Raw genomic sequence first — 60948 nt, forward strand, 5'->3', positions numbered from 1 at the left:
AACTACTTGAAAATGCTGTCCCCAGGGAGAAGAGGACATTGGAATTAACACATGGGCTGGGGGAGGGGGAGCGGGAGGGTAACACACTCCCTTACACCAGGCTAACACTGGCCTCCCACTTCCTGGATCTAAGACATGGGTTTTTTGTGTCTTTTTTTTTTTTTTAACCCACCTATATTTTTCTTTAATTGAACCAACATAGGAAAATTAGATTTCCCTCTGCGATATCAGAACAATATTTTTGTTTTGCTTAAGCTTGTAAAATCAGAGTCCTGGTGACCTTAGCAGAGTCCTGGTGACCCTGAGCCTACCTTTTTGCAGGACAGCAGCTGCTGGTGCCGATCGGGCACCGCCCATTGAGCGAACACACACTCTCCAGGGCTCCGGCAGATCCCCACCTGCCTCGTCCTGAGCTTGCCCGTGGGGCCTTCCAGGTGTATGAGCTCGTGGGTGATTTGTTTGTTTGAAATCTGTACCGGGCTCGATGTTACTGCAAAGAGAAAGATGAATTAGGCAAAGTGCTTGGCACTGAGGCCTTACTGTCGGGACACCGGTGTCACCACAAGTCATAGCACCTGAAGCCAGAGTGCTGAGGGGTCCCGGGGAGGCAGAGCTGTGTCTGAGTGGAGCAGAGGACAGTGGGGCTACAGAATCTGAAAATAAAAAAGACAAAACTCCTTGTCCTGGTGCAGCTTGCATTCTGGTGGTAGGAAATAGACCACAGTCAAGACATCAAAGTCAGTTATACCGTGTGATAGAAGGTGTTATCAGTAGGTTATTAGTAGCTCTAACAAGAACACATATAATAGCAATAAAAGACTAACTACCGGTGCGAAAACTGTGAGGAAGATACGAAGAACCCAATGGCAAGTTGATTGGAACACTGAGAGGAACAAAACTCTATCTGAATTGACACGTGAGTTACAAAATTGTCCAGACATGTCCCAGCTTTCATTTTGATTCTGTCACAGAGCGATGGTGAGCTCAGGGCAAGATTTCACAGCATGAGTTCCCTCCAAAACCTGCCACCTCTGCGCCGGGCTGCTGGTTGTAAGACTGCAGGGTGCCTGCAGGGGGCGCGCAAGGACCGCGGTAGTGTTCCCAGACCCAGCCTGAGGCCACCTGGGTAAGAGTCTGCCCAATGATCAACACGATTATTTTCTTAATTATTTTTTTAAAAAAACCTGTTTTAAAAACGCAGCTTAAATATATCTTAAGAGAATATTTAAAATCTCTGACTTAAAAGGAAAAACCCGTTTCACTTGCTACAGATCTTAAGGGATTTAAATCAATCTCCATTTTCTCCAAGATGAAATTGCGGTTCCACTGAGCTTTGATCCAAGGGTGGAAGGTAGCAGGCAATGGAAGGGCGGACTGGCCCCAGGTACTGCCCCTGAGGGCCGTTTTCCATATCAAATTAATGTAAATAATCATGGTATATTTAAAGATAGGGAACTTAAAAAGCAGAGAAGGAAGAAAAGGGCAAGAGATGAAGCTGGAGATAATTCCCCCCACCCCCCAGGCCTCCCAGTGCGGAGGCGGGGGGAGGGGGAGGGGTGGGGTGAAGAGCAGATTCCCAGGCCTGCAGGGCCCCAGAGAGAGTAAAAGTGAGAGACGGATGGCAGGGAGGGACTGTGCTCCATCCAACCGGCTGCTCCTCCCCTGCAGCCAACTCTTTCCGCGAGGAAATGGACTAAAAGTCCCCCTTCTTCCTAGAAGCCAGTCCTCTGGATTTGCTTTTAAGTCTTGTGATTTTGAAACCATTCAAATTCAGTGTCGAATAAATTCTAAACCTACTATGTCTGCCAACTAGCTGGAGCGCGCAGGCCACCCACCGCTCTGTGACCTCTAATTACGCCTCCCCAGGGGCACGTCTTCTGGAATGTTCTCATGACCAAATTTCTCATTCCTAAATAAAAGGGGGGGGGGAATCCCGTAGGTTTTCTAAAGTAAATCTATGCAAATAGGGGACTCTGGGACAGATGCAAATCAGGGACTCTGTTACTGAAAGATTCCCCCTCCCCTCACCCCCTCCCCACCCTAGACAGATTGCTCTCTCATATGTGTTGTTTCACAGACCACCAGAATTTCCTCTGTGTCTCTTCTTGATTCAGGATGCAATCCATCCTTGGAAGCATGGCTTGCCTATTGTTAATCTCTTCCATCTTTAAATTCTGCCCTTGTCCTCAGTTTTACGTGCCTTATCCTCTCTCTCTTGTCGTTCTTTTCGGTCATATTGTGCTGGGTATAGAAAACACTGCCAGTTTGTATTTGGCTCAGCAATCTTGTACATGGTTTTATCGTGGCCCCATTTGAAATTCTTCATCTTCCCCTTGCACGTGGGTCTAATTTGGATTCCCCTACCAAAGTCTAGCCTTTCTCTCTGACCTTATTTCATACCCTCTTTTCCCTCACTTACCATGCTCTGCTCTGTGGGTGCCTCCTGCGCCCTTCTGCCTCAGGGCCTTTGCACCTGCTCATTCAGCTGTGCTTGATATCCTTTCTCCTGTTTTTCACTTGGTATCCTTTCTCCTGTTTTTCACTTGGATACATTTTCCTCATTCTCAACATGCAGCTTTTATGTATCTCCATCAAGAAAGCTTTTCTTAAAACCATTCACCCAGAGACAGCAACATCCCCCCTTTTAACATCCTTTAAGCCCGCCCTAACACATTTCGAACCTTGTCTTCCCCGTTATACCGGGAGCACCAAGGGAAACCTGCTGTTTCATCATCACTGTAATCGCAGCACCAATAGGAAGGTAGATGCTTGACAAATATTAGCTAAGGAATAAATAAATGCACGAATGAATGAGAGACTGTGTGTTTAGGGATTAACACAGTAATATATAATATAATGTAGCTATTGTTGAATTCATTCAGTAACAATATACAAGAGTCCATAGTCCATAGGGTATTTCCATTCACTTTTTTTTCTTTTTTTTTTCCTAGCTCTGGTACTACAATTGTAATCGTGTGGACTCGTCACCTGAGCAGCCCTTCCTTCTTTCACCAGGTGGCGCTGTGACTCCAGATTCTGACACTGGATTTTTCTCTTGCAACCAAACCCTCAAGAACTGTTCATCTTCTTTTCTCCCCTCTGCAAAGCAAAATTGCACAAAATCAAGGCAACCTCTCTGTCTTCGGAACAAAATATCACTGTCTTTTGCTAGTTCCAAATCTTTCCTTAACGTTTACCCGGCAAAAGGGAAAGCATTGTCCAGAGCCTTCAATGTATGCATTGCTTTTAGGCCTTGATAAAATAGGGCATTACAGCAATTTTCACATTGAGAATGAGTCAGAACTTGTTACGAGGAGCAGTCAAAGCATATCTTTGAATCAAAATGTACATTTGCTAGTGAGATTCACTCAGCAAGGATATACTTGGAACCTCAGTGCACCTGGCATCGAGCCAGGCAGCCTCTTCACACAGATGCTGTCTGTAAAAGGACCCGTAAGTGGGCATCTTGTGTATTTGTGACCATCTAATATCACTCGAATACTTTCCTCTACATTTGGGGAAACTTCCTGGTCGTGAGTGTTACCTTTCCATTCTAGAAATCCGAACTCAACTCCCTGGCATCTTTTAAGCTAGGACGCAGGCCTGTGGCTCTAGGTCCAGCCAATCAGATTCACTAGCGGGAGGCTTTGACCTAAGGGCACAAAGAGGGGAGGTGCCGGGTGCCAGGTCCAAGGGGGAACCCATTCCTGTGATGGGGGTATCCTGGCAGAGCCGCTGGAGTCCCCTGAAGCAACAGGAAGAGAGGCCCTTGAGGGCGGCTGGTGACTCTGGCCCAGAGGTGCTGACATCCTAGCAGCAAGCAGGCCTGCAAGGTCATTCCAATGTCACCCCTAGATGTTTGTCTCTACTGCAGGTAACCCAACCCTCACGAAGGGTCTGTGCGCATTCCTAGCTATTGGGAGGTCAGTTGTTTGACACAAAGAGCCCCCAAAAGATGTTCTTTTCAGAGAAAAGTTATTCCTTTTTTTGCTGTAAATTCAGCCAAAATGACCGGGAACATCACTGCGGAGGTGAAATTCTACCTGAACAAAAATGTCACCCTTCCTACATTGCCATGACACACGCCAGTTACAACTATGGATGCTAAGCGTATTTTCAATGCTTTTTATTTTATAAATCACATGCTCAAGGTTGCATCTGTGTCAAACTGACACTGACCTTAATGGGCGACAGTGTAGCAAGACCACAACAAAGCCAACCACAGCCACCAAGCCAGCACAAACAGCCACCAGCAGATAAGGATCAGCCCGCAGGGATTGCCCAAGGGAATGGAAAGAACACCCACTTGGAGGAAGAACAGCCGCTGCTGGATGCTTGGAAAGCCTCAAGCAGCACTAAGACCTGTCACTGGCCATCACTAATGTGCCCACAGGTGTTCTCTGCACGGCGCCTTGCAGGCGGGGAGGCTGAAGGGGGAATAAAAGAGCAAGCCCTGGCCTCACTCTGGCACCAGGAAGACAGATGAATGCTTAGAAAGGGTTAGAAAGCAGCTTCAAAACATGCCTACACACTTTTATTGTTTTAAAACTAGTTCTCTTTCTGGCCACCTATTCTGAGAAAATAGGGCTAAACCCAGAAATGATCTCTTTATACAGGCGGGCTTGTTAAAGTGGTGTTTATAAGCATGCAGCATTTGAACTACTCGAAAGTTCAGCAGTATCAAGGCAAGTGGCCCAGAGATACTCGTAGTCGATACGCATTTATCACAATGCCATTTTTGAAATGTAGCAACATGAGGAAACATGCTGAAAAACAGATAAGATGCAAAATTACAGTGTCATTGTTAAAAAAAACTTGACTATACAGGATTGGGCAAAAGCAAGTTTACAGTTGTTCATAGGGAAAATAATACAAGAATAATAATACAAGAATAAACTGTGTTTTGTGTACTCACAACTGAAAACCTACTTTTGCCCCACTCCGTAAATATAGACAGATATACTTGGAAAACTATAGGAATGAAATGTACACAACATACACAAATGTCACTATATGACAATGACATTAATAGCTTGGTGTCAGGAGCAAAAGTTCACCTTTTCCTTCCATGTTCATAATTTTCTAAAGTTCTTGAAAGTGAACACATTAAATTTTGTACTTCTGTAATGTTAACAAATATGTAAATATGCAAGATGTAATGATCAGTTATAAAGCAGATACATTGTGATTCTAAATAGAATTTGAAAATTGACCCATAGATTATAGAGGAAGAAATATACAAAATAATTCTGAGTGGCTGTCACCAGGGAGTGACGTGAAATTCAATTATTTTTTCCTTATTGGTACTTTCTCAAGTTCCCTATAATGATTATGTATGACTTTACCAATTTGGGGGAAACTTCTTCTTTGAGACATGACTGTGCTATTACCCTTCTCAATCAAGAGAAAGTTAGATAGTTCTCATATTCCACCCATCACAGGAGCTCACCCATCAGAAGCAAAGGATTTAAATCTAAATAGCTTCCCAACGTCACTCTCCCAAGTTCCTGAGAAGAAACAAAAGCTCCCAGAGATATTAAACAGTTAACTACAATTCCTTAAAATTCTTCTTTAAAATTTCTGTAAATTTCATCTTTAATGCGATGAGCACAAATCTCATAAAACATGATTGCTATGAGAAATCACACTGATTTACTTAATCTGTAAATATGTTTGGGATAAGAAATTAAAACACTCAACCTGTAACTAAATATATATACTTTTTTATAATTAACCCAATATTAAAGAGAGATGTATAGAGATGGACACAGATATAAATAGATATTCTCTTGTTGGTAAGAAAGCTTCAGACTCACGGAGTCTTGTTTTTCCAATCCCCTGCTCAGAATAAAGGGTACCTTTAGCAGATTCATATCCCAACACAGAACAAAGCTTTATTCTTCCATAATCCCCAAGTTAAGAGTGAGCTTCTTTTGTGTAGAGAATGTAAATTAAAGCAGATCATTCAAGTGTTGTTCTTCTATTTAAGTTCTAAGTTAGAAAGGAGGCTCAGAGAAGTAACAGTACTAAGTGTGAATAGAATACAGCTAGAGTAAATTCTGTGTGGGTGAAAACTGGAAGAAGAGAAGCTGAGGCTATAACATTAGCACTAGGTGAGGAACTCAAACCAGATGGAATCTTGTAGGTGAACCAGAGTGGGCAGGGCTTGGAAGTCCCAGGAGCCAATTGGCACTTTATTATTCAGACAAAAGGGATGCATTGGAGACTAGAGGGAAAAAGTGACCTTGGTGAAGTAAATGATCCCTGGGACCTTGGGAAAGAGCAAGCACCAGCCCCAACTAATTCTCCCGCATTGCAGCATGAAGAGCGGGGGCCACCACGGGAGGTCTGAGGGGGCTCAGGGATGTCAGGACGGACCTTGCGTGACGCAGTCTCAGTGGAGGACTTCCTGTGCCTGCCCTGCCACGCAGAGCGTTGCAGACATTACAGGACTTTGTATGTCCTGTCTGGGTTACATGAATTACTCTCACCCTACGCTTATCTGTAAGTACTTTCACTTTAGCTTACGCTGTGATGGGTTCAGATTAATGACTATGATTGTAGGGGTCCTTCTCTGAAGATCTTAATTCTAAAGGAGTCATCTTCTGCGGGACGTGCTACAACGCAGTTCTACTTAAAACGTAGGGCAAGAAAGAAGTTGAATCCTAAGGTATATTTTATTTAACAGTTCTCTACTTCATACCTGAAAGGAAGATGCTTTGTGTCCGAGTTTACAATACTGAAAACAATCCATGATTAAATAATAGATTTATTTTTGAATTACAAAAGTGATTCCTTTTTTTTTTTTTTTTTTTTTTGGTATGTGTATAATACTTCAATACATTTTTCTTTTTAAAACAATTCTATTGTTTCTTTTTTCTCCTGGGTGGTATGATTGCAGGTGATTCTGTTGGCTTATTTTAAATGTTGTTGCATTTCCTAACTGCCAGGGATGAGCTGCTAAAAGCTTCAATGCTTTCTCGAATCCCATGTAAATAAACCTTTCTCTAAAACCAGGGGTTACGTAAATAATGAGTATTTGATAGTACAAACATTACCCACCTGGTGCTCTAGGTCAAGTGCCCTTCAGACCAGAAGGGAGATGCCTGCGGGCCCCCACATGCAAAGATAACATTGTTCTCCATTTTAAAAAACTTCCAAAAGCAAAACAAGAACGTTTGGCTGAGATCATTTTAAAGAAAAATGCTTATTCATTACAAATCCACCTCCCTTTAGTTATTTCCTCTCACTCAGCTCCCTGAGACGTGAGCAGTAGACTCACCGGGGAAGAGATCGGTGGGCTCACTGGTATCTATCCGCACACCCCATTTATTCCGAATGACAATCAGGGTGGCCGCTGTAAACAATCTGGGTCTTAAGTTCAGATGCCCAAAGAGTTATGTTCACTCAGCTGTTTGAGGAATAAAAACGCCCAAGCAGTTTGAGTGTTAAGAATTCGGAAGCAAGACTGCTATTCAAAATCCTGCTGGTATTTGAACGCTGCCTGCCTCCCCTGACCGTGGGTGACGGCGTCCTGCAGCGTCGGGGCTGACGGTGCTTGAACGCGGGTGGGGGGTGGGGGGGCTTCTGCTTCGGAGCCCTTCCACATCCCAAGCCTGGTCATCCGCCAAGCCTCTGCCGAAGGCCAGGAAGATTCCGGGATGGATTAGGATAGCCACGGTCAGTCGATGCTGCTTACAGCCAGAAGAATCAAAATTGCTACCCAGTCCAGAAGTTCGATCTCCCCTAGGTCTGCAGAGGGGTGCGCCGTTGGGAACGGTGAGGCCATCGGGACCCTCACTTCGTTTCTCCTCTCTGCTCAGCTGCATCGATGTTCTTTAGGTCTGAAAACCTCCTCCTTCTTCTACCACTTCAGGTTTTGGGGGGTTTTTTTTGGAGGTGGGGGGGGGGGAATAGCCTCCCTCTAACTTCTTATCAGGACACCAGTTTATATTGCTGAGTAGGCTCTTCCTCAAACCCCAAATCCATGCTTGGAAGTAAACATCACTGGGTCAATTTCGGCCACCCCCACCCCTGACTCATCTCTAGCCAGAATCTGTCGCCATGCTGTGCCATCGTGCCTACCAACGGCCTAGGTCTGTGGGATGAGGGAGCAAAGCCATTTCCGCCCAATGGGTAGAGATGTCCCCTCCACAGACAGGGCAAACACCGCCAAAGAAGTTGGCTTTATCCAATATGCCATTGTCACCTAGAATGATTGTTTTTCCCCTGGGACCTTCCTGCTCTGCCAAAGGGAAACCCAGATAACTTCTCTGTCTTTTCACATCTACCTCCAGTTTTTTCCCACTTCCCTCTTGTTCTTTTAACACCACAGTCAATGCATATTCACTCCTTTCTGTTTTTCTAGAGGTTCCGTGAGTGACAGGGTCCCCTTGAGGCATGTCTGCTGCCTTTAACATCGGGTGTTGAGCACTCACGTACCTTTTTGTCTTTCGGCATGGAGTTCCTTGAGCCGTGACTCTGACAAGCCCTGCCCGCTCTGCACAGCACCTGTGGCCGCTGCCCGGTGTCCGCAGGCACCTCTCTGTGTTTCACAGGACGCTTAGTCCGCAGACGCCGGAACGTTCATCAGTAAATAAAATCGTAGAGGGTAGTCACTTTGGAAGTTGGGCTTGGTCCTCTGTGCCTTCTTTTCATTTTCCTCATTAAAATATCCTGGTTCATTTTACCTGATCTGGGTAGGGGGGAGGGGGGAAGATGGGTCTATTTATATCTCCTGGGCCGTAGACATTAAGGCAGCAGAGGAACATAAAAGAATATTATAGTTGGGTATAAAAAGGAGAATTGCTTGATACTAATACAAGGAGTTCTCAAGTATTTGAATTTAACATCCCAGCAAATAATGAATGAGATAGTATCATGAGAGAGTTGCCAACTTATTTTGCTAAAGTAAGATATAAAACCAGAGACTAAGTTGAAAATCAACAATGTCAAAGGAAAGGTTTTACTATGAATAAAAAGAAAAGAAAAGAGCAGCAACAGAAAAAAATAATAATAATCCTTCCCAACAAGGTAGTGCTGATAAACTTGAGCCAACTTCTGAGAATCCAGGTCACTGGACATTCCCGCAACCCTTGCCAGCAAACCTGCTTTTGGAATCCACTCTGGGACACAGTCAATCTTCCCAGAACACGACGTTTAAACAGAGGCTGAAGATAACACCGCGTCATTATAATTCTTCTTTCCTACAACCCAGGGTTCCTACAGAAGCAGGGCATCCTCTCCCACCTGAATGTGGGGCCCTCCCGTGCCAGGAAGTTGTAGCCAGGAACAGAACTCAGCCCTCCGCTGAGGACTCCTACAACCACGCATGATCTTGGTAACGTTCTCCTTTCACCCACGTGGAAGAGGGGGAGAGGTGATATCCCTTATCCACAGCCACACGGGCTGACAAATTCTGGAACTGGTCCCAGACATCTGAGGCCCCCGTCTACTTTCCAAATCATTACTTTTCTCCATTCACATTCAAACAAGGATTGGGCAACCAAGAGACACACACATTGGCAAGTTAGAGAAAAGTTATTGTATGAAACGGCTCGTTTTCTTTTTGACTCGAGACTTGAGACTTTGACAAATGTTCATAGCCCTGTTGCCTGAGTCGTGGTAGTCATTTTGCTAAAGAACAATGTCTCTGAGTCACTTGGACTTCACATGCAAAAGAACACACGAGGAGCTTCATTGGGGACTGAAGGGTTTTGAAATCAAGTCACAAGCTGGGGCATGAGGATAACGTACTTATTTATGTTGGCAAGACGGACCAATTGTGTTATATAAGTAAAAGTGAATGGCCTGACACCCCCCCCCCCCCGCCAGGGCTGCTCCCGCTGAAAGCATTATGGCCTCGTCGATCACAAGTCTTCAGAACAGGGCAGGGCTATTTATCTCAAGGATAAAAACAAGTGCCTCCATCAGCTTGTCTTCAGCTGCTTCGCAACGTCGGCATTTAAATCTCCTCCTCCGTTCACAGGCTGCCCTGGCCTTGGGCAGGTGGGGTTCTCCATTGAGTTCAACAGCAGAGGCTTTTCTGCCCCTGACAACGCTCCTGACCTTCTGTGGATGCCCCAAATTCCCTTACCAAAGACTAAAGGTCTCTTCTCGAGTGTTCTTCTTTTAGAAATGGTTCCTTGGCCCATTCCATGGATATTGACAAACTCCTGGGTACCCATTTCCATTCTTCCTGGGGTTTGCTCGCGGGGACTCTGCAGGTCCTCCCCCCAGCTCCCGAGAGGTGGCAACCCCGATGAAGCGCGTGCGTGGAGGCTCCTGGGTAAGCTCTGGCAAACTCTTCGGAGCTCGGCCACGCTTCCTCCAAGTCCGCAGTCATCCTGTGATACGCCAAGGCAGGCCCTTGACTTACGGGAGCAAAACAGAATGTCCTCTGGGTCCAATGTAATTAGCAATAATGATTCTGTCATGGAATTTCCCCGGTTTCACCCTGATGAATTAGCCAAGTTATATCATGCAAGAAAACACAGAATAGGTATCCATGTGATTATGTAATTTTAAATGTTAATTATGAAACATATATGGGAACAAAGGAATTTTTCCAAATCAAAGGGGTTTGCTTTTTTTTTTCCCATTAGCCAGGTTAACTTGACTCTATATCTTCCAAAATTATTATTAATAATAATAAGAGCTAATGCTCCCTGAGTATTTACCATGGAGCAAATACTGTTCAAAATATTCACTCATTTAATGCATTCTTTCCCTTTTCATGTGGGGATACTCTGTTACTTTAAAGAGGGCACGTCTTTGCCTTACAAACCTCCGTTTTCCCAGATATTGTGAAGAAAGAAAAACTGAAATAAAGTGTTCCTTTACATATAAGGTTTGCAATGAAACACATCTTTTTCCAGGAACCTTATCAAATTGAATTTAATTTCTGTTACTATGCAATATATTGCTGACAAACATTTATTCAGCACCTCAGCTGATCTGAGCATAGTTACAGGTATAAGAATAAGAGCAGAGAACAAGACAGATGGTCCTCCTGCCCTTGGGGGGCTGACACCCTGAAGTAAGTGGGAATTCAAGTTCCAAGATTTTAGCTATAAAGCATTATTATAACTATGACATTATAATAATATACAAGAGCAACAATTATTATTCCCATTTCATAGATTAGGACAAGGTGAACTGACTTGGTCAGAGTGGAAATAGGTAGCAGGGTAGATGCTCCCTCAGGTCTGACTTAAAATCTGTAAAAAACAGGTTTTCTCCTATAAAATGTAAAACACTTACCTCATAGTAGTATCGTGTGGAGAGAGAGCGTGAAATGTCTGGCACACACGCAGCAGCTCCTCAATAAACTATAATTTATAGTGATAGTAAAATGACTCACGGACTTGAGCACGCACATTGCAGTTTTCTTCTCCTTCAAGGTGGGGCACCTCTTAATGATGAACCTTTTTAAAAGTTCCCCTTGTGTCACCGCATTTTAGAGGATGTAAAATACATTTTTCCATAATTCGGCTTTAACTTTTTAATACCAAAAGGACTGAACTCTGCTCAGAAATCATCAAGCATGTGCAGGAGCCAAAGAGATGTTTGCAAAGACAATGGTTAATTGTGCTTTCACTTGCTATTTTAAGTATTTATCTTAACCTTGCTGACGTAGGTGTAGTAACCCCCAATCTTATGAATCAGGGAACTAGGCTCAGAGAGGTTAAATAACTTGCCCACAGCCATACATACAGCTTGTGAGTGGAGAAGCCATGGCTTCAAGTCAAGCTATTGAAACCAAAACCGTCATTTTTGTGGTATAGAATTGCTTCCGATATGACACACAAGTAAAGCGCACCAGGATCTATGACAACTTCTTCCTCGTAAAACAGAGACTGTATCGATACTGATCTTTCTCCTTGCATTTGGGAATGAGGAAATAATCAATTATCAACTGGCCATTATTTGATTTCTTGGGTGCTGGCTCAGGTGAACAGCACGGTATCGCGTGCTCTGGAAGAAGCAAAAACAAGAGGCCACATCCAGAATTTCAAAGAGGTTTTTGTCTAATTAGAGAGCCCAAGGCTCGTGAAATAGAAGTAATGACCTTTATTTTTTGGCAGCCCGATTCCTGTGGTTCTTAATAACAGCAATGTGACATTTGAGAGCCTTTACTCTATGCCAGGGACTTTCAATGCTTTGTCATCTCAGAAAAACCCTCCTGGGTGGGTACTGCCACCGTCACTGCTTTGATATGAGGAAGCTGGGGCCATAGGTAGCTGAGCAGTGGCAACCTCACCGGCATTTCTTTGCTGATCTTCCTTTGGCTTCATCCAATTATACAGTTTCCTGGGTCAAAATTGCAATACTAAGATGAATGCAAGATATAATAATTGAGACATCTAAGTTGCTTCTCTTGGATATAGTTTGCAAAAACCAAGGCATACGATACAGTGATGCTATGAAGCCACATTGATTGAGCACTTCACTGCATGTGTGTTATTCCCACGGCAACCCCGTGAAATAGGCTACTGTTAGTGCTCCTATCTCCATGAATTACTGGGAGGTTGGTTCCAACACTGTCCATTCGACACATGTGGAAAGTGGGTCTCTAAGTTTCCACAATCAGAGAGCCTGTCTAGGACTCACACCCAAGTTTAGCCAAAGCTTTGACGCACAAAACTCTATTACTATTTGAGACATTTGAAAGAGTTTTGTGTTTTGCAGCCCAGAGAAACCAGCCATTGGCCTTCTAAGGGCTCCTCCACCCCGCCCTCGTCACACACGTAAATGTACACACACTTTGTCATCTGTGGTCACTTGGTGTGACTGCAGGAGTATAATTATCCGTTCAGGACTGGGTGAGATTTCCCAGAACCAAACAGAGGACCTGGGCCTGTGTCCGTAATGATCCCGGGCACTTCTGAGACACTTCAAGGTCTCTCATTAGTAATTCCCAGCAGGAACCCTGTCAGGATGACTCACAGAGACTAAGTCATGAGCCAGGGAACCCGCCAAGTGAGCAACAGCCAGTCCTGGGTCTGGGCTTCATTTTGAATTTAGCTGCACCTCCTCAAGGATCAGAGTGTGATGATCAATGGAATTTCAAAGAACCAGTCCTGCTTTCCTCCACATTCCATGTGAACAATTAGGGGAGGCTTTCTCCACTGGATGTGAGAAACCAATTTCCCTGAAATAGGAATTTTCTTACTGGCTATCAGGAGTAAATGACTGCCTGCTCTTCCAAGTGTCTGCCTGGTGTTCATAAAGCAACATGGTACTCGGCTCATATGAAAACCCAGCAAGTCTGAAAGCATTTTTCTTTCTTCCTGAGCATACCTGCAGAGAGAGAAAGAAAAGAAAGAACAAGGTTGTGTGTGGGGGGTGGGGGGGAGTGATAACATATCTGGCATAACAATAGGAGGTATGATTTATTGAGCATTTGCTATGTGCCAGAAACAAACCCACAGTAGGTAGCTAAACGGATCTTCTGTTTGGGACTATTCATTTTTTTCTTTTATTTTTTTAAAATTACCATTAGCCCATAAAACAGCATTTTCATCACAGAGACTCACACATACTGATTCCCCCCCCCCCACCAGTTTGAAGATTTTCCTATTTAAGGAATATTTCCAGCATTCTGAGGTAGTCTTGGTTTAAGAAAAGGTGATGTAATATAGCATGATATATACGGATGAGTATATTAAGGTTAGAATTAGAAAATCTGGGTCTGAATCCTTCATGAGCCAATGGTAGCGTCCACGACATTGGGCAAATTATTTAATTCTCTAAGTTTCAGTTCTATTTATTCATTTATATTTGTTGTCATTGGAGTGAACTAAATGGGAAAATTTGGGTAAAATGTCTAGCTTAATGGCCGGTTTATCATAAGCCCTAGAAAGCTTTCTTTTGTGTACTGTGTAACATGTTACACAAGATATAGTGTGTAGTACATATACAGGGGGTGGGCAAAAGTAGGTTTACAGTTGTTCTACAAAAGACAATAGAAAAATAAGACAAGAACAAACTGTTTCGTGTACTCACAACTGTAAATCTATACATCCCTGTGGTATATAATCTTTAGTATATGCTGCATAATATGTGCTATATAGTGTATAAATAGGTACCTACACAAGTAGATATAGTACATTATGTGTAAACTGAATTGATACATAATGTATAGGTGTTATTTTTTATTAACATGAACAGTCATTCACCTCTCAGGACAAATCTGAAACGCGAGCGTTCAAGCTCAAGCTGGACCGCAGGAGATTTCCCAGCAACAAGCTAACAGCCAGCGGACAGTGACCTTACCGGGGAGCACTCGGCCAGCGCCAGGGTCAAAACACAGCCGAGAGGCTGAAGGGCAGGGAGAACCAACAGCGAGCGTCCTGGCTCCTCCATGGCTGCCGGAGCTCTGCGTTGGACCGAAATGAAAGCGTAGGAGCCACTTTCAAATTATCAATGAAAATCTCCAGTTCTCTTCCTGAATTAGTAAAGAAAGTTCTTCTCTTGCCAACCACGATGACTCTAGAAAAAGTGTGTGTGTGCGTGCGCGCGCGCGCCTACACCTGCCCAGGACAAACTGCAGGGGTGGGTGGGGATGGTGGGAGGTCGCAGGTGCCTCTCCTTTGCACAAGGTGTACAAAAAAAAGGGAGGAGGATGGGCGTGAAGGAGGTAGGCCCGGTTTTCACGGCGCGTTTCCTCCCTGGCTAAGAGGTAACGACTAGGTCGAGAGCTGGATAGGTACTACGTTGTGCGCGCTTTACTTGCATTGATTCATGAAGCCTTAATAACAACCAAAACGGAACAGCCAGGCAGGGAACTTCTGCAAATTCAACTGGCTCTCCGAGCCCAAGACCCAAAGGTGAAATGAGATGCTGAGTTTCAGCCCTTCCCGACCTTGGGAGGCGCAGAAAGCCAACCTCCCTCCAGAAAGAGTTCCGTCCAGGCGGACAGGAACCTGCTCCCGGGAGGCGCGCGGGCTCTCGGGCCCCGACGGGCGCCGGCAGCCTCCCCGGGTCCGCACTCGGAGACCTCGCCCGCCCGGCAGCGCGATTGTGCAAGCGCGGAGCTGCCGCCCCGGCCGCCACTGCCGCCTCTGCCCGCCGCGGGAGGGCCGGGAGGCGTGCTCGGCGCACACCCGGTGAACTCGCGGCAAGGCGTCCCTCCCCGGGGCGTTATCACCGGGGTGGAGTCCGCCCGCGCTCCCGCCCGGAGAGCAGCGCACCGGTCACCCGAGGCGCGGGCGCCCTCGCTCACCTCGCTGACTCCATCCTATTTCCAGACCCCCGCCCCCGCCCCGCCTCGGGTCCCGCGTCGTTCCCGGCCGGGCAAGCCAGGACCCACTCCGCCCCACTCAGAGTGCTCATTGGCCACCCAGGGCCTGCCCTGTCTCCATAAATACTTGGTCCCAGGGCATGGATCATGGAGAGGGCCAGGAGGAAACAGCAGCTCCCGTGGCATCTCTTCTACCCTCCACTGGATAGAAGACATCACCACTTGACGTCCCCACTTCGCGGCAGGCCTGGTAGTCAGACTTGCAGACCCACAGGCAGACCCACATCCCTTCCCTTCGTCTTCCAAGAGGCACCCGACTCCCGGCTGCCCTTCTCCAGCCCCTGTGGCCGGCGCTCAGCGGGCACCCGCGCCCTGAGGCTGCGGCACAGTACTACGCAGAGCATCCTCACCGAGGTCATTTCTGTCCCTCTTCCGCCTTCTTCATCACACCTGCTGGTCCTCTTTGCGTCTCTTTCCCAGAATCGTCACGCCCCCAAACCCAGCCGGCACCACTTGAGCAACCTCGCTCTTCTCGGTCCCCGCGCGTCCCTACGCGCCCGATCTCCCCGGCAGCTATGAGCTCTCGCCTCAGCAAGAGCAGCTCCCTGGTCGCCTTCTTACAGCAGCTGCGCAGCCTCGGGCAGCCCCCCAGACCCATGACATCGACGGCGTGCGCGCCCCCTCGGCCGCGCGAGGTGCCCCTGTGCCCGCTGGCGGAACGTGGCGAGGCACAGAACGCGGCAGCCTTGCCCGGCCCCACCAACTGGCCACTGCTGGGCAGCCTCCTGGAGATTCTCTGGAAAGGGGGGCTCAAGAAACAGCACGATACGCTGGTAAATGTCTCGTCGCGCCCCAATTCCCTCTCCCTTCCCTGCCCTGCGCTCCAAATCCTCCCCGAGGCGCGCGGCCCGGGCGCGCGGGGGGCTCGGGGTATCCCCGCCGGGGCGGTCCCGGTCCCGGTCCCGGTCCCGGGCGGGGGAAGGAGGCGGGAGGAGGGAGAAGCACCCCGGGGACTGCCAGGGATGCGCGCTGACTCTGCGCTGTGCCCGGCCCGCTGCAGGCGGAGTACCACAAGAAGTATGGCAAGATTTTCCGGATGAAGTTGGGTTCCTTCGACTCAGTGCACCTGGGCTCGCCCTGCCTGCTGGAAGCCTTGTACCGCACGGAGAGCGCGTACCCCCAGCGGCTGGAGATCAAACCCTGGAAGGCCTATCGCGACTATCGCCAGGAGGGCTACGGGCTGCTCATCTTGTGAGTCCGGGCGGCAGAATGGGGGCCGGCGGGATGGGGACCGGCGGCTGCGCCTCAGGCGCTTGGAAACTGGGAAGAGATGCCCTGGGGTTGGACGCTTCTTACTCCGGGGACGCGGAAGCCCCTGACCCGATGCAATCGTGCCTTCCTGCAGACACCTGAGTGGGCGGAGGGACAGCTCTACTGTGAATCCGCCTAACACCTGCGTTCTCTCTGGCACCTGGGTAGGGCCATGCACGTCCAACAAAGACATGCCAAAAAATGTTACACTAATTGTGGCAAGAGGAGGTTCGGAAGTCAGCGAGCCAGGCAAACGTGCTACAAGCACCACCACCACCACCACCACCAACAAAAAATCATCCCTTAAAATTCTCTGTAACCCCCTCTTAGAAGCTCAAACGCCAGAAATGAACTTTCTTTCTGGAGGGGATTGAAGGCTGGGATGAGGTGGGGTGTCTAATTTGCATTTTAGATACATAAATGCCTTCATGTGATGTGATTTCTGTGCTTTTTAATTGTTACCATTTAACAAGATAGCACTTTTTTACCCCCCCCCCCAAATTTAATGCCTAAAAGCTATATTTGTAGGAGATAATGTCTGGAATTTAAAATCATAGCAGTTCGGGGTGCATCACGAGCTGTGTGGTCCGCTACGGGGCAAGTGCAAGAGGGTGGCTGAGGGGAGCAGGCTTTTCCCAGCCCCTGGGAATCTCTGGCTGTGGGTTATTATTTGGAGACAATGGGAAAATTCCAAATTTGAGGTGTTTTGTAAATGTGGCTTTCAGGAGGTTGAAAGATTTTTCCTCTAACAGACCTGGGTTTCCGGTGGCCGGGGCGGGGGGCAGGGGGGTCTTCAGGTGCCTGCTCTCCTTGCTGGGAAACAAGGCATCTGGCCTCCCTGCTCAGACCCAGCAAGGACACCTCAACAGCCCTCGACCCAAAGTACCTGTACATCACCTTTCTGTGGCTGAGAGGAAAGGTACTTTCTCATCCTATCGTCAAACCAGCCCCCAGCATTCCAGTGCTTTTAATTTCTGGCGATTTCTTGGTCCTATTCCCAGTGTCCATTGACGATAGAGTTCTCACAAGCTGCAGAGCTGGAGGGGATCTCTGCTTCTTTTCAGTTGGCTCTAAGTCGATTTCTGCTTCTCTCCCAGGGAAGGAAAAGACTGGCAGAGGGTCCGGAATGCCTTTCAAAAGAAACTCATGAAACCCGTGGAAATTATGAAGTTGGACAACAAAATCAATGAGGTTTGCAGGCTGGGGCCCGCTTTCCCGGTTCTGTTGCGGAGGGAGCAAGGGTTAGGGTCACAGCTACAATGTGCAGAATGTAAAGTGGGTACTTTGGATGGTTCGGGGTCTTCACTTTCTCCTCATTCCTCTCCACACTGTCCTCCCCCACCTCCAAAGTCCTTATTCCACCTTTAAAATACCACCGTGAGGGAGCAGTTACACGCACAGACTTCGGTGTTCCACAGTCTTGGATTTGGACATCAGCCTTCCACTCTGTGTAGTCTCACGAAACCATTCCACTTCCCTAAGCCTCAGTTTCCCAGTCTATAAAATGGGAGCAGCACTTCTCACTCCACGGGTTTGCCGTGATGATGAGACGAGATCGTGCTTATGAAGTTCTTTGGCTGTGATATTTGACCTGGGTTTTGCAGGATGAGGAGTCTACAAGCCGCAGAAGGTAGAGAAAGGAATGTAGGCAGAGAGAACAGCCTGCTGAAAACATGGAGACGGTGTGTCTCGATGTGTTTAGAGAAAATATAGTCAGAATGGGACTTTTCTGAAAAGATGCTGGACAGAAGGCAGGTCTTGCCAATGTTTTTGTGCCACGCGAAGGTATTTAGACACATCCTTTAGCCAACAGGGGGCCAAAGGGCAAGCGATTTAAGCATAGAGTAATCTCTTTGGACTCCTATTCACTCTGGGTGTTTATTTTGAACCGAACTGGGACCCGCATAAGATTGTACAGGTAAAAGATCGCAAACTCAGAAGCTTTCAGGGCCCAGGTAATTAATGTAAAGGTATAAGGTAGGCCCTGTAGGGGTCTCAGGCAAGAACAGCGCATGTCCTTTCTAGAGGTGACAGCTGCCCCAGTTTCAGGAAATGGCTGTCCCATGGGAATGCAAATACGGTATCACTGGATCCTCTCATTTCTTCTTCTTCTTCTTCTTCTTTTATTATTATTATTCTGAACAAGTAGAGGAAAGTCTCTGTGTTCATGTGACATCTCAGAATTTTTGATGGTAACTCATTCAAAGTACTTCTGAATGTACTAGGCGGGCAAACGAAGCATCATAGGTCACGTGGGTGGGCCCTGGAGTGATGCTGGCTTTGCTCCCAGACCCAGTGTGGCCGCTTCTCAGCTCTGTGTCAAGGGCCAGTGCCTGAGCCTCTCTCTGCACCTCAGTTTTCTCATCTGTTACCTAGGAAATGGAAGAAATGACAGTACTTTCTCCCTCACCAGGGTGTTGTGAAGATCAGCTGAGAAAATACCCTTTGTGAGGTGCCTGGTACTCTAGAGCCTCATTAAAGGAGAGGCCTTTGTCATCTAAAACCCTGATTTTGGAAACTGGCATCAGACGGCCTTACATAACGTGTCCAAGGTCACAGAGCTATTTAGCGAGGGAGCTGCGTCCAGCATGTGCAGATTTTCTGGCTCCTTGTCCAACACGCTGAACACAAGACCAGTCGGCAAAGAGACGTTTGCTTGCCCAGATGTGGACGCGGCAAACCTCAGGGCAGTTACGGCACCATGGGCCCTGAGATGCCGTGCCAGCAGGGACACTCGACTGAGTTCTCCTTTGTGGTCTGTTCCCCATTTGGATGAGAAGAAATGTTTTCCTTTCTTTAAATTTAGATCAAAGGCTGAAACTTAAGCGTGGGGGTGGCTGCAGGGAAAGCTGAGGAAATACCCAGGGGCAAGGTGGTTAGGGCCTCAGGTGCTCTCCCAAGGATCATGCATAATTAATGTTGCTTCCAACAGAACGACCTTCCGGCCAGTGAATGTATCCCAGGTAGCAAAACCCGGAGTTAGCTCACTGAGCTCTAAGTGTGTTCCCTCAAAGACTAAACTGTGCTTTTGTGGCTTCTTTCTTTCAAGGTCTTGGCTGATTTCATGGGTAGAATGGATGAACTGTGTAACGAGAGAGGCCACATTGAAGACCTATACAGTGAACTGAACAAATGGTCATTTGAAAGTAAGTCATCTTCACGCTCTCATTCATTCGACTTTGCAAGTGAGGCTGAAACATGGCTCTGTGGACAACTTGACAACTCTTGTGTAATCATATACTGTTCTGACTAGGAAAGGCCCTAGCAGCCATTCCAATGCTTTCAGGCCCTGAAGCTATGCTTGCTTTGCACTCTGGGTTGTTTGTGTAGTCATTCAACAAACACTCTTTGAACAGCTGCTACATGCCGAGCACTAAGCTAGGGACACCGCAGTGAGCAAAACAGGCAACACTCTTGCTCACATGGAGCTTGGGTTCTAGTAGGAGTGATTGTTGACAAGTAAACACATTGATTTTAGAGAAGGAGGAAAGGGGAGAGAGAGAGAAAAACATTGATTGAGAGAGAAACATCGATTGGTTGTCTCCTGCACTCACTGGTCTATGGGACAACGGTCCAACCAACTGGTCCACCGGCCGGGACCACATTTTAATATATACTCTGCCAAGGGGTAAGGGGTTCAAGAAAGAACATGGGTGCCTAGATGAGGTGACTCTGCTTTGATACAGAGACATCTGAGGTGAAACCTAAAGGAAAGGGAGGTGCCAGCCACAAGGGTACCTGTGGGAATGTTGTCCCCGAGAGCGGGGACAGGAAGTACAAACGCCCTGGGACAGAAGCGTGAGCACGCCTTTGAGAAACTCTGAGGATGCTGGTGTGCATGGACGGGACGGGGAAGGGGAGCTGGGGAAGACCGGGGCCTGTAGGTCCCACAAGAACTTTTATTTTATTTTTATTTTTTTAAAGATTTTATTTATTTATTTTAGACAGAGGAAGGGAGGAAGAAAGAGAGGGAGAGAAACATCAGTGTGTGGTTGCTTCTCGCAGGCGCCCTACTGGGGACCTGATCTGGCCAGCAACCCAGGCGTGTGCCCTGACTGGGAATCGAACCAGCAACCCTTTGGTTCATAGGCCAATGCTCAGTCCACTGAGCCACACCAGCCAGGGGCAAGAACTTTTCGTTTGAGTCAAATGGAGAGCCACAGAGGCTTTGAAACAGAAGGGGGCACGATCACTTTCTTCAAGGATCAGCCGGGATATAAGAAGCAGATCACCGCTCATTGGGGGTGCAGGCAAGGGAGCAAGGCCAGCTCAATAAACAAAGCAGGGTCAAGGCCATGGGCCCATCGGAGAGGCATGCCCCAGCTGAGCTTGGCTCGGGGGTGCGTCGCGGAGGTGGGCCATCTCAGCAAGGGCCTGGCGCATGAGTGGGAGTTCGCCAGGAGCAAGTGAGGAAGGAGGAGCGGTCCAGGCAGAGGCGCAGAGACAACGGTGAAGGGACAGAGAGGCATTTGGAATGACTGGGGCGCAGCCTGCAAGGGAGGGCAAGGGCGGAGGGTGGGAGGAAGGCAGCAGCCAGCCTCATAAATCCATATAAACCAGGAGTTGGGCTGTGCGCCTGGGAGCACCTGGGAGGGACGGTAAGTGCTTTCGGCAGGAGGGTGGCGTGGTTTCCCGTGCTACAAGGGTCACTCTGGTGCTGACACTAGGGGCTGGGCGTGGCGCCCCAAGATGGTAGCCTGTGTCCTGGCCTGTCTCCTCCATCAGGTCAGCCTCACGTTAAAGTTATAGACCAGTCATCTTGGCCCACGAGAGGGCTCCATGCAAACAAGAGAGCCACGAAAGGTGTGAAGGGGTGAAGAAGGCTGAAGAGAGGCGATGATTATAGAGGAGAAGCGAAGTGTGTGTTTTGGAAGTTATCCACTGTCAATACCCAAATTAAGGAGTATCGAATGCATTTCTTTGTAAGTCAAGGAAAATCTGACTCAGGCAGTTTAAAAATTATTGTCTAGCATTCCAGGAAGTCCACAGGAAGGCCGTCCGCGTCCGCGGCTGGCGCTCAGCGATGTCACTGGGGAGCCAAGTCCGCGCACTGTCTGTTCTCGCGCATCCAGCCTTAGTGTGCTGGCTTGTTGTAAAATGGCTGCTGCCCCTCCTGGCTTCACCGCTGCATTTTGGGCGAAAACAAGAAGAAAAGAGGGTACAGGTCCCACTTTATCTAGAGAGCAAAGAAAGTATATCCTTTTGGTCCCACTGGCCGGATGGACTTGGGTCATGACGCTGCTCTGGAGGCTCTGGGAAGTCAGGGAACAGGCTTGTCGCCAGAGTCTCTCAGATCCATCCTGATTGATTGCCAGATACACAGACACCCTAAATAAAATCATTGTTGTCTTAGGGGAGAAACGAGGCCGAAGGAGTATTGGGTAGGCCATTCACAGTGTCTGCTGCGCCTGATGTCAATGATAAACTCTGACTACCACAAGGCAGGACAGGAGTGACTCATCCACATTTGGAAAGGGCTACATTTGCACAGTGGCTTTTCTGACCAGGAGGAGCTGCAGGGGATGGGTCGCTGGACCTGGAGATAATTTCTAGGAAGAGCGATCGGGGTCTCAGACTCTTCACTCCTCCTTTGTCCTTTGAAAATACTCCACGTCTATGAGAGGTGGAATCGAGCTTTTAGTCGCCAGCTAATCAGAGTCCAGATTGTGCTGACAGCGTTATGTCCATTAACAGGCATCTGCCTTGTGCTCTACGAGAAGAGATTTGGGCTCCTTCGGAAGGATGCAGGGGATGAAGCGTTGGAATTCATCAAGGCCATCAAAACGGTGAGCGTTCCCCCGGGGAGAGAGCGGTTTCCCTGACCACGCATCCTCGCATCCTAGGGTTTCCCCATGAGCGGCGTGCACACCTATCTTATGACAATAGTTAGTGTTCGTTTTAGTGTGTGCTCTGTATCGTCATGAATGCACGTGCACATATGGACATATAACAAAGCAGCACTTTAAATCACTGGGCAAATTTAAAGTAGGAAGTTCAGTTAAAGGTCACTTGATTAAATTACAGCCTTCAAAAGCCTGAAAATTTTCAGATTTTACATTTTTGAATCATTTAGGTCGTATGTGGATCTAGTAGGTGCTGTGCAGCTGGCATAGGAGTGGCTGAAGTTTGGAAATTCAAGTGAAGAGAAAATTTATAGTTTTCCTCTTTTCCTTTTTAAGATGTAGGTTATAAGAGCACTTTTTAAATTAAACCTGACTAAAAAAATCATCCCCAAGATGATTCTGAGTATGCTCCTGGCAGGTGGGGTGGGTACGGCTTCCAGGCCCCGTGCCGAGGGGCGCCTTCGAATCCCACCCTCAGCAAGCACAGGCGGCCATGATCAGAGCCCCCCCGGCCCAGGGGGAGGCTGCCGGGGAGAGAGGCGGGGTGACGAGGCGCTGTGTTCTCGACAGATGATGAGCACATTCGGGAGGATGATGGTCACCCCCGTGGAGCTGCACAAGAGCCTCAACACTAAGGTCTGGCAGGCCCACACGCTGGCCTGGGACACCATTTTCAAGTCAGGTAACGTGGCCACACACCCAGCCTCGCTGTCCCCAGAGCTGCTGCCCGGAGGTCTGAAAGGGTCTCCTTGGCCGGGCCGCCTTGATCCGAGGATGGAGTTGTTCCTCCTGATTCCTTTGGGCTTTGCAAACACGAGTTCAGGGGTCGCCCTGGTGTAGACAAATCCTGAGGAAAAGGCAGGAGGAGGCATTGTGTTGGGTTGGGGAACCAGGAGTGGTGAGAAGCAGGAGCTTTGGGGTCAGAGATACCTGGACTCAAGGCGCCGGTCTGTTACGGGTGAGGCGGTTGGCCAAATGTGCTATCTTCTTTTCATCCTCAGTTGTCTTATCTCTACAATGGGCTAACAACAACGACAACAATAATAGTAGCACCTACCTCGATGCAACTGTTTCTAGGTCTAACAGAGACAATGCCAAAGCCTGGCATATGACAATATCTCAATGCATCAGAGCTATTTCTGCTACATTGTGATAGGGCTATTTGATGATAAGTATTGTTCTGTGATAATATATTACACATATTTAAACACACACACTGATTTACCTGCCACCAGAAAACCTAGGTTAGATCTTTTAGCCCCAAGTAACAGAACTGAGGCACAAAGAAGTTAAGTAACTTTCTTAACATTACACACCAGACGATGCAAAGCCAAGATTTGAAGCCAAGCAGAAAGGCCCTCGAAGCCCAGGCTCCAATGGCTGTACCATTTATTGTCATCATTTTTATTGCCACCATCCCCACTATTATTGTTCTGGTGGTGGCTCACATCATGGATTGAAATGATATCCCTAGAATGTACTTTACAGATATTAGAAATTTTTACGATTATTGTCAACATTCATGGGCACTGCACACGTGTGTGTGTGTGTGTGTGTGTGTGTGTACACGTGCACCTAGATTTGGGAGCCACACTCTGTATTAGTGTGTCTGCCCGTATCAGTGACCATAGACACCCGGATCTGGGTCCAGGTTCTGATTCTGAGAGCAGACCCAGGTCCCACCTTTGTCTCATCATGAACCCCTCCCAGCTCTGCCCTCTCCCTAGTTGGGACGCGTCCTACAGATCAGCAGCACCAGCATGACCTGGGAACTTGTTAGAAATGTAGGCTCCCGGGCCCGCGCCAGACCCTCAATTCAGACTCTGCATTGTTAGAAGATGCCCAGGTGACTGTCACACACGTTGACATTTGAGAGGCCCCACTCCTGTGGGGGCACCCATCCATCCTCGACGGCCCAAGTAGGCAGTGGAGCTCATCTAACAGCGTCCCTGTCCCTGTCCCATGCTGTAAAGATTTCCCCTTAGCTTCCCTTTCATCCTTTTCCTCATCCTAATGTTCAGCTGACTTCCTCTCCCTTTTCTGTTCTCCAATAGTCAAATCTTGTATCAACCAGCGGCTAGAGAAGCATTCAGAGCAGCCCAGCATGGACTTCCTCTGTGACATTTACCACCGCAATCAGCTTTCAAAGAAAGAACTCTACGCAGCTGTCACCGAGCTCCAGCTGGCCGCGGTAGAGACGGTAAGCGGGGGGCCTGGCCCTTGCTTGGCCAACAGGTAGCCTGTGGCCTCTTTTTCGTGATGAATTTTAAGGAGCCACTAAACTCATTCCTTCCACAAGGCTGGAGCGCGAGCTTAGCACAGTTAAGAAGCCCCACACTTGGCGCTATGGGCGACCCAATGCACAGGCTTTGAGCTCACACAGGACTGGAGAAAAATTCTCCTTGTGACGCCGGCCCCTAGTGCAACACTCCAGAGCAGAGTCTAAGTGCTGTGACAGATGAACACTGCTACCGGCATTCAGGAGCAGTAGACTTCCACACCACGCAACCGGTGATCTAGATTTTTACAACGTAGATCGATACTTTAGGTGCTTGTGCATGTTACCTCCCTGGGGCTGTCCATTAATTATCAAAATGTTGAAATACTCTCTGGAGAACCAGCAAATGTGGTCAGAGCTGAGAAGGGAGAAGCGGATGGGCCGCGTTCACCAGGAGCCTTAGTGAGACACTTGGCTTTTATCACACTTGCGATGGAAAGCTCTTGGAGTGTTTTAAGCAAGAGGCAACTTGATCGGATGGATGCTGTGTAAAGCGGGCTCTGGCTGGTGGACGGAGAGTGGATGTAGCGGAGAGAGAGCGCGACCGGGAGGTCAGGCCAGGACGTTTGGTGCCCATGAGGTTTTGCAGGCCACTCCCCCTCGGCTCAGCCCTGGCCGTGACCCTGACCGGCAGGCCGTCCTACAGCGCTTTGGTGAAGGCTACAGTTTTATCTGCCTTTTGGAAACCCTATTTGGTCTTTGTGGTGACGGACCCACTGATAGGGTGAAATCTGTTTCTTTTTTAGTCCTGGCTATTCTGAAAGTCTCATTTGGAAAAATCAGAGAAATTTGAAAGTCTGTCTACTTTGGCGGCTCCTCCCTCTTCCTGTTTTGTAAATTAGACTCTTGCACTAATGACTTGGGCAGTTTATTTGCAGCTGAGGCTGCCAGTCCTCTGATATGAAGAAGCCTGCCTTAGGGGACGGCTTCTTCCAAAAACAATAAACGCCACTGGCTCCAAAGCGCCTTGCACTTTGCTCATTTATGTGACTGGCGCATGGCACTTGGCTAAAGCGTCTTCCTGTCCACAGAGAAAGGACACAAGGACCATTTTTATAGGACTATTTGGTTTAAATTAGCTTAAAAAAAGAAAGGGCCTAAAAAACAAATACTTCTGACTACCAGTGGTGAATATTTGAAGCTAAAAGCTACCCTTGGCTGTTTCCGCCAATATTTTTTCTCTTCTTGTTGCCTTTGGAAAGGAAGTTGAGGGTGCCACTTAAAAGGCCACGAGCCTTTGTCAGAAACTGGGCTGGTACCTTGCAACATTCAACTCAGCGCTAGAATTTCTTATTTTGGTGCTGGCAGCCTCCTTCGAGGGCTCTTTGCATGTGGCTGAAACCCTGAGTATAGATAATGCCTTTATAGTTTTGTGGTAACTTTTTAGGGTGTGGCAGGAAAAAAAAAACTCTTCTTTTAAATTCCAGCAATGCAGTTTCTTGGGTGTTTGCACTGTAGAAAAATGTTTTTAATCTTTTATAGCAACACTCCTAGGATCTCTGTTCCTCTCTCCCCACTCAATTAAGTAATTCTCGAATTAAACGCTTTTCCTTTTGAGATAACTATAGAGTCAGCTGCAGGACTAAAGACAATGGAGAGGGGCCCCTGGAGTCCTCCCTCCAGCCCCGCCCCCCTTGGAACCACCTCCCTTAGCGATGAGTGTTATCTCCGCCCCAACATTGACCTCGATCCAGTCCACCCACCTCGCTTTTGTTCCACCAGTTTTCCATGCACTCCTTTGCGTTCAAACCATTTCTGTATGAATATTTTAAGTGTCCTATTGTGGCAAATTATTCACAGGATTCTATTTTGATTCCCTGAATAAACAAAGTATCCTTCATTTGACTGTTCATACATTGTAATCACTTAGGGACAAACAGGGACATGAGAAAAAACATCAGTGTTTGTTGTTGTTTTTTTTTTCCTGCAGAGCAAGGTGGACGGCCTGGCCTTGGCTTCAGCCCAGACGGGCTTTTAGGCAGTTTCTTCGCAGAAACTCAAGTTTGTGTCCCTTGCTTTTTCAGACAGCAAACAGCTTAATGTGGATTCTCTACAATTTATCCCGCAATCCCCATGTGCAACAAAAGCTTCTTAAGGAAATTCAGAGCGTATTGCCTGAGAATCAGATGCCACGGGCCCAGGATTTGAGGAATATGCCATATTTAAAGGCCTGTCTGAAAGAATCCATGAGGTGAGCACACGTGCCTGAGCCAGGGAGTTAGAACGCTGTCCTCTTAGGGACGCAAGGAGGCGTCCCTCCAAAGACCGCCCCCACGACTGACTGTTACACATTTATCAAAAGGAAAAAAGACAAGGGAAAAGAAAACAGAACCTCAGGGCCATATTCCACTTCTATTGACATTCATTTCCTAAATCATTTGGGCAAATTCTCTTACATCTTGGAAAGTTAGCGGCGTCCTTTTACATTGGTACCAATACTCTAACGAACGCTGTAAGCACTGATCAGGGTTCTGGGCAGGACTAAAGGATCTGAGACGGAAGCCCAGCCAGGGGACCACCTTATCATGTGATAAGACATAGGTATCTTTTATTTTGAGGCTCCAGGAGAAAATGCTCTTTGAAAATTTTTTTCAAAGAATTTTCTGGAAAACAAAACTCACACCATCTTAGGATGGAAAGGAAATATCTTTAACTGCATTAAAGGTAGATAAGAGAAACCGAGGATAAATGTCAAGATTCAGGGTGAAACCTGGCCAGGGCAACTCAAACTGAAAGTCACCTGGTTCAATACCCAGTCAGGGCACACACCTAGGCTGCAGGTTCGGTCCCCAGCTGGGGCACATGTGAAAGGCAACTGGCCGACATTCCTCTCTTATACTGATGTTCCTCTCCCTCTCATCCTCCAGCCCTTCCCCTCTCTCTAAAAATTAAAAATAAAAATAAATTTCAAAAAAATTCATGGCGAAGCATGAGAAACATACACATTTGAAGTCTAGAATGAAACGGGAAAGCCACTACAGATAGCTCCTAAGCAGGCTCTAACTGCGGGATTTTGCCAACCCAATAAAATAAGGAATACAAATAAGAGGTGTAAATATTGGGAAGAAAGAGACAGAACTTCTTTGTGAAGAACGGTGATGAGGTTCCCCTTTTGAGTTATGAACTTATGCACCAATTAGTTACTTAACCAGAATCTGCGTTCCCATCAGCACTTGGGCTAGAACTTGGTCCGTACCTACCGTTACATCTTAAGTTTTGGTTTTTCAGACTTACCCCAAGCGTGCCATTTACAACTAGGACTCTTGACAAGGCTACGGTTCTGGGTGAATATGCTTTACCCAAAGGAGTAAGTAGAATTTGTGCTTTTTGTACCTCACAGAGCTTTGACAGACACATGTTCCAATAGGCGTCCAATTCCCCTAAAAATGTTTATAGGGGAAACATTCATTTTGTAAATATGTAGGTTGTGGTGCATAGCTGACATGCAGCATCATATAGCATCAGGAATGACAGCTCTGGGGACAGACCTGGATTCGGGTATGGACTTCACTGAACCTCGCCTTTCTGTAAAATGGGGTTAATAGTAAAATCTCCCACATGGGGTTGTTGTGAGAATGCGCTACAAAAATGTAACGTCCTTTCCCTATTTAGTACCTGGTGCATTCCAAGCCCTCCATACCTTCAGGCGAGCATCATTATTATACATTGGTGGGTGACTCCTACACTTGTAAGATGCTCACTTTTGTAAGTTGCGCCCCTCAAACATCCTCTGCTTCCTTTAAATGCCACATTTGTGTGTTTTCAGACAGTGTTGATGCTAAATACCCAGGTGTTGGGGTCCAATGAAGAGAATTTCAAAGATTCGAGTCAATTTCAACCAGAACGATGGCTTCAAGAGAAAAAGAAGATCAATCCTTTTGCACACCTTCCGTTTGGCATTGGGAAGAGAATGTGCATCGGCCGCCGGCTCGCTGAGCTCCAGCTGCACTTGGCTCTCTGCTGGGTAAGACCCTGACTGGTTTTCTGCACTTGCGTTTGGTGCTTTTCTCCAAGGCAGGAGAAGATTGGCTAATCCTTCTTTTATGTGTTCCAGATTGTCCGCAAATATGACATCGTGGCCACAGACCACAAGCCGGTGGAGATGCTGCACTTGGGCATCCTGGTGCCCAGCCGGGAACTGCCCATTGCCTTCTGCCAGCGGTGAGAGGCCGCAGGTGCGCACCTGGACACTGGGCATGACAAAGGGTGAGCCAGCCCAGAAGTCAGCCAGGGCTGGGCCTTGATCCCTGCTCACCACTGATTCTCTGGGTCACCGTGAGTGGTCACTCAACCGTTTGCCCCCTTTTTTTAATTTGTAAAATGGGGAGCAAAGTCTTACTATCCAGAAAGCTGATACAAGTACTAAAGACTCAGCCCAGAGCCCGGCATTGACTATAAGTGCTCAATAAATGCAAGCTGCTGCTAATAGCTTTTGCACACAAATATCACGGCTGGATACACTCTTTCTGTAACGCACCAGTTGGTGACTATTTTAGGCTTTTCAGGCCTCCGGTCTCTCTCATAGCCATTCCACTCTGCCTTGTAGCTTGAAAGCGGCCTCGGGCAATTCGTCAAGAAGTAGGTGTGATTGTTACATGAGTTTTCTATGGCTGCGGTAACAAACCACTGAAACTCAGGTGCAGTGGCACAAATGCATTCTGTTACAGTTCCATAGGGCAGGGGTCCGGCGTGGCTCTCACCAGGCTCACGATCATGGTGTCGGCAGGCGGCGTTTCTTTCTGGAGGCTCCCAGGGGCCCTCTCTCCCCGGGCCAACCTGGGCCGTTGGCAGTTTAGTCGCTTGTGGTTGCAGGACGGAGGCCGCCATGTCCTTGCTGTGAAGCGCTGCGCGCGGCTCCCTCGAGTCCCCTGCCTTTCTGGGTTCATGCCTCCTCCTCCTTCTCCATCTCTGTCGCCAGCAGAGCTCAGCCGCCCTCCAGGCTTTACGTCTCTGCTCCTCCTCCTGTCGTATCTCTCTGACAGGCTATTTTATTCAGGATACTCCCCCCACCTCAAGTTCCACAACCTTAAGCACATCTGAAATCTCCTTTTGCCATGTAAAGTAACATAGTCACAGGTTCCAGGACTTCAGGCATGGACAATTGTTGAGGGCCATTATTCTGCCTTCCAAAGCTGCGTTCTAATAAAGTTTTATTTATAAAAACAGGTGGTAGGCCCTGTTTGGCCCCAGGGCCTGGCTTTCCAGAGCCCTGGACGCTAAGTGCATGTATCTACCAGCCTGTATTAAATACACTGAAATACTTTCCCTGCATTCACTATTAAAGTGGTAAAAAGTTAGCCTGAGAAGCTTCTACTACCATCTGTGGAAATATGCCATTTCCAACGTACGGCTTTATAGAATTCCATGTCAGTGTTCAAAATCAGTTTTAATCATTCTACGTTTTCAACAGAATCTTCTAAAATTTGCCTAGAATTAGTTGCTGTTTGCTAACCACGAATTAAGGGGCATTTGCTGATAAGTGGTTATTTAAGGAAATATGCAGTTACGGATGAAATTTCTGAACGAGGCCTAAATGAATTCGTCCCCAAGTGTCTGGTCCCATGAGGCAATTTGTTACATGCTGAGCATCCCAACAGCACTGGATCAAGCAGAATGATGAAGGAGTTCTGGCCACATTTTGAAACTCCCTGTCTTTAGCAAGACGTATGAACATCCAACGCGCAAACCACACCTTTGGCAAGAGCCCAGGGCAATTTTTGGTTTAGCTGTTTTTTTTTTTTTTTTTTTTTTTGGCTAATAATCCCTCATTTAATTACACTTCTTTGATGTATAATTGGAATATACTTTATTTTCCAGATTTTTTTTTTTAAATACCAAGACCTGGAACAGAGAGTTGTCTTCTCCTACAAGAACATCCCATGGCTTCTGCGTGACTCCAAAGCAAACTCCAAACGCCGAGCGTGAAACAACCCACAAAGGACATTAAGGCCCAGTGTTTATATTCTCTCTCCTGTACAATTGTTCCAGGAGCTGTACTGCCTATTGATGGTGGTACCTAAGATAGTATCTGACTCAGGGAAGTGGATTGAGTGTTGGAATACAGGTCAAGTGCTGGCTTACGCTTGGCCGATGTCAGCACCATCCTGATGTACACAGAATTGCCCATGATCTGGTTTCCTCCCGCATTTCCCATGACATGATAGAAAGCCTGGGCGCTTGTCAGCTGAAAGTCTCTAGACATTTCTGCCCCTGCCCTGCCAAATTCGCCACTTGAATCTTTCCTGCTGCAGAGTAAGCTTACAGAATCACAATAAAAACCTACTAGAGCCAAATTGTCTGGGGCTCGGGGTACTATTGACCATCCATTTTGTGTAACTGCTTAGTGTAACATTTGGAAAACTATTTCCTCAATAACATAAGCAAAGGCCAAATGTCCCTATGCCGCTGGCCTTTGAAATAGGAGCATCGCTGGGAAATTAGAGAATGCCTCTCTTTTAAGAAGTACTTTAACGAAGTCAAAACCTCTTATGTAAGAATACCTTAAGGAGTTACTGTGGTAGCGTTTGGTTAGAGGATCCTGAAATTCTTTACTTAGTCAATGTATTCCCTCTATGGCCTCAAGGAGTTGGGTCAGCACTTTTAAACTGTACTTGCAGTCATTTTTAAAAATAGATGGTATTTCATTTAGGATCTGTGGTTTGAGGCAATGTTATAAAGTTCAGCTAGAGCTTAAAAATATTTAGTGACCTCCCATGTCTTAATTTCCCCATCTGTAGAATGGGACAGTAGCAAAGTGTATGTACCCTATAGATTAATCATACCTGGGGGAGGCAAAAGGAGGTTTACAGTTGCTCAAATAAATAATTAATAAATAATAATACAAGAATAAGCTCTGTATTTCGCATACTCTCAACTGTAAGCCTCTTTCTGCCCACCCCTAGGTATAACCATTCTTATGTGATTTGAACTCTTTGGGCAAATATAATTTCCTAAGTGGGAAATGCATAGAGATTTATGCAATACTTATAAAACTTTTTTTTAAAATTGTGTTTACATATGGTTTTTTTACACATATTTTTACTACCACTTTTCTTAAAAGCATACTACATATTTCTGTAATTTGATAAAGATTTCCCTTGTTAGGTTATATTTTTAGAATATTTCAGGAGTATACGTTTATATCTTTATATTTGAATACATATGTACAGATTGTTAAAATAGGTATATGCTTTCTCCTTGCTATGAAATTATTTTTAGAATTATAAATTCATACGTTTTCAGAATTCATCTGTGTCTCTTTGTTGAATTCTCTGAAATAAGAATAAAGGTTTTAAAACTTGAGAGATGTTTCTCTTCATCGCCCTTGTTGCAACAAAATTTTAAAATTTAAACTTTGTCTTACTAGAAAAACTCTCATGTGTCCATTTCCCAAGCTCTGTAACACCAAATCTACCTTCCTGAAAATCTGGACTCCACTAGCAGTTGTATGGAAACATGATCATTCGAAGAGCAAATAAGTTTCTTTTTCTCACCCCCTTCTTAAATACAGAGTTCAGCACAAATAAGGCCCCTTTTTTATTACAAAATCTTTTATTACAAATCATAAGCATGTCGTTCTGTAACATAATAATGTCACCCTCAAACACACCCTATACATTTTAGGTGAAAGGTTCGAATTAAAACTGTAACTTACGCTGCCCATAGAGTTACCCTGCCAACCGCACTCCGCAGGGTATTTGTTCCTTGCGCCAGACCCCCTGTTTGTCAAGTCCATCACACCCCCACCAGCGGGGCCGCGGCAGAAACCCCAGTGCGTCTCCCTCTTGCTTCCCTCCAGCCTCTTCCTCATACACTTGCATGTTGGTCTTCTCAAGACCCAAACCCCATCATGTCTCTTTCCTGCTTCTGTGCTTCCCATGGCTCTTCAGAAGGCCATTGTCCCCAGCTGGACCTCGGTGTGCTGCAAGGGATGGCCCCACTGAGCCGCTGGCCCCCGCCCGCATCGGCCTCCCCGTGGATGCCCCGGACTCTGCCCCCGGCTCCTGCCAGCTCCTCTATTTCTTAAACATCACCTGCCTACACTTTGGCACCTGCCATCTTCCTCCTGGTATCTTCCTCTGTCTCTCTTCCTCCTCCCCTCTGCACCAGGCAGAGCCCCAACCACGCTTCCTGCAGGAAGTCTTCCTTGATGACCAAGATCTTCCCCGGAAGCTGACCCCAGGACCCAGGTTCACCAGAGAAGTGATTCCTGGGGACACCCATGGGGCAATGAGGGAAACAGGACAGGGGCAGGACAGGAGCCAGAGGAGGGTGCCGTTGGTGGAAGTTCCCGCCCCCCCGGGTCCTTGTTGCTTTACAGGGCAGCACCCAGGGCATGGTGCGCTCTCCTCGGCTGCACCTGGGGGCGTGAAGTCCCAGGGGCTCTAGCTCTTGGTCTGTCCATGCCAAATAGCCACGGCAGCCAAGGGGCTGTGGGGGGCGGGGCTGGCTTCTAACAGGTGCCAGCTGTTAGAAGCAAAGCATCAGAAGCTGGGGGCAGGGCGCCCCAATGGGCAAAGGGTCAAGGGCATCTTGGGAACCAAGAAGGGTGTCAGCTACCCCTCGCTTCTCTGAGCATGTGGCCCAGAATGGACACTGACTCACAAGGTTGTAACCATGATAACAACTAACTACCACCTACTGGCTGCTCTGCACCAGACGCCCTGCGCACAGCTGAGACACACGAACGCACAAATCCTCACACCTCCCCCCCATCGCACAGTGGGGATTATAATTCTCCCCATTTCACACCTGAGGAAACAGGCTCGTTGGTCTCCAGGTCTCCAGGTCTATGTTCTGCCTCCCACAGCAGGTCCCTCTCCTTCCTAATTCCCATGATGGCACATTGACGTGATTATGTGACTGATGCGTGCCACCCACATGCACACTACACACACACACACACACACACACATATTTTTGATGAAGACAGGGACATATTTGCCCCTGTATCCATGATACCTGGCCTTGGGCTCATAACTGGCTCTCAGTAAACATGTTTCTTCACCTAATTGCCCTTCTTGGTAACGTTCACGAAAGCCCTTTGCCCTGGCTGGTACCTCGCACTGCCTACCTTCCTTCAGGGGTTTAATTCCTCCACTGCCTGATCCAGTGCCAGGCGAGCAGGACCTACTTCCTTACAGGGCCAATAATAACATGGAGACATCTTCCAAGGATTGAAGGATATATGTGAAGTATGGTTCATATAACGTTAATATATAGGCTATTATAACACGATGAAGCTTACTATTGACACGTAGCATGTAAGTAAGTGTGAAATATAATAATACAATGCATAATAACCTCGATCTGGTATATGTAACTTTTTCCCCCCAAAGGCTTCCATGAGTCAGACCTACTTCAAATACCCCAGCTCACCTGTCCTGCACAACAATTGTGCTGCTTCACTCACTGTGTGTGTCAACTTGGCCAAATGCCAGGGCCAGTTGTGTGACACTTTCCAGGACCTTGACCAAACAATTCCTCACCCAGCCCTGCCAGGGGCCTTCCCTGGCTTCCCAGAGGCTGGGAGCAGGCAAATACCTCACTCAGGAAGCACAATAAGCAGAGACCTTAGCCTCAAACCCCAACCTCCCTCACTCCAAGCCCCTGTTCCTTCCCGTACGTACACTTTGTGGCCAGTCTGTTCAACTGCCCGCAAGTGCTTAGGATGAGTCTGTTGAACAACCCTGGCTGAGAGCCAAAGCTCCGTTTATGATTCGATGTAATTTGTTGAGCTTTCCCTAATCTCCTGGGTTGAACGTTGATCCAAATGACTTAATCACTTATTGCTGTCCATGACTGTTCTGCCCTGCAAACCTCCCTTTATCAGCAAAAAAATTATTTGCAGAATCCTTAATCATCAGGGTGCTGCGCACCTGGGGCTTCTGGGCAGCATTGGCTCCCAAGGACCGAAGCTTTAGAATTAATTACAGGATTTGTATAGTGGACCCATTTTCCTTCCAAATTCATTTCTGCTTTTGTGAAAATGAGTGTGAGATACTTTCTACACATGCTGACCAGCAAGGTGAGGTGAGGGGGAGAAAGAGTTTGGAGAGTTAAAACTAAAATTAAGTCAAGAGTTGATAGCACCCACTTGAATGATAAGTGCATTGTAATTTCTTTTCATTTCATTTTTTTAATCCTCATTGGTGGACATTTTTTTTTCATTGCTTTTAGAGAAAGAGGAAGGGAGAGAGGGAGAGAGAAAGAGGGAGAGAGAAAGAGAGAGAAGCATCGATTGGTTGCCTTCTCGTGCACATCCCCGCTGGGGGCTGACCCTGCAACCTGGGTTATGTGCCCTGACAGGGAATTGAATCTGTGACCTTTCGGGCTATGGGATGATTCTCCAATCACTGAGCCACACCAGTCAGGCCTGATGTGTCTTTTTTTTAATAATGTGATTTCCTCCTTTAGTTCATTTATTGTTGACTCTTCTTTATTTATAATTTTCCCTGATCTCTTTACACCAGGCGACACCTGTCGGAGGCCAGCGTGTTCTCTGGTGTGTGCCAACACCAGCTGATTGGTGGCGGCTGCCTGAAAGACAGCGTTGAGAAGGGTTCTAAAGCTGAGTCCAGACACAGCAGGAAGCGATCATAACTTGCTGGCAGGGCCTGCCAACAGCCTGGCATACATATTCGCTCACCCCTAGACACAATAGCTTCTGAACGCCAAACTTACAGATTTGTAATGAGAATAGCTTACATTTATCAAGCGCTGCGTGCTTGGCACTGTATTAAGTATATTACACTGATTTTTCCCCTTAGTGTTTTTATTAAGGGTGCATAAGTACCCCTGGCACTATATGTGCAAGATGAATTTTGCAAACAAATAATTTTCATTCCTGATAATGTGTGTGTGTTTATAGTTATCTTCTGGTAGTACTAGTTCTTTTTAAATTTTTACTGCTATTATGAAACTTGCTTTCTAAATCAGTTGATTTACATTGAAAGGGGAGATTATGGTAAGTGAATGATATTTCAGGGGGCAGACAAATTAGGCACCCATCATGAACATGGCACAGGAATGGCTGGACATTGGACACCGCCGAAATTTAATAACCCTGTGAGGAAGGTGTGAGCAGGCTTTTCATTTTACAGTTGAAGACACCGAGGCTTGCAGATGAGTAAGAGGCTTAAGTTCATGGAGCTAGTGTGTGATACAGCCAGGATTTGAACCCAAGAAGTCTGGCTGTGGAGATTGGACACTGTGGATGTTCCTCACTGCCTGGTAGGCATATCTGGGTGTAACCGCCTTCCCCTTCAGCACAGGCAAGGCCTGTAACTGGCTTCTACCCAATAGAATATGTCAAAGGTGATGGGATGTCACTCACTTGGTTATGTTAGAGACGACTGTAACATCGCTTTCCCAGGAGACTCTCTCCTTTGCTGGTTTTGATGAGTAAGCAGCTATGTTAGAGAGACCCCCATGGCAAGGGACTGAGGCCTCCTATTAGAAAGAAAAGTCCAAACAGGAACTGACTAAGTCTTGGGTTAGCCATCAGAACCAGCAACATGCATCAATTCATCCAATATCTATTAAATCCTTATCTATTAAAGCACATACTTATTAAGGATAAAGGAATTCTGTTGTCATATTCCAAGATTTGTTTCTTATTGTCACCTTGGAATTCTCTGTTCTTCACAGTGTAATTCACTAGGGGAACAGGCTCATCCCACCTTCCAAGCTTGGATTTATTAGTTTGTTGTTTTTTTTTTAACCCCTCAATTGTAGAAAATTATCTGAGATCATTGTTCTCAAATACGTTTGCAGTTTTAAATTCCAGGTACGTTTTAATGAGAGGAAAACCCCACAAATGGGTTATCTTACTTCTTGTTGAAAATGAATAAATGAAAGCAAGGAAGAAAACAGGAAAGCGATAATAAGAGAGACACTGATGTTTTTGAGACCCCAAGGAAGTGGGATTCTAGTTTTCATTAAATAACAGGCAGATTGTTCATTAAAATGAGAGATTAAAATCATAAGGCCACAAAGATGAGCTCAGGATTGGTTGCAGAGGTGCGTTGTTGGCCAGGTCCTACCTGCTGAGGCAGCAGAACAACACAGATATGTTGCCATCATGTTCGTAATGAGATTCCTGAGATGAATTCCTTCGTTTCTGTTTTTCTTACAGTTTCCGGAGAAAGGTGCTGAGTATGACTTCGGACAAGCATTCAGTCAGTCTGCCAAATCCTTGCAAGGTTCACTAGCAAGTGACCTGGGAAAAAATTCATATTAAGCCTTTAAAAGTCTACAAGTGCCGGAAGAGCTTAAAATAGTTAACTGATCAACCAGCCCTGAATGAACTTAGAATAAGCTTGTGTAGCATGTTCCTTGTAGGGACCAGAAAAAAAGAAGAAAAAAGCAGAAAACAACTTCATTTGAGGAAAGGACAATTCACTTGTGGAGGTTAACATCAAACTTCTTAGGAAATTAATGACTATGGTAGTAGCTATTCATGTTCTGGCAGATCTAATGAAATCACATTTTATCCCTAAATTCCTAAATAACTTTGATCAAGAAATCTTGGGAGCTTGCCCAGTTATACCAGTCTATTCAAATAAACTGGGTAACTTGTCTGTTCCTATTTGCAGAAGAATTTTGGATTATTGGCACCTTAAAATGGAGTTGTAACACTTACCCACAAAATTCCACAGGTGTGGAAATGACCGGCTCCATCATTTTCAGGGTTCAGTAGACAAAGAAAATGAAAGGCTCCTAGTTAAAAAAAAAAATTAAGACTTTCAAGAAGGGGCACAAAGAATCGCAGAGTAGCGGCACGGTGCAAGGCCCACCCCGGTGTGGGCCCCCGCGACCGACCCAGCCAGGCCCCACGCCCACGGAGCCGGTCTTGACAACGCAGGAAGATGTTTGACCACCATTCAGATCCTGGGTCGGTATAGGTAAGTTACATGTTTTCCTAGAAAATTTTCCATCTCATTTAGAGTTGTAAATGTATTGGCCCATAGTTGCTCAATGCATTCTCTTACAAATTTTGAAATATCTGCTATAATGGCAAGATTTTAAAGTCCTTATCATTATTTAGTCACTCGCTGTCTGGATCTCAACCAAAACCCTATATCTTTAATCTTTCAAAGGGCAAAGGCTTGGTTTTTCTCTTTCCCTTTCATTAATTGTTGCTTTCATTTCTATTATTTCTTACCTACTTTCTCTTCCTTTATTTTTTCCCCCTGATTTCTATAGCCCTGGATATTAAAAACAGGGCTGGTAATCTTTTCCTCCAAAAACCACTAGCTTAAGAAATGTACTTTTAGTTTCAAATTTTGGGGTTCACGTCATGTGAACTGGGCTGGCGAGTGGGAGATTATGTTATAAACCAAGACATCGATTCCAGCCTTCGCTGCTCACATCTGTGTCCTCACAAAAGGTGGCCCAGGTTCTAAATTGGGGCCAGCCCTTCAGGGGACACATGTACCTCACAATTTCTCGCCCTTGTGAATACCACCTTGGAGCAACATTTGCCTATGCATAGACACAAAATAACTAGATTTTTAAAAAGTAAACCTTTAAATGTGCTTGATGAAAGTTATTGAATTCACAGCCAGGGGTGATGAACTTCCACAGAAAACCCTTTATTTACAGAAACAGATGCCCAGCCTGTGGGCTGTAGGTGGCCAGTTTGGGTTTTTTTAAAGTATTACATTGAAACAGAATAAGCCTCACTCGCCTTACCCTCATCCCGGCTCTGCCAGGTGACAACGCCAAAAAGCACAGGGGGAGGAAGGCTGGGCCATCACGCAGTGACATCTGTCCAACCGCCCCTTGTAAATTACACGTTTCTAATTCTAATGTCAACAAAATGCCACAAGTCCATGTATCATGGGCTTTGGGAGTCCTTCCCAAATCTTCGGATGACAAAGATGTAGATAAAAATAGAGTTATTTGATTTGGAAAAAAAACAAAAACAAACCTTACCCATAGGACATAACTTTTATTTATTCAACAAACATTTATAGAGCTCTTACCCCCTGCCTGCCATGGCACTAAGCATTTTACAAGTTTATCTCATATAATCCCCATAGTAACTTTGCCCTCGATTTTAAAACTGGATGCAAAGAAATGTGACTTTGCTAGAGAGTGGCAGCTGTATCTAGGCTTCAAATCCAAGCCAGCCTACGGCTGAAGTTCCTAACTACTACCCAGTCAAATGGCTTGTAACTGTGTAAACTCATCAAGATGCCCCGTCCACCAAGAATCCGTCTCCTCACAAAATGAAAGAGAAATACCCTTCACCATCCCTCTTTTCCCCCTTGGAATACAGGAAGATGGCGTGAAACCGTGGCTTTAGAAAAAAAGGCACCTCTCTCAGTGACTGTTTGCTGCAGAAGAAGTTGCCAAAAAAAAAAAAAAAATAGGGCTTTTCAAAGAATTTCTATCACATAGTTTTCATGGGGCAGGAATGTCTGGGCAGCTCTGGTTCAGAATCTCTGATGAGGCTGAGATCCAGGTGTTGGTCAGCGTTCCAATTACCTGAGAGCCCAACTGTGGCCAGAGAACCTTGTCCCAAGATGCCTCCCATCTGGGACAGGCAAGTGGGGACTGTTAGTGGAGAGCCTTTGTTCCTCACTACACAGACGTCTCCATAGGCTGCTTGAATGTTCTCACAACACAGCTGGTGTCCCCTGGGGAGAGCAATCCAAGGGAGTCAAGACAGAAGCCACGTTTCCTTCTAGGACCTCAGCTTGCAAGTAACACGTGCCATTTCTGCAACATCTTATGGGTTACGCAGGCCTGCCTGCTGGCACAGGAGCGGACTACGCAGGGGCTCGCGTGCTGGAAGAAGAGAATCCTTGGGAGATGCCTTGAAGGCTGCTACCCCTGTGCTCTGCATAGAGAAGCTGTAACAGTAACTACCATTTACTAAAGGGCTTATATGTGTCCAGAACATGCACAGCACTCTGCACGTGTTACTTCGTTTTAAATGCACAGCAACAGCAACCACTTGTTACTATTATCGAACCCAGGATACAAATGAATACCCAGATTGGGATAAATTAAGAACCTTGTGTGAAGTCATCTGCCTGGTAAGGGAGAGCCTAGGCACGGATCTAGGGTTTGATTGTAAAGCCAAGGGTCTTAAAAGCTCTATTTTATCGCTTGATTTGATATGAATTTTTTTTTTAACAAAGTTATCCAGACCAACCCTAGCAGATCAACATGTCTCACCTTCCACAGTCAGTGACATTTAGGGAAAAATAATTCTCTGTTGTGGGGGTGCTGTGGAATATTTAGTAGCACCCCTGGTTTCTACCTGCTGGATGCCCACAGCACCCTCTTTCAGTTGTGACAAACCAGAGATGTCACCAGACATTGTCACTGTCCCCAGGGGGAAGAAATCACCCCATTTGAGAACTACTGTTCTCTCACTAGCTACTTCTCACTAGAACTGTTCTCTGTTGAGATTCCATTTAAATATAGTGCAAAAGGTCAAGCATTAGAGGCAAATTCCATTCCTTACAACGAGAATTTTAGAAGGAGTACGCATTCATTCCACATTTATTGTCTCCCTGGATACTTGTACACACAACTTTTAAAATGCCCACACTGGGTCACGACCTTTCCAAGAGATGTGGGAACGAGCTATTAATTGTTGGAGGTGAACGTCTTCACTACGGATCAGCTAAGGAACAAGGAACTGGCTTGTCGGGCCAGATTAGGCTGAGCAAACTATGAACCCCGGGAGCAACTGAGTTAATTGTAGCAAAAGGTACGGTGTCTTGAATGCATTCCATTTATCCAATTCAGAAGGGATTTTATCCATCTTTGAAGCAAAGTTTAGGGGATATGTGAATTTCCATGCCAGTGTTGAAATTGCTTTGGGACTCTATGCGTCATTAATGTATTTACCATGCAATGCAAACAGTTCGCATGGGTCTTGTACCAGCAGTCAGAAAAATGACTTGTGATCATGACTGCTCATACCACGTTGTCAGTAATTCAGTTCTAGACAACGGCTTTGGGAAACATGTTTGTCTCAACAAGTTAATTTTACCTGTTATTGAACAATAAGGCAGCTGATTAACTGGATACAAATGGTATAGAGGGAAAAAAATCAGGATTTTTTTTCCCTCTGCCCACCATTAATATGAATCATTTGAATATATAGATGGAAATCTCTGAGAGTTCTAGCAATATCTGGCAACTTGCGGAAAGGTAAGCCATCAAACAGAATGATAAGGATAACGTGCTTAGTCTAGCTGTTAACTGAAGTTTTGAGTATCGTGAGAACTGAGGTTCAGGCAACCTTGTTCTGAACTGCTTTGCCAGAACCTAGCCTAGTAACCGGCCCGTAGAAAGTGCTCAAAACCTCTGTTTTGATGTAAAATAAATGAATGACATTGAAAAATCTGTTACCTTCATTTCCTAGATGACTCACAAGAAATAAAATTCTGGAATGGACTGGAAATCCTGTTTCTTATCCTCCGCCATGTTCCAAATAATCTTTTAACACCTTTTGATATAAATGCCTGACTCACTAGCTCATCCTTTGACTCTGAGAGGTGGTTAGCTTTTGCACTGGGGTTGAACTTAGGTGCCCCTGTCGAACTGGCCCAAGGCTTGACTCACAGGTCCTCTGAGAACGAATATGGAGCCTGCCAAGTTGTATCATATTGTGTCATACAGAGGGGAGTTTTTATTCTGGCATCCTAAATATGCATTGCCAGGGTCTGTTAAGATCACCAGGTTCGCCTCCCCGCCAATCCAACCTGACTGCGCACTGGACTCCCCGCAAGGCATTACCGTATCCCCAAATGTTATAAAGTGCTTCAAGGAGGAGCCGTATTCTGTAGAAATAAAAAAAAGGAATAAGAACCATAGCTGAGAACATAGGCTAAGGATCTGTATGCCAATCATCATGGCTAAGTTTGTTATAACATTATTTCGCTGTGATCTTCATGTCAATCGTGACCTATGATATAGGATTATCTCCATTTTCCAGATGAAAAGAGAGAAGCTTAGAGAGGTTAAACAATGTGCCACAGGTCGCAGAGCTCGTGGGTGGTACACCTGGTCTTGGAACTCCATATCCTTTTTGACTCCAGAGCATTGGCTTACAACTGCCATGATTTATGTCTTCAAATGAGTATTTGAAAACAAAGGAAAAAACACATCACATAAGTTTGAGTCCATATCTAAAGGAGATGGAAAGACCTTTCTGTGGTCCCTTCCTCTTCCACAAAGAGCAGTGAGGACTTGTGTGGTCAGCAGTGCTGTAAAACAGCACCATGTGGTTTCCAAGGCTAGATCCTAAAAGTCTCTATGAGCTATCATGACATTCACCTTGCACTCTCTGGGATCACCCTCTCTGGGAAAGCCAGCCACGGTGTCACGAGGATGCTCAGGAAGGCCTCTGGAGAGGTCCATGTGACAAGGTACTGGTCTTCCTGTCAACAGCCTGGACTGACTACCATTCGTTCAGGTGAGTGAGTCAGTCTGCACGTGAATCCTGCCGCCCAGGTCAAGCCTTCAGGTAACTGGAGTGCGGGAGGAACGCCTGCGCCGCCATCGCATTGGAAGCCCCAGCCACGCCTGCCCAACGACACCGTCCTTGGATCCCTGATCAGCCCGTACTGTGTGACATGAAAATGCTGCCTGCTGCAAGCCACCGCATGTCTGTGTCCTCTGTTAGCCAACAGATAACTCACACGACGGGAACGGGCGTGCTCAAGGGAGCGATGACAGTGACGAACCGTGGAACCTGAGACGGACGAGGAGGGAAGTGAAGAAATGTAGGGAGTATGGGACTAGTTGGATGGATAGCACTGAATAAAGGGACAGCGCCTCACCCTGGTCCACACAACCGGCCCGGGCGCTCTCCGGCCTGGCCTCTTGGGCTTCCTCACCCCCTGAGCACACGCGGACTCTGTTGGCGCTATTGCTGTTGTTGCTCCAGTAAACCAAGCCCAGAGACACTCCCCCTCTAGGTCACTACACTGCCGGCTTCTTCTCATTCTTCAGGCCGCCACCTAAAATCACCTCTTCAGAGAGCCCTATCTCCTCCCCTCTAACGGTGCCACCTTCCAGGCCACTCTCTCTGAGGCCCTTCCCGTTCCTTTGTGCTGTCTAAAATCAGTTTGTTCCTCTACTTATCGCCTCAACAAGGATATGAGAGGAAAGGAGCCTTATCTATTTCGCTCACTGCTGTGTTGTTCCAGCATCTCAAACCAGCAATTTTCAGCCTCTTTCATCGCATGGCATGTAAACTAATTACTACAAGTCTGTGGCACACCAAAAAATATATTTTTTGCCTATCTGACCAAAAAAGGAGGTATAATTTTGATTCATTCACACCCAACGGCTATTGCTGTGTTGACTGTTGTCATTTTTTTTTTTTAATTTGACAATCTAAGGGAAAGGAGGCCAGTGCCGCTGACTCAATGGTCAGGTAGTGCATGTTTTAAAAATTCTTGCAGCACACCGGTTGGAAGGCGACAGTGGGATCATCATAAAACCCCCTGAATGAATGGATGAATAAAACGAAGCCAAGAGACGGAATAGCTTGAATCCCAACTAAGACAAACAGTACAAAATACTGAGGACAAAGAAATGCCAGTTAGACAGTAACTGAGAACACCCAGGGAGCAACAACACCTTTAGCCTCAGAGGACTCGAACCAGCCACTCATGACTCACCCCCAGGAAAGAAGCCAAGCGCAACGGAACCAGGTCCAGGCGCCTGGGTGGGCATGGTACTTCGGCCGCATTTACAAGGGCTCAGGTGTGTCAAGGAGGTGGTGGGAAGGGCTCACCTGGACACGTCCAACTCTCCGTCCCCAAACCGTACCTAATCCCACCTCGGGAACTGCAGGGGCACACACCTGGAACCCCTCGTGGCTTCCGCGGCCCCCTGAATACGGCCCCATGGCGACATCGGTGTTGTCTGGGAGCCAGCACTCCAGTTCCACAGAACATGATGCAGCTTCAGAGGACACATCGCCAGAACATGAGTGAGCTTGTGCTCATTCCCACCACACGCTGCTGGACGTCTTGCCCTCACCAGGCGCGCTGAGCCTGGCGGTGCCGTGGTGCTGGCAAATAGAGCCACGGCGGCCTTACCCCCCTTACGAATTTACAGGCAGCCGACACGTCACACGGGGGCATTTCTCATCATTAAAGACCAAACCAGGGATAGTTTGGGTTTTATGCCCAACTACATGGTGCTCAATGCCTCGAATTGGGCAACTTTCTACTTCAAAGGGGGTGAAACCCAATTCCGTATCTATTTGAGCCACTGTCCCCTCAAAGTGGCTCTCAGATCTCTGCACATTGTAGGACCATTAAATACATGCTGGATATCTTAACCCAGCTAATACATTTCTGCTTCGAAAGGGAAACAGGTTTCCCTCTTTCTGAGGAAAGGCATATGTTTCTGCTTTGAAGTGATTACCGTAGCAACAGTAAATTCATCATCTTTGGGACATAGGTGATTAATAACCAAGAATTCTTAATAAGAGGTGGATTTGGTGCGGCCCTTTGGCATGGTATTTAGCCACTGGCAGCGTCGCTTCATGAAGGTTAAGCACAGCCTGGGGAAGGGAGCCGTGAGTCATCTGAACGATGTAGAAACTGAAAACAACAAACTCACACACAAAAGGATGGTTGAAGGAAATGAGGAAATACACCAACAATCATATTCTGCGAAGAGTTTTTCAATGTGTAGGGTGTTTTTCTTTTCTCCTTTTTTCCCCCTTTATCTTGGTTATTTTTTCCCTCTTACTACCACACATAGGTAGCCGTCACTTATCTACAAGGCTCTACCGGAAACCTTGGCTCCTTGTGAAAATGAGGAGCGGCCCTCCCACCCAGAAGACACAGTCCCGGGCAATTTCCCCACTTTCAAAATGGCCGCTGTGCTGCGGACGCCTCCTGCCTTTCACTGGGAAAAAGTAGCAAGTACATAACAGAGCCGCTCATGGTTTTGAGTAGAAGTTGAGGACCTTTGTGAGGCTGAGAAAGGTCCAAGGAGAGGACAACTGAGGAGCAGAGGAGGAAGGATGGGAGAGAAGAGAAAGAAGAGAAACATAGAAGGAAAGAGTAAAAAAATAGGAGAGATGCAGAGCAGGGAAGGACGCTCACCAGACAAAAGCAAAACAAAAAAGCCAAGGACGTTCGTGGGCTGAACGGGTGGATCCACTGACCGTGAGGAGCCCACGAAGCTATGGCTGAAGAGAAAACTCTTGAGAAAGGATGTCGTAGGTGGTCAACTTCTCTGGGCCCCATCGCCCAGATCCATCTGTCTGTCCATCTGTCTGTCTCTCCAACCAGATCTACCTCTGTCTCCTCTATTCCCGAGGGGCTGAGCTCCCCTGACCTCCCTGCTGTCTCGTGGCCAAATTTGGGCGCAGCCAACAGGAGCTCGGCACCAGCCAGAACGGGAAGTGAGAGAGGTCCGAGCGCCGCTCCTCTCCACGGCCCGGCCACGTGACGGCCACCGGCTGCATTTCCTCCCTTCACTGCCTCGGCTCACTGGGCATCTGCGAGAAATATGTCCTCTCTTGCCCTGTCAGGCTGCACCCCAAGTTCTGGCACAGGTGGTGTTCCAGAAAGAGCTCGCACATGAATGAAGGGAACAAAAGGGAGAAACGCTTGTTTCTGATAACCAAGGGGTGTACATCCTACCGCGGGGTTCCAACATGGACTCATTTTCCCTTGGGGGAAAAAAAATCAATGAATGCCCTTTCCTCCAGAGGCAGATAAAGGACATCACCGTGACACCCTCCGGCGCCCAGGGCGCCAGCTTGTTCCTTTTGTTTTAAGTGAAGGCGAAGCAGTCAACGAGACAAAAAAACTTGAAGTCCTAATACCATTTCTAGAAACGATCGCTAAGAAGAAAGAGATAATATTTGATGAGAAAAAAAAAAGACTGAAAAATAAAACTGAGGGATGGACTAGGACCCCAACCCAAAAGGTGCCCACTAGAAGCACTGCTGGCCAAGCTTCAGTGCGAGCCTAGGCCCCCTCCCTGAACCATGTGCACGGACCAGCTACGAACTCACTGATCGAGCCAAGGAAAGGAGCGACCTAGAGAGGGAAACCAGAAGTCTGGGAGCTCCCCAGCTGAGCATCTGATTGCCAGGACACATAAACCAAGGGTCTCCAGGCACGGAGGTAAGACAGGTGTCTCCTCCCACATGCTCTGGGGGGTGACAATGCCCCCGAGGTAAATTATGGCCCAGAAATCGCCACCCTCAACAGGGGCTGCGCTAATTACTGGGTGAACTCATCAGCAGCTCTGTGACCAGCACAAAATAAAAAATCTCAAGTGAGGAAAACAACGTCCTACTGGGGATAGGTCTAGAACTCCTCCTGAGCAGCCCAGCATTTACCATCTACTTTCCTGTTGGCTTCGTCCTCAACTAATACTGGATTGGAACAGCATCACAAATTTTGGAAGTTTATTATCCCCTGCTGGTAGATTTTGAGGAAGGTTAATAACAATAACCAATTAGTCCCTGGCCATGTAGCTCAGGTGGTTAGAGCACTGTCCCAATGTGCCAAGGTTGCAGGTTCAATTCCAGGTCAGGGCACACACAAGAATCAACCAATAAATGCGTTAATAAGTAGAACAACAAATTGATGCTTCTCTCTCTCTCCCTTCTTATCTCTATTCCCCTCTCTCGCTCTCTAAAATGAATGAATAAGATTTTTTTAAAAAAATGAACAATTAAAAATGGCCAATCAGCTGACAATAAGTGGTAGAAAAAAATAGAGGAAGGAGAAATTTGAAGGGAGGTCAGTTAGCCACTCTGGGAAACAATTCTGTAAAGGCTGCACCTCTCTGGGTTGAAGACTTTATGCGTCGGACGGAATAAGCCTCTAAAGACTTGAAAAGATTTCGATTTGACAGTAATGCCATTTCTCTTGCAGAAAAGGCTAATGATGTATCTTTGAGGCCTACTTCCCGGAGCCAGCGATCATGTGCATGACATTGGGGATTATGTCACGGAGGTCTTGTGCCCTTTCTTAAACACAGATTGGGATAATTACAGAGTATTACGGTATGTACGTGTCCTGAGACACCTCAAGTGACGGTTGTGCTGCATATAAATGCAGCTCCTCCAAGGAAATCCACACAAGTACATCGTGTCTGGTCTCAGAACATCCACATCCCTTCGCCCTTTCCTTCCCTCTCTCCTTCAGCGCACCTGGGCCAACTCTGGGCTATTCGCTTGGGGAGAGGAATTCACTCTTGACCTAAAGGTGAGAGGTTCACATGATAAAATATGCAAGGTGATGACATCACCCTTTTCAAAACATACCTAGAGCACATACCCCCGAGACCTTCTGGCAAACTGCTGGCAATCGGGTGCTATTTGGAAGACCTTCCCCCCTACCCTTCCTGCTCTGAGCGGTCTTTGACTTTCAGACAGATATTGGCAATCATTCAAACATACATCAATGTTTTCTGTGGCACAGAAATTGGAAGGTGCTGGTGGGCGCTCGTATTTCTCTTTGTCCTCCCTGTTTTTCCCCTTTATTTTTATTGTTGACACTATTCCAGATGTCCCCATTTCTGCCCTCTGCCCATCCCCACACTGTGGTCTGTGTCCATGAGTCATACATACATGTTCTTTGGTTAATCCCTTCAGCTTCTTTCAATGCTCAGTCTGCTCAAAACCCCATGCTGCTGACAATATGACCAAGACACATTTTTTTAAATATTGGTAAAGTAACACGTGGCCCTGTTTCCTCAAGCTTAAGATGTGTGGGCCACAAACTGTTAAAGTTTGGCTGACCAGCAATTTGAAAAAAAAAAAACAAAAACCCTCTCAATCTCTTTCTCCTTTGCTTTGATTCACATCTCTGGACTACTTATTTGTTAAGAGGGAAAAATCAAAATCACCCATCATACACTTTAATGCTAAAACTATAAAGCATATAACGCAATATCAGTAATCGAAAGCATCAAGTCAACAGGAGCCTGGACAGCGTGACGTATCAGAAAACCGGCTCGGGAGGAGGAAGCACATCCTCCCAGGGCAGCAAGCACTTTTGTCACTCCCATTTCACGGGGAAGGACAGCCAGGCACATGCAAAAGAAGCCTCCCTGAAGAGGAACCGGCGCTCAGACCCCAGAGGGTAATGACCACGGACCTCGACCACACCCTCAGGACCGACATTATCATGCCTTACTCCAAAAAAGCAGAGGGCTTATCAGAGGATGAATTAGAGGGTTTATTGAAAAATTACTATGTCCCCAGCCCTGTGCTTGGGGTAAATGGGAAGCCCAAGCAGACACGTTCCCTGCCCCATCGGTTCCCGGGCTGGTGGGTGAGAAGGACACCAAGCTGAAACGTCCTGGTCAGGACAGGGTGTGAAGTGCAGAGTGCGCTGAATGGGGCCTTCGTTCCAGGGAGAGGTGACAAGTCCTTGCCCCTTAAGAGCTGCTCCTACAGAGACAGGTGGCATTTCTAAGAGCATCTGCTCTGCCCAAATTCATGTTATTATTTAAAACTCCTCTCGGTTCCAGCTTTCCCTTTCAGGGTCTCAGTGCGCACGCGCGACCTCCTTTCGATTCCTTCTGTGCTGTCCAGATTTAATAGCGTTTTGGATTGGGCTTGTGAAGAGCAACTGATAGCAATTATGTTCACTTCGTTACGTCAGGTTTTTAAAAATAGGTCTTTTAATTAATTCCCAGAAATGAGTGGCCCATTTTTCATGGCAGCAGGTCCCTTGAGTTTGTGCCCTCAGTATTTAGTGAGCGCCTACCCTGTGAAGGATGGTCACATTCCGCTTCAAGACATAAGCCTAATCAAGGTCTTCAGACCCTCTCAGGGCTCTGCCCGGGCACTAAAATGCCAGAGACAAAACCAACAGTGTCTTCTTAACTGGCTCTTTGGCAAGAGACAACATGACTTCCCTTCCTGGTGAGGGCGCAGAAGGCTGCCTGTGAACCTGTTAACCTCCGCTCCCTCCCTCCATCTGGCCGAGTGACTCACAGGAGACCAGCCCTGTTCCTTTCTCCTAACTAGCTGGTGAGCCCGATAAACAGGCAGTTTGCCTTTGATGTCTCTAGACGCAGACATGATTCAGAAGGGCCCCCTCCGGAGCTTCTAAAAGGAGCGCTGAAAACTCAAGAGGGAAAGCTGCCTTCAAAGCGCCCCTGCTGCTCCGAGCTGGGGGACGGGCAGGAGCGGGGGTTGAGGGGGTGGGGGGGACCCGCTGGTCGGCCCCTCCCTTTGTCTCCCAGCAGGACTCACATGATGAATCACCAGCTGCAAAGATCCCGTGCTGTCCTTTCTAATAAACAAAGATAAAACTTTCAAGTCCACAGGTAGAGTTCCCTCCAACAACACCTGTTTACCTGTTTTTGTTGCCAGGATTCAGAAAAGACTGAAGGTATTATGGCAATAGGTAAAGTAGTTTGCATGCCCAAACACACCTGTCCGTGTCTCTTTCAAGCCTTTTCTACACCGAGGGTTTTTTCCCATTGCTTCTATAGAGAAAGGAAGGGGAGAGAGAGGGAGAAGGGTGGGGTAGGAGGTGGGAGAGAGGGAAAGAGAGAGAAACATAGATACATCAATTGGTTGTGTCCCTCTCATGCCCTGACTGGGGACTGAACCCTCAACCTAGGGGTGTGCCTGACCAGGAATTGAACCTGCAACGTCTTGGTGCATGGGACAACACTCCAACCAACTGACCCACCCAGCCAGGGCCCTTCCCTTGAGCCTTCCCCAAAAGATACTCTATTTCCCCACCAAGTCATTTCACAGAGAAGCCGTGCTTTATAGGGACACCGACAACTAGGGACATGGGTTTGTTTAGGTACCAACACGTTCACATTTAATAAGACAACCATTGTCTAGTGTTCAACCATTTCTCTCTCCCAACATGATGGGGTAAGTAGACTCAGGTTACACATTTTTGTCGTATTTACCCTGGTCATGGGCTGGGATGGAAGGAACAGGAGCTCTGGAAGTAGCTAGTTCTGCCTGTACCATTTAAAAGGTGGAAGCAAGCAACATGTAGAAACCTTAGCGGTGGAAATGTTAGCATTAGTAATGCTTACCACATATGGACTTCTCTTACGTGCCAGATACTGTGCTATAAGCTACATTTTTATATCATTTTATCTTTCTGAGGGATGTACTATTATACCCTATGTTTTGCAGAAAAGGAACAGAGGCAAACAGAAGTTTAGTAAGATGACAAGATAGTAAAGCTCAGAGCCGTGAAGTGAACTGCTGAGATTAGTCACACTATGTATCAGCTCACTATCCTGTGTCTTGAAAGGGTGTGTTGGGGCGGGGGGGGGGGGGGGGGGGAGGGAGAGGGTATAATTTGCAACTCAAATTTTAATAGATGAAAACTCAGATTTTTTATCCCATTACTTTATTATAATGTACTTTCTTATCTTAAACTGTTTGAAGAGCCATGGGTATTTTAGCACTTCTTTGAGAGATGACGTCTGTTTAATGATTTTTGTGATCAGTATCTTAAAGTAGACACATTTGTTCCTCGAAGAGGAAAAATTATAATAATCTGGGGAAATGGCCTCGCCTTCAATGAAGGGTTTAACCCGAAACTGAAGTTCATGGGTTTACGACTGGCTTCTGATTCACTTTCCCAGTTTGCATAAAAATCCGGGAGAGAGATGTATAATCAGGCTGGGTGCTCTGCTCCTGTTTTCTTGCCTTAAACATGCTCGAACGGAATCAGGAAGTAGAACCATTAGTGCATAAAAAACGGCCTTGGCCTCCCCAGCAGTGTCTTGCCCCAAATGCAGAGGTGGACGCTGTTCCAGCGGCTGCTTCGGGGAGTTGTATCGGGCCATTAAAGATTCACCAGATTGTATGTTTGCAATTCTATTTTTGGGCTCAGCTGAGCCAAAACGCTGCACCTTATGAACCCGGACTTTGAACATCCTCTCTCTAGTTTACTATAAAAAGAAGATTCTTTAATGAAAAATAGGGCTGGGGTGAGAGTTTAAATGTTCTCTAGTTCTGAACAGCTGTCCTAGTGGTTCCTGAATTTCTGGCTGAGCAAGCACAACCTGGCGAATGGCAGGGAGGAGACAAAGTAAAAAACTGTCTTTATGGAAGGTCCTTGTTCAGAATAAAGCGTGAAGGAAATCGTCACAGCGAAGGTTTCTGACTTTAAAGTAAACAGTGCTGCCTTGGAAGAGAAACCGCTTGACAGGAAGTGAGGGGAGAACGACATTGGCAGGAAACGTGGCGGTGGGGGGCGGGGCGGCGCTGAAAGGGTCTCTAAGGCAAGTCGCGAACTGCGGACCTCAGAAATCCTTTGCTTGACGTGCGTGGTCATCTCGCCCCTGACTTTTGAATTAGTCAACAACTTTTAAAAATCAGGAGGTTTCATCCTCAAAACTGGAATTTTCATTTCTCTTCAAAAGTTAGATCTGTCGAAAGCCCCTCCAGTTTGCCCCAGTGTCTCCACCATTCCCTATCGCCTCCCACCTGGTTTAGCTCACGCGTTTCAGTCCCTTGCCTTGCCCTCTATCTGGCTGGTTTTTTAGCATGAGCTTTGGGCAATGGGGAAGTGCTTCATTTAACTCCATTCCCCATTTTATTTACCTCCAAACGGGAAAAGAACTGGAAACGCAAAGGTCTCTTTAGCCACCTTCCGCTGTAAAATTCTACCGGAGAAGTTCCTCCCTGCACTCATGGGTCACCTCACTGGCAACAGTCGGAAGAGAAGCTCAACATTATTTTTCTGGGGATTTCTGGGTTTCAGAATTTCTCTAGAGTGCTGTGATTTGCATGTCTGAATTCTCTTTCTCTTATTTCACCCTCTTTTTTTTTTCTTTCCCCTAAAAAATCAAATATCAAAAATCTGTTTGCTGGATCCTGCTGGGTACCTCACACACCTTTGCCCTTTCTTTCTGATAACGTCCTCAGATTCCCAGACAGATGTTTCCTTCGAGAATGATGTGCCTCTCAACTGACTGAAAATTCCTTTTTTGCTTATGCAAGCTACACCCCCAAATGAATCCTCCAGCCTCACCCCGAAAAACATAGAGATTCCTGGTCTACAGATACTTCTCTGAACGCTACCAGGGCACCTACGAGACAGGTGGACACCAACTACAGACTTACTTTCCGATGGGAGCAGATCCTAAACCAGCCACCCTAGGCCTTATCCAGCCTTCAGACGTATTTTATTTGGTCAGTTTGTATTTTTTTCTATTTTTAAACACTGTAATCCATTGCTAACATTAAGACAATAAATGAGACCTTTCACATAAAACCCAGATTTCCAGCCACACTTTAAACCTGATGTGTCTAATGTGGGCCCACGCCCGCATTGGGCAAGAATTGGCCGGGCTGGGCAGGGCTGAGCTCCGACACCTGCCCCAGGCTCAGCCCGGCTCCCTTGCCCCCCTGCCCTCCCAGCTCCAGAGAGCATGGGACCTGATCTGCAAGCCCCCGTGTGGACCTGAAATGCCATCGCACTTTAAGGGCGCAATACAAATCTGGATTCTTATTAAACACCCACAACACTGAAGGAAAAGTGCATTCTAGCATTATTCCCATTTTATAGATGATAAATGGGGCTTGGGGACGTGAAGTCCATTGCCCAAGGCACGTTCTAGTGAGTGGATGCCAAGGTGTCTCTGACGCCAAAGTCCGTTCACTGAATCAAATTGTGATGCTCTGTTCTTTTTTTTTTCTTTTTTCTCTTCCTCCCTCCTCCCTCCCTCCCTCCCTCCGTCTCTGCCTCCCCTCCTTCCTAGAATAGTTTATAGAAATAGTGAATTGATTCAAAACAGTATTGGGATTCGGGCTTCTTTTCTAAGCTTAGAAAATCCGCCTATGTGTCAGCACGGAGCCCTCATTCCGCCCCCCCCCCACTCCCAACAACCACAGCTGTCCCCTGCAGAAGGGGCTCAGCTGCTCGCTGCTGCTGTGATTTCTGCTGCATCGTTTTCACACCTGACTTGCTGCGGTCCCTCCTGTCACCGTTCAAACCCTCTGCCACCAGCGCCTCCTTCTCCATTAGGCACAGTGCCTAGGGTCCACCACACTTTTAGGGGTCCCCCAAAATATCTTAATTTTAATTTATTTGAGAAGCAGAAGAAAAAGTAAGTAATAGCTATGGTAATGGTGAATCCAGCCTAGCTTGTATTTGTTGTTATGCCATTGCAGTCATTAAATAGAATTTTAATTTTTTTTTTAAATTGGAGGAAGTGGCCATGAAGGCAAAGTGCCTAGAGCTGGCACAGCATGACTGCTCCAAGCAAGGACGTTTGCAGCCCTTGTCTTAGCAGCGTTGCAACGCTTTTCTCAGAGTTTCTGCTGAGGCAGTAGGTTGGCCACACTTCGTGTGGAGACTAACAACACACTAACTTTGAAACCAGAGTTGGGTTAGAAGCCAGGCTCTGCAACCACCAAGCCTGTGACCTTGGACAAGTGACTCAACCTCCTCAGCTGCAAAAGGTGGATAAAACCGTCATCCCCTTTTAGCCGTGCTGGAGGAGGGAACAAGCTCGTATATACGTAAAGCACTAAGCACGGTAAGCACCATGGAAGTGTTGGGCCTTATGTGTATGCTATGTGCTCAGTGGGCATGGGCCCCCCTGCCAAGTTCACGTGGTGAAGCCCTAATCCCCAATGTGACGGTGTTTGGAGATGGAGCTTTCGGAGATCATTAGGGTTAGACGAGGTCACGAGGGTGGGGCCCCCCTGATGGGATTCGTGCCCTTGTTAGAGGAGATTAGAGAACTGACCCTCCTGGGCACAGGAGGACACAGGGACAAGGTGGCCACCTGCAAGCCAAGGAAAAGACCTTCGCCAGAACCCAGCCGCCTGGCACCCTGACCTCTGGCCTCCAGCTTCCGGAACCGGGAGACATCAGGTCTGTTGTTGAAGCCACCCCAGTCCCTGGTACTGTCAGCTGACTGAGACACATGTCCAAACACAAAAGAGTTTTCTTTAGCTGTTCGTCTTTGGTGGCAACTGCCTGGCACACGCCTGGCTCAAGAATTTGCAGCCTTGGCACCATTGATATTGCAGATCAGATGTGTTTTCATTGCTGTTATAGGGTCTGTCCTGGGTAATGTAGGGTGTTCAGCAGTCTCTCTGGTCTCTACCCTGTAGATTCCAGGAGCGCCCTCTTGTATCCCCAGTTGTAACAATCAAAAGGGTGTCCAGACATTGGCACATATTCCCTGAGGGGCAAAACCGCGCTGTTGAGAACTGCTCCTGAACACGTTTCCCGTCCTGACATATCTGGCCTCAGCAACTCGCATTGCTCAGTGCCCCGAGCACCCTGTTGTCTTTTACTTCCCGGGAGTCCGAAGAAAAGAAAAATTACTGCACGCATTAAATTGGCCCATGGTCCCACCTATTAGCAATGAGCATTCTCACTGAGATACAGTTTCATTGAAGCCTGTGTGGAGAAGCTTCCCTACCTTTTGCAGTGGTATTCGCCATTATTAAAAAGCAGTCTTCGTTAAGATCTTCATTCATGAATATGAAAGGGTGGGGTTTTAGGTGTTCCCCTACATGTTCCCACTGTCATGTAGGGTAAGAGACACTGAGGGGGAACCAGAAAATCGGCCGGCACCCCCCACTTCCTTCCCACTGCCAACACCAACAGACCTCCCTGTCTTTCAAGGCTTCCCAGTGTGTCCCCAGAGATAGCTCCCAATCTGCCTGCCTCAGGCGCTCAAACCCCAGCTGCTCGACATTTATCAAAACACTCAGCGAGTGAAACAGTGGTCCAGAGGGCCTGGGCTGCTCAGCTCGTGTATTGCCCCAGATACATTCTTTAAAAAAAAAAAAGACTGCAGACACACAATAGTAGGGTAGTTTTGGTCTCAATTCCCCAGTTGGAAAGATGAACAAATAGATAACCTTGCTTCCTGCTCTCAACCTTCCAATGGCTTCTCCATCGAACAGGAACAAGGTAATACCTACCCAGCAGGATGGTTGGGAGAGTTCAAAATAATTAGGCATGCAATTAGCTCAGGCCTTTGACTATGGCTGATCATCATGATAAGGGTAGCAATTGACAATAACCAATATTTACGAGCACTTACAACCTGCCAGACTCTGGTAACTGCTTTACATACAGGATGACACTTAGCTTTCACAGCAGCCCTGCCCGATGGGTGCTGCTACTGCCACGTTTTCTCTATGAGAACCAGAAACAGACTCCAAATGTTAAGTTTCCCAAGGTCACACGGTAATTCGGTGTCGGAGCCAGGATTTGAACCTAATGTTTGCCATCTTCACCAGGCTGATATTTAATGATTTCATGTTCATGGAAACTTTATGAAGTGGACACTATTAACAGCCCCATTTTACAGATGAGGAAACTGAGGATTTGGGTCCTGGTTTCCTAGGTCAGGAAGCGTCTTACCTGTTGCGCTTACACCATCTCGTTTAACCTTTGCAAACACTTTGGGGAAGAAGTTATCATCTCACATTATCGATTAGGACACTGAGTCTCAAAGGCACACCATGAATTCCTTCTGGGGACACAGTGTCGCAGAGTCCAATCTGGCTCTGGCTGACCATGGAGTTTGAGCCCTTAACTGTCACCCAGTGGCCTCCTTCCCTTGTCCCAATGGCCCAGATCTCAAGTGGCCACTTCTCTCCCTCTTCCTTGCCTCTTTGTCCCATAAATCCAAAAAGATTAAGAACGTTGAGATCCGGCCCGGACTGGGACTAAACTTTAATCCCAGGCACTCATTTAAAGGTCAGTGCCAGCCGGCACCGAGAGGCTGGGGGTCTGCCATTGCTTGCCAGCTGAACTCCGTCGCCCGCCCCCCGCCCCCCGCCCCCGCCCCGACTCACGGTGAAGTCATCCAGGGCTTCACATGGTGCGAAACCGAATCCGAGACCTTTTCTCACAGCCCTCTTGGCCAGGCAAACAATTCACAACTGCTCTCTCACCCAATACCTAGAAAACTAAGGAAGAATCATGGTCCTGCATTTGAAGGCACTTTTGTGTGTTTGAATGAGCATCAGCGGTACCAGAATTGCTAAGAGATCGATCAGTTATATTTTAAAGTTTGCTTTGAAATTTGAATTGTTGTTTGTTTTTTCCCTAAAACTTAGAAGCACTCAGGAAGTTTCAGGGTGGACAAATGCTCAGACTCAGTGTGTAACACAGAGGGTCTGTTCAGAGAAGCAGAACCAGGACGGAGGGTAAAGAAAGGGGATTTGTTACAGGATTAGACACCAGGCAATCGCGGGGGCTGAGGGAAGAATCTCACGTTCTGTTGCTCCCGGTTCTGGAGCTGGGCCTGAACTCAGCAAAACAGGCTGCTAGGAAGATGGGCGTGAAGCAGGGACATGAACAAAACCTGAAACCTCCACGAGGTGCTACAACTTTGCTTCCCTGTTATCTCTGCTCTCAACGCTGCGTGTGGCCCATGGGAGCCAGTGACCCTCCGCACCAGGGATCTGCACACCTACCTGAACCAGGTTACAAAGACCAGCGGGAAGGGATCAGCAGGGGGCCTCAGGAGCCGCTGCCCCAGGCCAAGGAGCTGAGCCAGCAGACTGGCTGAGCTGCAGAAGGGCCAGCTCCGCACTGACCTCAGAGCACTTAAAAGCCACTGCCCTTCCCTTCCCTTCCCTCTCCTAAATCACATGCCAATATTTCCAGCAGGTAACCCCAATCTGAAAAAATAGAGGAAAGCAAATTTCAGGAAATGTCCTACCCGAGCTAAATTGGCACAGTGCGAACCCACCATCCATCAGATGAACGTCTCCACTTGAAAATTATTTAATAATTACAGAAGCCAATGGATTGTTTCACCCACCCATTCACTGGTTCATTTAGCAACTACCAAGCATCCCTTATTAGGCATGGGGGAGACAGGTGTGCAAAATGGGGTTCTGGTGCCCCTGGAGCCAACTTCTCTCAGCTGGATACCTCTGGTCACCCTGCCGCCCTCGGCCACAACCCCTCCCTCCTCCCTGAGTTCTCTACAAAATTGTCAAAGTGATGCTTTGCAAACATGGACGCTCTCAACCTCCTGGCGGTTTCACAGTCTGCTCAGGATAAAACCCAAAGTCCTGCCCATGGCCTGGAAACGCCCCCATGATCTGGCCCCGGCCCCTTCTCCCTTCTCAGCCCCCCACCCCCACCCCCACCGGCACCTTGCACTCCAGCCTCTCCCCTCCTCAGCCTCTGTGCTGCTCCTCAGCGGCACCGAGCAGATCCCTGCCACCAGGCCTGTGTGCTCCCTGTCCCCTCTGCCTGCCTGGATCACACCCCCCGCCCCAGCCTCAGAGTACTCCTCCTCACGCCATTTCAATCTCCACGCAGATGGCCAGTCCCGAGCCAGGTCCTCTCTGCCCCTGGCCGCGAGCCCTTGAGGACAACGTCTGCCCATCGGCTTCCGGTCTCTTCATGACGTTCATCGCTCCCTGACTCACTGTAGGTTTGTTTACGTGCTTGCCCTGGGTCTCCCCCACGGCAAAGGACGCCCCAGGAGGGGAGGGACTCTGCTTTATCTACAGCCACTTTGTCCCTGCCGAACTCTCTGTCCCATTTTCTTGGTTTGCATCCTTCACAGCACTTATCACAATCTGAATCGGCATACGGTTTATTCATAACACTTGCTGGCTGCCTGCCTCCCCCACAGCAAGCAAGCTGGGGGCAGGGGGTGGCCAAGTGCTAAGGCGGAGCTGGCCCACACTGGGCTCTCTCCTGTAACCGGGAAGAGGTGCCCTGCCAAGGAGACACGGACTCTACAGCAACCTTTAAGCTCAAGGAAGTTGAAAACCTTCTCCAGGGAACTGCATCTCAAAAACTTGGAAGCCGCACCTAAGCAAGCGATCAAAATCCACATCGCCAAGAAAGGGACCAGCTGACGTTGTGTGCTCCTGACGGGACTCCCTGAAAGGAACAGCACACCGCTCCGTCTTCCTGGAAGAACGTGCGACCTGAATTTAAAGGGGAGCAAGCAATCGCAGAACACACCCAAACGGAGTCAATCTGAAGGGCAGCGGCCCATGCCCTTCACAGCGGTCAATGTCGGAAGAGGCCAAGGGCCAGGGCATGATCCCGGGGTAAAGCGACGTAAAGAGACCCAACAGCGCGTGACTCTGGGTCAGAAAATGAATTGCTTTACATGGCAGTGGGGGTGGGGTGGGGCCACTTGGGGAGATCCCAATACGAGCTGTGCTAAAAATAGGACAATGCTAAATTTTCAGGGTTTGATAGTTGCACGTGCTTCTAAAAGAGAAGGCCGTTGCTCCTCGATGACATTTGCGGAGGCCTTTGGAGTGAAAGGGCGTGATGTCTGCAGTTTGCTCCCCAGGGGGTTTCGCAGGAAAATAATCTATGTATAGACTGCATTATTGTGTACCATAAAGATTACATAATACATAGTCTATATTACAAAGAAGGAGAGAGAAAGAAAATGTGGCAAAATGTTAATAATTCGAAGAATCTGGGTGAAAGGTAAACAGGTCTTCAACGACATAGGCTTTCCATGGTTTTGTAGTTTGAGATTTTCAGGATAGAAATTTGAAAAATATTTTTCAAAACACCCCAATGCGTGCCTGGATACAGGAAGTGCCGTGGAGACAGTAAATGCACCGTGGAATATTACCCCGCATTAAAAAGGAGGAAGCCGTGCACAGCCAGCCACATGGGCGAACGTTGAGGACATGATGCTAAGAGCAATCAGCCAGCCGCAGCAGGACAAAGACTGCACGGTCCACCTCTGTGAGGGTCCCAAAATAGTCAAACTCAGAAGCAAAGCACAGGATGGTGGTGACCAGGTGCGAGGCGGGGGAGGGGGGGGGGGAGGGGGGCCCACAGGGCACAGCCCGTTGGTAATAAACAGGTATAAAGTTTCAGATATGCAAGACGATTAAGTTCAAAAGAGCTGGAGACAACAATAGTCTACTGTGCACTAAATGATAATAAAAATTTTTTAAACTTTTTAAAACCCAACCCACCTGAAACGCATCCCCAGAGAAGAAATATTTTGTGTTTGCACCTGGCTTCCGTGGAACGTCCGTTCGTTATGGGAGACCAAAGCCCTCCGGGCCTTGGTGAGTCATTTCCCAGCGTGTATCAGTCTGTGGTTGGACATTTCACTTTTCCCAGTGGCGGAGTTGGGAACTCGCACAGTGCTATATACAGAGCTAGTTTCTTTAGATTTGATGTGCATGCTTTCACGTCCCGCCTCACTCCCATACACGCACACACAGAGCTGCCCGCCGGATTTGCCCCCGTTGGCACCGAGCTTATCCGTGAACTCAATGCCTCATCCGCCCCCCTCATCCACCTCACCTTCCCCTGGTGAAGTCACACTTTAACAGGAAAGCCACGCACCTCCTCGGCCTCTCTGAACCTTTGCCCTGTGGGTCAGCCATAGCTCCGCAGGCACCGACTCCCTCGCGAAGCCTTATCTCTGCTGTTGGTGCCCTGCCAGGTGACTGGGGTAAGGCAGGGACGCTGCTGATGGAGGCTTTTGTCCTTGCCACCCATGTCACCTCTGCGGCCCCTCTCCCTCGGTGGCCGCACGTGTGAAGGAGCCCATCGTCACGACAGCTCACAGAGCTCACACAGGCCAAGGGAAAGCCGTGTTAAATCATTAACCCCGACTCCGGCTTGCACTTTCTGACCTCTCGGCCGAACCCCAGCAGAAAACATGTTGTGACACTTGGCACTGAGATCTGTAAACCCTGGACCTCGCACAGAAGGGTCGTAGCAGGGAGAAGACACCGTCCCAAAAAGTGCATGTCTCAGCATAAGATGCTACAGGCATTGGAACTATGAAGTGGACAAACAAGAAAAGACAAATGAAAACGAACAAAACATGTAATAAAATACGATTTTTTTAAATTGTGAAATGCTTCAAGTATACAGAAAAGTATCCACTGTCCTGCTTTGCTGAATCTTAATATTGGTCATTGATGCCCTAGTACATTTATAAGATATAAAATAATACAGATAGAGTTGAATTGCTTTGATCTCTTTTTTTAAAAAAATCTAGTCTCATTCTTCCTTTGCCAGAAAGAACAGCTCTCCTGAACTCCTGATGTTGCCATTCGCTATTTCCAAACAGGTTTTATACAATTGCTATCTAGGAACATATTCCTAATCAATATTCACTGTCGTTTGTAGCTTTCACTTGGCCTATTGTCTTTGTGCAATTTGCTCATCATTTAACATTACGCTTGTGAGACCTTACCTTGCTGATCCTCAGAGCCCGGACTCACTTACTTTAACTTCAGTATAATATTCCCTCTAATGACTTTAGACCGATTGTGCACCATCTCACAACCCCTGCTCCCCACATTGCGTCCACGTCTCCTCGTGCGTGTGCGGGGCACCTCCGGGCCCCACGGGATCTCCGGGTCCCCGAGACGCATACCCTCGCCTGTTGCACACCTTGCCAAATTGCTCTCCCAAGTGGCTGCCGGATTTTGTGCTCCCACCGGTATTACACAAGCTCCTGCTGCTGTCCATTCCCAGTGCCCCGGAAAACAGAACAAACAAAAAAACAACTCGCATTTCTGACAGAGCACTCGCATCCTGATATGATAGTCCCCATCTGGTGAGCGCCGGCGAAACACTGAACTCAGTGACTTCGATCATTAACTCAATTCTTACAGCCTGCAGGCCATTGTCCCCATTTTGCAGAGGAGCTCACTGAGGTTTAATGAGCAAACCAGCAGAGTGAGCTGGCAACTGGCTTGGGGAGAGCTCTGGCCATTCTATGCACAGCCATAAACCCACTTCGCCTGTTTAATTAGTGACGCCTCTAGACGAGGCAAAGAGCTTTACAATTGCTTATTAGTTATTCTGCCAAAGCCAGGGGGGCGGGGAAGAGCTTCTAGAATTACAGGAGAGAGAAAAAGACTCCGGGGGAGTACGTCAAGTCGTCAAGTCGTGCAATTTCTTTGAGACTCAGATTCCTCACCTGCAAAGCAGCACCTGGCAGAGTGCTTGGCCCGTAATTGACCTACGGTGAGGGATAACTGTTTCTCCTTTTGGGCACCTGGTGGTGATCCTTGCCTCATTGTATCGTCCACCTGGTTTTGTCAGCCATTCCCCTACCAGCTGGCGTTTCCACCCCCAGCACGTGGACCCTGATAGGAGAGGCTTTCTCGTTACTATCATTCTGGACCAGTTACAGGCGGGGGCATGCCCTCTGTGCTCTCACTGACCCCAGGGACCTGGAAAAAACCTGGACCTGGATTACCCAGTGACCCCGCCTGGGAATGCACCACAGTCCCGCTGGGAGGCATCCCTTACCGGAAATCAGAGCTGACGTACAACCCACGCCCGCACCCCCCTGCAGGAGGAAAA

The 60948-nt window shown here is 47.3% G+C and overlaps 1 protein-coding gene and 1 long non-coding RNA gene across 3 annotated transcripts; one reads left to right on the forward strand and one right to left on the reverse strand.

Annotated features, from left to right (window-relative positions):
- Positions 1-15819: 15819 nt before the first annotated feature.
- LOC129070417 (1,25-dihydroxyvitamin D(3) 24-hydroxylase, mitochondrial) lies at positions 15820-28841 on the forward strand. 2 transcript variants are annotated; one of them, XM_054573359.1, is made up of 11 exons: positions 15820-16077; positions 16305-16495; positions 17653-17746; positions 19605-19701; positions 22250-22341; positions 22969-23080; positions 24453-24598; positions 26701-26867; positions 27905-27983; positions 28443-28640; positions 28731-28841. In XM_054573359.1, exons 1-11 carry the CDS (start codon positions 15820-15822, stop codon positions 28839-28841), a joined length of 1545 nt encoding a protein of 514 aa, XP_054429334.1. The 2 variants fall into 2 exon arrangements, with proteins under 2 accessions (XP_054429334.1, XP_054429336.1); XM_054573361.1 differs by lacking the exon at positions 28443-28640.
- A 7705-nt stretch (positions 28842-36546) lies between these two features.
- Positions 36547-60631, reverse strand: LOC129070419 (uncharacterized). Its single transcript, XR_008529132.1, has 3 exons — positions 60560-60631; positions 37320-37396; positions 36547-36896 (listed from the first exon to the last, which is right to left on the reverse strand). It is a non-coding gene; the product is annotated as an uncharacterized LOC129070419 (long non-coding RNA).
- Positions 60632-60948: the final 317 nt, after the last annotated feature.

The sequence above is a fragment of the Pteronotus mesoamericanus genome, unplaced genomic scaffold (assembly GCF_021234165.1).
Source record: "Pteronotus mesoamericanus isolate MK-2021 breed Mesoamerican mustached bat unplaced genomic scaffold, CSHL_Meso_final contig_25, whole genome shotgun sequence".
Lineage (NCBI taxonomy): Eukaryota > Metazoa > Chordata > Mammalia > Chiroptera > Mormoopidae > Pteronotus > Pteronotus mesoamericanus.

What these genes read in the sequence shown, in the direction of transcription:
- LOC129070417 (XM_054573359.1), top strand. Translation starts at nt 15,820, where the DNA reads ATGAGCTCTCGCCTCAGCAAGAGCAGCTCCCTGGTCGCCTTCTTACAG. An exon ending in GGCTACGGGCTGCTCATCTT is followed by an intron (nt 16,496 to 17,652) that starts GTGAGTCCGGGC and finishes CTTCTCTCCCAG; the next exon opens with GGAAGGAAAAGACTGGCAGA. An exon ending in TGGACAACAAAATCAATGAG is followed by an intron (nt 17,747 to 19,604) that starts GTTTGCAGGCTG and finishes CTTTCTTTCAAG; the next exon opens with GTCTTGGCTGATTTCATGGG.